Below are 72,089 nucleotides of genomic sequence, written 5' to 3'. Positions count from 1 at the left end.
AGGATTTAAACCTGGTTGGGTCAGTGCTGATGAGTCTAATGGTGTGTTGTTGCCTATTGAGCAGGACGTGGTCAAAGGTAATAAATCCTGCAGAGGATAAGGGAGCCAAGGTGATCCTGAATCTGGCACCATTAACAGCTCATAAGTTAGTCTGACTAGAGCTATTTCTGTGCCGTGGGAAGAGTGGAAAGTAGCCACAAGGTTTTCAAACACATGGTTGTGCCTGAGATGGTCTTTGGGGTGGGCAGCGACTACTTTTTCCAGTCCATTGAGAGGAATGGAGGGCTTTTGGAGAAGAGGTCTTAGCAAGACAGCTTTTAATGAGAGGAACATGATCAATGTAAAGTGACTGGTTTATCCCTGTGGTAATCAGGAGGCAGATAGAGAGGATGTACCCTTTTACCAGAGCTGTGGGAGAGAGGAATTGGTGGTATCATCCGAACAAGGGAGGACAATCATTCCCGATGTGACACCTCTAAGAATGAGCACAACAGCCTGGCGAGGCCAAACAGTGGGTCAGCAGTCAAATGAGGCATTGTGAAAGAATTGGAACCAAAAATTAGTTTTTGTTTTGAAAAAGTCCAGGAAGTGAAATTATTTCAGGGTTCTTCCATAACTGTGAGCGGCAGAAGTTGTGGTTTTGTTGTAAGAATAAAAATCACACGAATCCTGAATGAAACCTTAGCTTGTTTTCTTGTAAAGTCGGGTTTGTTTGGGGAGGTCAGGAGGTGCAACTGATCTTCGATGTGCGTCAAAGACCTTTTGCGGAAAGCATTTAAGTGTAGATTTAATTTACACTTTTGTGATATATTTCTATATCAAAACATCTGAGAAACCACCTGATAGCATAAAAATTTTTTCACAATATTTTTTTTTTTTTTTTAAATGTACGTGCTTCCATTAGTGTATTTTTATTGTGATATTTAGATTTTGCACAGTTGTAACACAGGGGTGGCCGGGGCGTGTTAAAAAAAAAAAAAAAAAGAAAATAAAAACAGGTAAAAAAGGGTCCTCCCGGCCACCTTGGTTCTTTTAAAGATCAGGGGGAGCAGAGTCACTCACACTAAAATCTCAATAAAAATGGTTTAATAAGATAATAAAAAGGTTAAGAAGTTAAAATGATAAAACCCCAGTCCTCTCAGATGTCCTTAAAATGTCCTTTAAAATGACCACTGTGCGGCTTGGGGTGGCCCTCCTCTCTGCAGTGACGGATCCTGTCTTCAGCCTTCGATTTGGCGACATCACATCCAGGACCTGCAGAAAGGAGCATACACGGCAGTCTACACGCTTAAGAGGGCGACCCTCCTGCCTGGCCCTGCAGCCAGCCTCTCCCTCTGGACCCTAAACTAAGCCAGTCATACTCACGCTTGGTCCTGGGCCAGGAATATCTGTAGGTCCAGGACTGAGAAGCTGCGCCTTAGGGAGGCGCCTTGCAGAATCAGAAATTATCTCTGATTCTGCCAACTAAATAGTGCTCTGACCTCTGCCTTCTGCAGGTCACTGATTACTCATAAGCATGTGTACTCTTCAACGTATGTTTGTCTGCAACAGCATTGTATACTTGTATAAGGCACTGTACCATGCTACACGCCATTACATACATGGAAGCTCTGTGGTGCTTGTTGTATGCATTCTTCTTCTCACCCTGTGGCAAGAACTCAGCTACTATGTCTCTGTCCTTTGTAGCTTCCTGAATGACAGCCCTTTTTAGTCTTTATACGAACGTGCATATTCAATTCTCATCTCTTTTCTTGCTGACTTCTTCCAGCTTTGTGAGAAGCTTGGCGCCCTGTGAACTGGCCTGAGGTCAGTCCTGATCACAGGGGTGTTGATGGGGCTTCACCAGAACACGAGAGGCTGCAAGCAGCTGCAAGGCTGCAAGCAGCAGCGATTTTTCTGCCAGAGCGTGTTCCTTTGTTTTTAAGCTGTTGAGGATGAGCAAGTGCTGCTTCAACTGTTTGATATTTTCTGCTGCAAGGTCAGTGGAACCCCTCCCCATTTCCCTTCCTGCTGTAGGAGATGCTGTGAGTGACAAGAGGTTGTTATCTGTTGACCAGGCACCACTGCAAGGGGTAAAGATACGATGTAACATCCACACACTGCCCTAGATTGACGTCTATGTGCACACCCATACAATGCCAACACAAATTCAAATGCATTTCACACACCAAGCCGCAAGTGCTCAAAAACTGACTATTGATCATCACTTGAGATTCCATGAATGGATCCTCTCCCGTTCGACCAACCACATCATTACCCAGCTATGCGAGGATAGACGGAGTCTATATTTAGAACGACAAACCACCAGCAAACTTAAGCGCAATGCAGACGAGTCATGTGTCAGGGTAAAAATAAATAAATAAGTAAGTAGTGAGATGGATGGATGAATGATTCTCAAGATGCAAGACACAGGAGTAATTCCTAATTGTGATTAACAGTCGAAGAAAGTCATTGTGAAGATTTGAAGCGGATGTTGCTGCTAGGTGGTTTCAAGCACACTCAGGCTCTTCATGTAGCTGAAGGTCAAATTCCCTCCTTGAGCAGAAACAAGTCTGTTGCTTATGTGGATGAATGCCCATTAATGCTCTCCTTTACGTCCAATGAATTTAACCAGTCTTTAAACTGTGACTTTAACAATCCCGCCCCTCCACACTGCCCCCCCCCCCCCCCCCCCCCCCCCCCCCCTCCCCGCTCCTCTTTCCACTCACATCACAGCCATGGTCCAGAATACAAATTATGTTTTCCTTTCTTTATTTGGGTTGCCTATAATGCTGTAGGCCAGAGGAGAGTGAGAGATGGGAGTGAATGCGTCCCGCTAAAGAAGCTAAGTAAAGCTGCTCAGACAACAACAAAAAGGATGAGAGAAGAATGAGAGGAAGGAACAGAGACACACTGGGTGGGGGGGGAAGGAAATTGGAAATAAATTAAAAATGCATGAAAAGGGAATGGAAAAATGCAAAGACAAAAGGAAAAATAAAGACAACAGGGAAATGTTTCCAAAAAAGATGGACAGCTGGATCGACTTCAAAGGTGTTCATTGTTTTCTCCAACGAACATTTAATAATGAAGCTTTTGCTTTCTTCTTCTTAAAACTGTTTATTGTGTCATCTACTATCATTACTGCTAAAAGAAAAAAGGAGATTTGCAGAAGAAGAAAAAGCCAGCAGAAGTGGACTTCCACAACCTGAAACATGATTCCAAATTCTTTCACTTTACTCTTCTTCAACATGACCTGACCACCGCCTGACTTTGAGAAAAACAGTAAATCCCCCAAACTGTATAACGGTGCATCTGTTCCCAACCCTCATGCTTCGTGATCCAAAGTTTATGTGGAGGAATGAAGGAACTGACTCTTTCCTCTGTCTCAGATAAGATTGGGAAACTGAAAAAGGACTAAATTATTGCTTCCAATTTAAATTACACTGTGTAAATGTAGTGTTAAAACAGAATTACAACAATTCAATTCAATTCAATTAAACTTTATTTATATAGCGTCAAATCATGGCAATGCCATCTCAAGACGCTTTACAGACAGAGGGAAAAACATAATGAAGGCCAATTCATAACAGCCTATATAAGGAAACCAACAGATTGAGTTGAGTCCAACTCAATCTCCCATCCTGAGCAAGCACACTGGCAACAGTGGGAAGGAAAAAACTCCCTTTTAACAGGAAGGAAATCTCCGGCAGAACCCGGCTCAGGACAGGCAGCCATCTGCCTCTGCTGTGTGGGGGGAAGAGGACAGAAAGACAACAGACAACAGGAACTGCTACTCCCGGCCAGGGAGACCTGCTGAGACAGGAGACATACATGTTAATGATGCAACACTGTTATGGGGGGGGGGGTAAAAGAAAGAGATAAAGAGAAAAAGAAAGAAGCTCAGTGTATCAGGAAGTGTCCCTCAGCAGTCTAAACCTATAGCAGCATAACTAAGGGATGCTAACCATCCCTAGCTATAGGACTTATCAAAAAGATAAGTCTTCAGCCTAGTCTTAAAGGTGGGGAGGGTGTCTGTTTCCCTAACACTAACTGGGAGCTTATTCCATAAGAGAGGGGCCTGATAACCAAAGGCTCTGCCTCCTGCTCGGCTCTTTGAGACTCTAGGAACCACAAGTAAGCCTGCAGTCTGCGAACGAAGTACTCTGCTTGGTATATAAGGAACAATGAGGTCTTTGATATATAGTGGTGCCTGGTTGTGGAGGGCTTTATATGTAAGGAGAAGGATTTTAAATTCTATTCTAGATTCAACAGGCAGCCAATGAAGAGAGGCTAAAACTGGAGAAATATGATCTCTCATGCTGGTTCTGGTCAGGACTCTGGCTGCAGAATTCTGGATCAGCTGAAGGCTTTTCAGGGCATATTTAGGACAGCCCAGTAATAGAGAGTTACAGTAATCTAGTCTCGAAGTAACAAAAGCGTGAACCAGTTTTTCTGCATCACTCTGAGACAGAATGTCCCTAATTTTGGCTATATTACGTAAATGAAAGAAGGCTGTTTTAGTAACCTGCTTAATATGTGGGCCAAAGGACAGGTCAGAGTCAAATATTACTCCAAGGTTTCTCACTGTAGTACTGGAAGCTAAAGTAATGCCATCCAGGTTCATTACAAAACCGGAAAATTTAGCTCTGAGTTTTTCAGATCCAACGAGAATTACTTCAGTCTTATCTGAGTTTAAGAGGAGAAAATTTCTAGACATCCAAGTCTTTATGTCTATGAGACAATTTTGTAGCCTATTGGGCTGATTTGTTTCATCTGGTTTAAAGGATAAGTATATTTGAGTATCATCTGCATAACAATGAAAGTTTATTCCATGCTGTCTAATAGTTTTGCCTAAAGGGAGCATATATAGCGTGAAGAGTATTGGTCCAAGTACAGAACCTTGAGGAACTCCATGACTTACTGTAGTTTGGGAGGAGGACTTGTCATTTACATGAACGAACTGAAGTCTATCAGATAAATATGATTTAAACCAGCTTAACGCTGTACCTGTAATTCCAATCACCTGTTCTAGTCTTTGTAACAGAATGTTATGATCGACTGTATCAAATGCAGCACTAAGATCAAGCAAGATAAGTACGGACACAAGTCCTTTGTCTGAGGCCATAAGAAGGTCATTAGTAACTTTCACCAATGCCGTCTCAGTGCTATGATGAGCTCTAAATCCTGACTGAAACTCCTCGCATAAATTATTTCTGCTCAGGTGGGCATGTAGCTGAGCTGAAACTATTTTCTCCAGAATTTTGGACACATCCCTACATCAGCATGCTGATGCCTGTTTTTCACATTGTGTTTCTGAGAAGAAGAAGCACAAATTTGCTGCAAATTATTGAAGCGTTTTTGTTAAAAAATAGGCCTCTAGTACAGCTAATATTACTTTCACACTTAAAAGAGTTAAGCATGCTTCTTAGCATTGCCTCTACAGAAGGGAACCACTTCCACTGTGAGCATAACTGCTTTGGTAAATGTTCATAAGCGCCACTTCTTGCATGCAGATTTCACTTTGAAGATGCGCCACCAGACCTCCAACAACACACAACCAGGAGCATTGTAAATGGTATTTAAGGCCTCCCAGGGACAACGGCTATCCAGTCACATTTGTGATTAACAACAGAAAAAAATCTGTGTTATTATTTCAAGTGGATCATGCAGCAGGTTGGTAGTTTCAGGCACAATTGATGAATTTTCAGCTGAAGGTCAAATTGAGCCGGAACAAGTCTATTGCCCATGTTGCTCGTATTCCTGGTTTAAGTTTTGTTAAGTAACCTTAAAAAAGGTCAGTTAACTTTTTTTTTTTACTTCTCAGTTCATAACTCTCAACACTGAAAAGATTGCATCCATACACAGTGTAGCTGCAAAGGTTTAAATACTGGACTTTGGTTAACTGGTTATTTAGTTAGTAACTGTGAAAATCTACCAATAATAATGCCTGAATTTACATTATAAGAATAATAAAAATGGACAAGCTGCTGTAAGTAAAGCTTACCTTGGTGTAGTTCACACAAAATGACAAACGATCTATTTGTCCTTATTAGAAGTCAAAAGCCAAAAATGTTCTTGTGCAAAGATGTTAAGATCCATTCTGTTGCTAAAATATATATTTTTATAGAAAAACGTTTTCCAGTTAAAAATGTATCATTTTTTAATTAATGATAAATGTTGATGTTTTTAAAGTTGCACTGCACACCATATTGAAAATCTGTTTTTACCAAATGTGTATTATTGAGAGCTAAAATATTTTTCAGCCTTTGTGAAGGTTCTGCCACTACCCAGGATGCACTAGTGCAGAAATAGAATACATTCCTTGATAATATTTCTGAGATGGCATTACATGGTTTTTTTTTGTTTTTTTTTTAAAATTTATTTATTATTTTTTTTATACAACTTGAGTTATACCATTTGTTGCAATATGTAACATTGTTATCTGAAAAATCTGAAGAAATCTCTGTTGGCAAGTGGTGAGACTACAAGCCTAGACTTGATGGCTGAGTATATCTGGCCTGTAAAACATGCTGCATAAAGAAGAGATTTAATATTTAATAGAAATCACTGCAACGGCTAACAGACCCTCTGAAACATTGTAGATATAAACAGTTTCTTGCTAACAGCAGCTAAACTTGCCTACCATAAGATTATTATTATTTGAGGGTTGCAACGCTCTTCTGGTCTGAGTTTGCTTTCACACTGTACTTTGTCAAATAAACCAAAGCTTTTGAATAATTTATTCCCATTCTAGCCAGATGTGGTGCTGTATCATTGAATTATTTGAAAAAGATGACAAGATAAACAACTAACAAGAAATCACAATTCATTGACTGGCAACTAAATATTCCATCACACGTTTGTCATACTTTTGTCACAACTTTTACCGTGTTATTTCATGTTTGACCCTGAGCCATTTCCCCAACACATTGATACATGTGTATGTTTTGCTTGTGTTTACCCACACTGCCCCCTATTGTACCCAAAATGCAAAATTCCAAAGTTTGGTTCACTTAAACTGAATTTAGTCCTATGTTTTTAGTTGGTCCAGAGTTCACTAGTCTGCACCACGTTTCAGTGTCATGTTCACATCTTTCTGATTTTCTAAGCGAACAAACAGGGATTCAAATGAGAAAAGCTGGTTTGATGAACCCAATGTGAAACAGTTATGTACCCACCATGGAGCTCATTAAGTAAGTCACACCTCAAAGCAAAGCAAAGCAAAACAGGCAGAATGCAGTGAGTCAGATCTCAGAATCCATCAACCCTCATTAAAATCATCAAAAAGGGGTTTACTGCAACTAACCCTCAAGGATCTCTGACTTAGTCCAGTAGAGGGAAGGGTGGACGGTTTAAATGCTCCTCTTTGCCTTTAATCTTTCAGCATTAGAGGAAAAAAGTGGAACATAGAGAACAAACACCAAAAGGTTATGTTTTCATTTGTGCACTATGTATTTATTTTATATACTACTGTGTAGATCCAAGGCCTTGAGGGGTGTGTGTCTGTATGTGCATGAGAAAAAAATCTGACCCCATTTACTCAGGGCTCAAATCACATTTGTGCCACATTGCCCCAAGTACCACATCCACTGATACACATGGAAACAGCATCTACCATTGTTTAAATAAAGCTAAGCTTAACTGGACTCCATCGTTTTAAAGCAGGCATAAAAAAAAAAAAAAATCAAATAAATCTTTAGGTCGCACGGCTGTGAACCAGTCATGCAGGGCAAAGACTGCAGCATTTTTTCAGCTGGGGAGACTAAACTCACCCTACAACCCACATCCACACAAAGAAGACAGAACAGTAAACTAATCAAAGCTTCAAGTGGCATTTTGGTCCGGGAGAAATTGTTTAAATATTTCCCGAGGGGAGGTGAATAAAGGTTAAAGTTACACTTTATGATCTGCAATCAGATAATGGTATCACAGAAGCACACACACACACCACTCTCATAGTCTTGTCTAAGACTTGTATCACTTGCAATTCATTCATTTATTAGTTATGCGCTAACTTCATTCATTGCATGCATGTGTGCACTACCTGCTCTCTGACAGGACCGACTTGCCTGATAGTGTATCTGGATGGATTTTCAACTTTAGTGAGTGTGTTGGCTGCCTGCAGGCCATCCTGTCTCACAATGCTGCGGAATAAAACAAGTGAAAGAGATGGTTAAAAGGATGAGGCATCACACTAAAGTGACAGAGGAGAGGGGGGGATCGCTCTGACAGACAGGTTGCGTGCAGGGTGGTGACACCCATCACAGAGAACACTTAAAAACAGAGATGTTACTGCCAAGGCCGAGGTTATCTCACTTACAGGAGGCGCATTGGTGAAGCAAATATGAACCAGTGCTTTAAAGCTTTTGAAGATGATTTGCCTTTAGATTGATTTTCAAAGCATACCCACATGGCAGGAATTCATTATGAGTCAGCCACACCGTGAAGCGTAACGCGCTGTCTGTTTGGCTCTAAACGGGATCATAATTCACTAAATCAATATATTGTCGTATAAAAAAACCTTTAAATGTATAATCATAAGCATAATTCACTCATAGACTTGAAAAGTTGTTTACTGGGGTGATTCTTGATTAAATATGGCATCAATTTTTTCAAATTCATTATTTCACATATTATAATTTAATTTAAAGGTGGAGTATGTAAGATTTTCAATATTTTCAAAATAAATTAACTAAATAAAATACCTACAATCATAATTTTTTTTTTTTTTTAAACATGTAGGTTCCAGTCTGTCCATATTTGATGTGTTATTAAATTACACGTTTAATTAATGACAAAGACCCTTCTTAAATGTTTGCCTACCAGTAAAAAAAAAAGTGCTTTTTATCATTTGTCATTAATTAAACTTGTAATTTAATAACGCATCAAATATGGACAGACTGGAACCTTCATGTTAAAAAAACTATCTAATTATGATTGTAGTTATTTTATTAGTTAATTTATTTAGAAAATATTGAAAATCCTACATACTCCACCTTTAAAGGGAAGATAAACATATGTAAAAGGATTTTGAGCTCTGAACGTTTATATTTGCTAAAATGTTTAATTTTACTTTTCTTAAGTTATCATACGTCACTGGCAAGTTGCTTTTTCTATAGATTTATATATTAAAACGATTTGTGATATGAGAAAACGACCCTTCTGGCCGACAGACAGAATGTAAGTTAATGCTTTACTGTGGGACAATTACATGTGAAACTTGTAAAAGAAAAATTAATAGTCAATCACAAAATAATTTAATATTATTCTTTAAAAAAACTGTGTTTCTATCCGTATCTAATTCATTCATTCATTTTCCGAACCGCTTATTCCAATTCAGGGTCGCGGGGAAGCTGGAGCCTATCCCAGCTGGCTTTGGGCGACAGGCAGGGTACACCCTGGACAGCTCGCCAGTCCATTGCAGGGCCACAAAGAGAGACGAACAACCACACTCACGCCTAGGGGCAATTTAGAGTGACCAATTAACCTATCATGCATGTCTTTGGATGGTGGGAGGAAGCTGGAGTACCCGGAGAGAACCCACGCATACATGGGGAGAACATGCAAACTCCACACAGAAAGGCCTCTGACCAAACCAGCCAAGGATTGAACCAGCAACCTTCTTGCTGTGAGGCCACAGTGCTAACCACTGCGCCACCGTGCAGCCCCCGTATCTAATTGCTTTACTAAAATAAGTGCATTATGTTGGTTATTTCAGTATGAGCCATCTATATCTACTTGCTGGGAGTCAACATACAAGGCTGCTGCCATTTTGTTCTGTCTCTGAATGAACAACAATTAACCTTTTATTTGCATTTTGCCCAGCATCCCAACTTTTGGGGGGAATTGAGATTCTATTTTTATATCTCACCGAGCCAAGAGTAAAACCTGTAATGGCGCGGTATCGATGTAATTGTCTCTTTAATTAGCTGGATGAATTCATCCATTTGGAATGAGCAGAAAAGAGGGACGAGGTGAGGAGAGTACTGGCCTGGCAGAGGACCCGGCGGATGGAGCGATGGCATGGAATACACATTTACCACACAAATCCTCCAAAGGATTCGACCAAATGTATTTGTTCACATGACATAATCCAATGAGGGAATATTATATGTGTTTCTTTTGGCTGCGTACGTATGGATGGATTTTTTTTTTTCCTTTGTTGCCACTTTGACGCTTTTGTCTGAATCTGGTTTTATAGCAGAGGCTGACAGGCTAAACATGAAAATCTGTTAGCCTGGAAAAAGAAAAGAGGAAAAAAAAAAAAAAAGGTTAGGCATGGAAATGTGAGCATAATGATGGGGCCATTGGCTGCTCATTGAGTGTGTGTGTGTGTGTGTGTGTGCATATTTGTGTGTTTGTGTTGGTCCTCCTGCGGTCATCATTCAATGCAGCGCACCTGGAGTTTAAGAGCCCGTCTGCTGTGGCCAAATGATCTCTCTGGGGAGGTGGGGGGGGGGAATCGGGCTACTGGGAGGTAGAAATAGAAAAGAGAGACAAATCAAGGATTTAGGAGCGAGAGAAGACAGAAGGACAATATGAGCACATAGATGCTGTTGCTGAGAGAAAATGAAAGCATAAAATTAATGGGGGGCGATGCAAAGCAGAGAGAGAGAGAGATGGTGAAGGAGACTCTGGGAAGGACGGTTAAATGAGAGGGAGGAGACAGATGGAGGTGCAGAAAGACAGATGAGACTGTTCCATGGGGTTGGACGGACATGTTGTTTCTTCTGCTTCTAGACAACAGAGTGGAGCTGCAGAGACAAATTAGGGAGATGATTTTCTTTTTTAAAGTAGAAACAAAAGATGAAATTAAAAGTATTGTGGGGACAATTTTACAAAACTATAACTGAAATTTCATGGAGAAGGAAGATCAAGAGCAATCCTCACTGGATTACAATTTAGCGTTTAATGTTTCCAGTATGCAAGCCCTCATGAATCCAGTCCTAGTGGATTATAACACAGTGATACTTAAAGGTGCTCAAACATCACTCTGGTATTACAAGGATAAATCACAAATCCAAAGAGATGCTTCTCTTTCACAATCTTGCACCTAAAAAGCATCTTCCAAACGGCCTTGCTGCAGACAAAGACTGATAATGTGTAATAACAGACGACACAAAGGACTTGCAAAACATTTTATTCCTGGTTCTTTCACGTTGCTGTGAAATGAAAAACAAAGAAGTAGTTGATTATAAATGATGGTAAGGTTGCAGTCAGTTAAAAGGACGAGGGGCTTCACAAAACAATAATTCAGTACACTATAGGGCTGCAAACAACTGCGGTTGAAAAGAACTATTAGAAAACAAAACCGTCCCAGACAGTTTAGAGCACTTTGCTGATGAGCAGTGGGTAAGAAAACCTGCCAACAGGTCTGATTGAGAGCACATTCACATCAGGCTTTTTGAGTCGAATCTGAGTCCAATTGCTCGGAAAGTACGCTTCGTTTGGGGAGCTGTGAATGCACCAAACAAATTCTGATTCGTACCAAAGAAGCGGACTCTGTCCACAAATGCAGTTCTCAACCAGTTTCAACCAGACCAAATACAGGAAGTGGACTACAAAAAAAAATCACTTTCTGGATATGACCTAGTATTGCATTGTGGGTAAATACATAGCGATGACGTTAAGAGTCCTCTGCCTCGTCTATTGTTCATATAGTTGCGGTCATTGTTGCAGTTATTTCTGCAGGATACTTCCATAAGACAAAATAAAAACCCAAAACAGCGATAGTTTCATCTTTAATCTTGGTCTGATCTTTAATCTTTCATGTTTAACTGGCAACAAGTTTTCTTCTTCATGTGGGCCTTGTCCTGTCATTTGCTAGATACTAGTGCAGCGCCACCTTTGGTGGGAATGAGAATATATTATTGTAAAGGTTTGGCGTGTTTGACCACTGTGCAGTATTAATGCAATCTTGGTCCGCATGGACACACGCCCCACAACTGAGCCGAGTCCCCAATTAGACCGAGTCCAGCGGACTATCCCAATGTGAATGTACCCTGAGCTACAGAAAACACCTGATTGCAGTGAACGCCTCAAAGGATTGTTAAAAAATATGAATTATCGGGTCCAACATTCTTTAAAGTGTTTCTGTTGAACCACAATTTAAAAGCAAAGTCAGGATTTTCCTTATATATATATATTTATAAATACATACTAAAGTATGCAATTTGCTTCTTTTGAATATATGCAATTAAATGTGATTTGTTGCAGAAAATCATTTGTTTAATCTTCATTACAAGTTTCAACCATTGTCCAGCACATTCCTCTCATGTTCTGGATTTTGGAATAAGGGAAATTCTCTGCAAACCACCAAGAGAAAGGAGAAAGAGAGGTCTTTGTCACAAGTTCCTCTCCTCTGAGCCCTCATCGGGGGGGATGGGGGTGGAGCGTTATGTATTGGGTTATATGATTTTTATTTTTTTTGCCTGATCCAGCATTTAAGCAGGCAGAATGATCATATGAGGTTATATGGTCGCCACATGTTAGTTCTTCTCAGGGGTGGGGGATTTGTCTCCTCCTTATTTTCTTCCTGTATCATAATCTGGGAAATTTTTGGGAAAATAACAATGCAGGAAAGGTGCAAGAAAACTTTAAATATAAAACACTGATTAAATTATTTCCCATTCCTCCCAGTAACCCAGTAATCCCAGTAACCAGTATGCAGTCTAATTCAGAGACTGCTTCTACCTCCCGGGGACAAGCTTGTAAACTACAACAAGAGGAAACAGCATTATACTGTATTCTACTGTCGCACCACAGTATCTGATCAGTAACTTTCTGACTGAATCGGGTTAGTTTATTACTCCTGACAGGACAGCGAACGTTCGCCCCACATGGAGGAACTGAGTGACATCCATCTGTTTTATTATGTATAATTTATTGGTCTCGTCTCTTTTCTTTTGTCCCTGAATTGACGTTGTCAGTTTCAGAGCCTCCATGTAAAAACACAACAGTTGATAAATATCAATAACTCTGCAGAGAAGCGACTTCTGTCCGGGTTTGCAGCGCAGTGTGCTGGAAGTGGCGCTGATGAATAGCTGTGACTGCTGCAGAGTAATTGACTTGTTGCAAATGATAAACTTTCCGTATGCAGCCCAACACAGTCACGCTGAAAAAAAAGGTCACATACCTTTCTTTAAAAGTTCATGTTCAGTTCAGTGAAAAGGTTGCTCTTCCAACCCAATGATTCATCTTTTCCTCATCTAAACATGCAGATCTGGTGCTAAGATCTAGTTTCTCTATTTTTCTGTGCTTAAATGGACCAAATCAGACAGGAAGGCTCAAATGTGAAGGTAAAACTATGTGAATAGGCAGGAGCTTCACATAAAAGTTCAACCTGGATCTCCTTGAAACAAGCCATTCAGCTTACTTCACCATCACCCTTCATATTTATGCAGTTTCTGCCACTTGTGCATAAGTAGGAATATGCAAATGCATTGGGGCACCAGGATCAAAGAAGACCTTGAGCATATGTCAGAAATGCTCCTGGCTTTGACAAAATGTGATGCTGTGTTAATGAAGACCACTTGGATACTGTGTATTAGTCAGGTACACACCATCTGCTGTTCACTCAGTGTGACAACTTGTCTTAACTCCATTCCATTGGCCTCTTATGTTCGGCAGCGCTTCATGTTTTGACTTTAACTATTTAGTGTCACCTGCCTAATTTGAAGATCCGAGGAGCTACTTGACATGCAAAGAGACACACATCCATCGAGGGAGAGCGTCTGATTTCATTTAGTCTCGCCTGAATAGAGAAAGCAATAACGGTGAAATGAAAGAAATGAGCAAGTCATCATAGACGTTGATGAGACTGATAGCTGCCATCACCCATCTGAAAGAAGGAGAGAGATCTGTCAAAGAAATAAATCAACGAAAGTAGAAGGACGTAGCTTTGTTTTCACCGGTACCAGATGTTACCTTAACAAAGGAGGGAAAGAAGAGATGACAACCGAGGTGATGAAGATTGTAAGGTAGGAACATGACAATAGGTGCGTTTCCATTCCACCTAGAATTGCGCAAAAACTAAATATTGCAATAAAAGAATAAAAAAAACAAAACGCTAATAGAAGCACCTACATTTAAAGAAGTCTCACATATTGGTAAAAGTTTTTAAGCTCTCACAAAGTGTTTTTTCTGATGTTTTTATATAGAAATATATTTCAAAAGTGTAATGGAAAGACTTTTTTCGCATTTATATGTCCCTGGATGTGACATGGCGGGGTCGTGACCAGTTTATATCTGGTAAAAAAGGCACTGTGTGGAACAAACAACAACAACTAATTTCAGAGTTTTACAAAAGAATACGACAGAGAAAAGCTTAAAAAAAAACTGTTGCAAATTCTTCACAGCAAGTAGAAAACCCCAAGATGACGAGATTTGACGAGAACTGAGGCTTATGCGCTAAACAGTCCTCAATGGAAGCACCGGCAAATTGCATTTGTTGTATGTCGAAACCAAGCGGCAACCTCTGGCGGTTCAAAGTGAAGCCTGTGCAGAAGTGCATAAGACTGCAGTTCCCCCTTCATCCACTAGGGGCTGCAAAACAGAACAAATCCCCATAGACTCCCATGTTAAAAAGACCAACTTCACGGCAGAAATAAACATGTTTACAGCCTGGTTCAAAAATCCATTTTCGGTTTATAGGTCAGGTTTACCTTCATGACAACTGTGGGGGGGGGGTGAATTTTTTTCTAACTTGCCCGTTTTAAAGTGATTTAATCTTGAAGTTCGGCATATTTAGGGGCGTGTCCTTTTGATTGACAGATACCAGTCTTCGGCCTCAAGTAAGAAGAACGTAGAATAACCGCAGTTTTTAGCCAGTTAACAACGTGACTTAGCTTTAGCCTGCTTACCTCAGTTAGCTGGTTAGCTCCTGTTATCTTGGAGTTAGCTCGGTAAGCTCTTAGCTACAGAAAGCTCGGAGTTCGCTTGATGTCAATCATCCACCATGACGCTCACGGTCCCCCTCTCAGCTCCTCCTCTTTACCCATATTTGTATTTTCTGGGTGAGACGACGCGCATGATGCTACCAACATGGCTATAGTAGGAACCACCCACCGAGCTTCAAATCAGCTCTTCAGAAACCTATGGGTGACGTCACGGAGACTCCGTCCATCTCTTTATACAGTCTATGGTCGAAACATGGAAATATTGCTTCTTTTTTTTTTTTTGCGAAACATGGCTACTGAGTCAAGACTGTAAAGAGAAAAGACTGAAAAATCAAGAAAAAGAAGCACATCTGCACAAATGCAGTTACTCATCATCCAGTGGTGAACATTAGTGCCAAGCGGCCGATGTCTCGGCGTAGAGCTAGACAGGATCCTCGGTTAGCAGACTGTAACTGCCTGAGTGGCAGGAAGGGTGACTTACAGTGCCATCAGTAAAACCATGCAAATAGCTGAGCTCGACAGACAAATGCTAAGAGATCATCCAAGAGGGCTCGTACTGGTTTCATTAAGCTGTCAGCCCAGCAGCTGAATGCGTTCATCAGTGTCCTGCCACATACGCGGAGGTGTTGCTAATGTTTTCTCCCTCATCTGAACCGTTCTACCCGCTGCTCTCAGCTTTATTCACACACCTTCTTCCTGCACCCTTCCTGCTTCCCCACCATCACACGCCTCTTCTAATTACTAGCCTTTTCTCTCCCCTTGTCTCTCCTCACCTGCCTCATCTGTCGCCTCTGATTCCAAGTCGGGATCTCTTGCTGGCAGGGCGAGCTTGGGAAGCACTACGGCTGCAATCCTCGGTGTTTGTGTGTCTCAGTAGGAGCTGCCACGTGATTTAAGAGATGGACAAGGAGAAGCAGAAGTGCGTGTGACCTGATGTGTGGGCCCTGCCAGCTTTTATCGACGCTGCCAAGGTGGACAAATCGCCGGTGAATGAATGATAAAGCAGACTCTAAGGGGGGGATCGGAGAAGATCGCCCTAACTCTTGACGCTCCTTTGACTGAAACTCAATCACTTCCCTTTCTTCTCTGTTTCGTTTTCACTTATCATCTTATCTGCTTTGTATTCACATCATCCGCGTTTGTTCTGCTACATGACAAAGTGAAGAGTTAAGAATCTGCCCACACACACACACATACACACACACACACACACAGGAGTAATGTGTGAAAGGCAGCATGAAGTAGTGAAGTGTGTAAGTTTTAAAGCGAGTGCCGAGCACCGATTCCCTCGGCTGCAGCAGTTACCCTTCAGGGAGTAACAACAAAAGGTCAAAGTATTGATCATTAGTCATCTGTGGAACTCTGGGGAGTCATAAAACGCTTTCCTTTTGTCTCAAACAATCACAAAGGAACCATGTTTTCATATATGGTCAAATAACTTTCAGGCGAACTTTTAAAATGTTCTTGAAAAGAAAAGAAAATGATCAGAGGATGTTGAAGATGTGCAAGCTCAACATCTGGCTGATTGAGCCAAGATGCAACTTGTGATAGCTTCATTTGTCACGTTAATATGAGAGTTTTAATTCCTCTTATATTCCAAATAAACATTAAATTGAGTTTAAAAAGATTATAAACGACCATGTGAACACCTAATTCTAAATTAAAATGACAATTCTGAAATAAACTCTAAAGTAAATTCCAATGTAATGAACAGATTAATTCCTCCATCATGTAAACATTCGCTCTACTCTGAGTTGCAGTCGTTCAGCGCATGCTGGTTAGCTTGTCCCGTCCCGATCTTCTGCCTCCCGTCTTCGGTACTTTATCTTCCTTCTTCTCCTCAGCTGCTGAAAAAAGCGAAGCAGTATGTTCGTGTTGAGCTGGTGCTTTAAAATTATAATCAAAATCAAAGCAAAAATGGTTCTTATTGGGTGGTTCTCCATGTTATGAGCAAAAAGACAAGAGTTTGTTTATTTCTGGTGAATGTAAGTCAAGTTCAGAACCCTTCCCAATCCACTGATCTAAAGCAGAATTAAGTTGAATAAATAAATGTGTTTTCCATGTAAAACTTTATTCAGAATTACTATTTCCATGAAAACCCGAAGGAGAAGCATGAGTTATTTAATTTCAAATTAAATTTATCCAAATTAAGAAACTTCATTTAATTGTAGCCAGTCTCTCAAACAAATGTCCTGGAAGCACTGGGCAGATCCTGGTGCTTATCCTGAGAACATTGCAACAGGTCTTTAAGAAGTCACAGATCGAGAGGAAAGAAGGCTGGTCTGTTGTCCAATCCAACAAGCGGTCTCTCCTGTTTGCCGGGATGCTTTTAACAGCACAACAAGAAGTTCAAACAGCAATCACCAAATGTACTTGTCTCAATAGTGTTGGAATATAGCAATTAATATTTTCCTATGAATTTCAGGTGTTTTGCAGGCAAAAAAAAACACTTTCTGCAACTTTTGCATGAACTTTTTAAACAGCTGTAAAAAAAAAAAAAAAAAGGGTATTTTAGCAACAATCACAAAAAAAAGAGAAATCCTGGAAGGCCTGAACAAGAGCAGGCACACTTCTGACAACATTAAGGGTCTATAAAAGAAAATATTTCACAAGTAGCTATATATGGGATTCTGTTCATCACAAAAACATAACACAATCTAGCAACCAAATGCAATACAAGCGAAGGTCTGAGTAATATCTCTAGGACCCTTTAGGTGCTGACATTCACAGAGACATTAGTTTGACATGTACCACCTGTACAATGCACACTTTCCAAGTATTTCTTGGCCTGACAGGCTTCTTTCAGCAGGATTTTACACTGCAAATACAGTTCAGAAATGGTACAAGCGTCTATAAGCTGAGCTGGAAAAATAAACCTGATCTATGAAAGCTCCACTTTGTGAGGGATCAGTCACACAGGGAACCTTCAGATGCCTCAACAGGTCAGAGCTGCTTTAGTAGCTCTACGTGAGCAGACACAATATCACACAGGTATTTGAATAAAGTGGCTATAAAAGCTGTAGGAATGACATTACACCCTACAGGTCTGGAGGTAAATGCATGAAACGGGTACAGTATATGAAGTGTGACATTTGAACTGACTGCAATAAAATAAAACAATGAATGGAGGCAATTACAGAATATATTTGCGTGTGTGAAAGGATGGACTAGTGAAAATGGCTAAGCCAGCAGCTAAGGTACAATTAGGAGGAGGCTGAGCCCAAAACAAGCAACGCATGGATAAAACTGAATCCTGAGGCATTTTCACAAAAACGCTTCCTTAAACTTTCCGCCGGCTGCTTATCCTCAGTTACATCAGCTGTTCGTTATGCCTACACACACTGCAAAGCCATAACATACAACAAAGACTTAACTTCAGGCACAACATTTACATGTTAAGTAGATAATGTTCTGAAAATGTCTTCTGGAAGAGCGCGCAGCTCTATGACACCTGGACCAAAATGCTCAGTTCTAATAGCATGAAATGCATTGCAGTGACTTATGACTGAGCTTGTATCAAACCAAAAGTTAAAATGAAATCAACTCATATCTATGGAGATGATTTTAATTTCTGACTTTACTCCCACAACAGGATGTGAAGCTGTTGTCTCTCCTTTTGCCGTTTCCGTCAACCTGCAGTTGCATTCGGGGACATTTCAGCGACAAAGCTCGTGCACAGGTTGGATAAATCCTCTCGTATCCGTTCACATCGTTCTATGGTTGAAGGTTTGCCCTTAATAAGTCTAACAACTCATGCCGCCATGGGACATTAGCAGGGAACGAATCGATGCACATGAGATGTCAGTGCATTACCTCGACTTAATTACAGTATCTCTCTGGTGTCAACCTCCCCCCTCCCCCTCCTCCCTGCAACACGGATACACACACACACACACACACAATACGCTTGCCTATCTATTAGCTTGAACGAGGTAAAACTACTGCAGTGTTACGTAAAAGACATTTTACAGGGTTGTTGCAAGTGATGGATATAATAGAAGAATTTGGAGTGCTATCAGCATTTGTTGAACTATAATCATACATGTATTAAGTGCACAGAAATATGCAGAGTGTATTAGAGGAACAGCGAATGAGGAATGTGTATTTTAATTTACATTGTCCATGAAGCTCAAATGAAGATGTGCAGGATTAGAATCCAAAGCACAATGATCTCTACGGTCACTGACCTTGTTACACGTTCCAGTATTTTGGTGTTTCGTCACATTTAACAGGACTGTGGGTCAAAGTTTTTAATAATATAACAATGTGCAACTGATGTAAATGGAGCTTCAGAGGAGTCAAGGTTGCAAATTTTAGAGAATGTCTCTACTGATCTGCTCACATCTTGTACATACATTAGCCAGTTTCTCTTGTCCTGTGCTAACTGCTTTCCAAGGTCAAACACCGCTCTGTACACCTCTCTATTTCTGATACAGGTGTGTGAAGCTCAGCTATAAAGCTGCATATTTCTATACACACATGCAGAACTGTGCAGACAGTTGCAGCACTGATGGGGTTTCAGAGAGCCAGGAGAAGAGACTGAACTTGTGTGAATGAATAGATCTGTTTGTAAAATATTTTGGTGTTTTTTTTGTCAGAAATGTTTCTTTTCTGCTTTTCTGCTGCCAAAACTGGAGAAAATTCCAGCAGCATTAAAACTGAAGCATCAGTTTTAGATAAATGGCTTGTTTCCATACAGCTGTGCCAGTAGTATACAGATTATGTCCCTTATTGTTTAATGGTGTGGAAACGTTACAGTACAGCATAGATAACAGTGCAAATGAGAAATGAGGAAACAACGCATTGCATTAAACAAGTGTGGTGAAAATGTTGGAGTGGTTCATGTAGTTAGTTAAGCAAATATTATTAAAAGCCATATAAAATGCAAACACTATATTACAAAGCTCAACACTAATGCATTTAGACAGTAATCTTAGCTAAATAAGACTTCCAGTGTTTCATTTAAAAAGAAGTTTTTTTTTCATATACTGGACATCATGTGGATTTAGATCGATCAAGAAATTAATAATCTCTTGATCTTTTCAAGCTGAGATCAGAAGTTTATAATGCTGACCGTATATAATAAATCAAATTCTCGCTGTATAACACTGACTTTCATTATTTGGCTCAACTTAGACAGAAGGGACAGAAGAGTAATGAATTTTTACTGCAAAATTCAAAAAATTAATTAAAATTTCAAGCATAAAATTTATTTGTCCGTCATCCTGTAAAACTTGTACTTTTCCTTATTTCCTTGCAATGCTTGCTTTTTACCTGCTTCCTCTTCAGCAACCTTGCATCTGTTTCATCACAGAAATTCACTCGTCATTATTTATTAGTGTACCGGTACTGACATTTCAATTTGAGCTGTATTTACAGTTATGGGGAGGCTCTGTGAGGCTTGAGCTGAAGCTGCAGGGACAAGAAAAAGTCCTGTAGAGTCACTCATGAAATTTCACAGGACAACTTTAGTCAAAGTTTCTGGAGTCCTTCAAAAACTCTTCCAACTTCTACCATCTAATCTTTTCTTATCTTCCTGGAACATTCCCTCTTGTTATGAGAAGAAAAGATCTAATTTAAATAACCCTGTCAAACATAAATTAACTGCTGAAGATAAAATTAGCGAACTGTGATTTTGCCCAGAGATTGGATTACTTAGCGCTACATTCAAATTATGTTGTGCAGAAACTCTACACCTCCTCTTAGGATGCCAGAGACCACAATCATGCTCTCTGGGCCTCTAATTACAGGTAGACCTCCCTCCAATACCCATGGGTGATCTTTCGGTTTTGCCCTACTTAACATTTTGTCTCTTTTATACCTGCCATTCAGTACAGAGACACAGCCTTCTGTTCACCTCGCCACTTCTTATCAATAAAAGACCATAGCTAGGCTCTGACAGTCTTCATTTTAACTTGTAAAACTTAGAGGACTTGGAAACTGCCCCCCCCCCACCTCCTGGAATATTCACAGTCATTTCTGGGTGCTGGAACTTACATTGCCTCTGAAGTGACTCTCAGCTATTCCCAGACACCTGTTGCCTGAATTCACACCATTCTCCAGCCAAGGCTGGCAACAGATACTGTGTGAATCACACAATCGCCCCTGCATCTCTCATCTTGAACTTGTTCTACACACGCTGTACTCTCATCAGCAGCCCAGGAGTGTGCACTGGCAAAAATGTTTATGCCACGTTTCATTTAAAGACATCGTAACTTGTTCTGGTTTTCAGGCTGTGATCACATCATCATCATCATCATCATCATCATCTCTGTTTCCATTGACCATATTTTTCATTAATTACAGCTTTATTGTTGAATATCAGAGAAAAAAAAAAAAAAAAAAAAAAAAAAATACGTGTAAATTGCTCAGGATACTCTGAAAAAAACCAAAAGAATAGTTGACCATAATATTTTGGATTACAATCTGTGGGGATATGTAGGGAAGATTGAAACTTATAAATTAAAATAATTGTACTTAAAATTGTACAAATTTTAAATGAGACATGAGTGATACCATAACCCGTTGGTTCCACATTGTCCGATTATAATTATCTTACCAAATAGTCGTGATTAGTTTAAGATTTTGACTTATTATAGTTTATTTTGATACATCTAGGAAATAATTAGATTGGCTGCCATGAAATTCCTGTAAGATACCAGTAAGGAAACGCTCAACACATTCCCATCAGCTTTAACTTTTGTTCAGTGCTAACAGGTACAGATTAGCAAGCTAACAAACTAACTATATTGACCACTGTGACCTGTATTTTGTATTTTTGCAATGTTAAAATAGTCATTTATAGCATGTTAGCCCACTGAATATATTTCAAAGCTTTTCTTTGCTTTTAAATAAAAGATCAAAAAGCTACTAGCATGGCTAATATGACAGATGACTAGCGTGACAGCATCGCTAGCATAAATATGTTGGGCAGCTCAATGCAGCATGATCTATTCATTGATCTGATGACAGTTCAGATCAACAGACAGCAGGAAGGATGGTTCTCTGATGACCTCTCACATCAAACTCATGCATCTTCCCTAAATCATCTCTGTTATATCAGAGCATCATCCCTCAGTGCGTGTGCAGACATGTCCATCATTATCTCTGTCTACAGAGTCTCCTGATGTCTCCACACTTCTGATGGATAGTGTGTTCTGTCCAATATTCACAGAACCTGAAGCAGGAAATGTTTCTTTGCATCAAAACATGTCAGATGTGTGAAGCTATATATTGTTCCCGGATGTAACCGAATGATCTGGAATGGATAGAGATTTGTCCCAAGACCTTGAAATTTGGCTGAAAGAGCAATGTTTTAAGAAGGTGTATAATGTTTTCAGGCCGAAAGTGATCACACACACAGACACACACACACACACACACACACACACACACACACACTCAAGTTCACACAAAAACAAACAGGAGATGAGATTAGGTTGGATTTCCCATTAACAAGCAACTCTTTCCTCTCCTCAGGTGTCTTGTTGTAATTTCTACTGTCGGATTTGATACACCTCCCCTCTATCCATCCATCTGTTCATCCATTCGTCTTTCTATCCCTCTATCCAGCCATTTGTATACTGACTCTGTTCTGCATAATTCATCTTTCTTTTGTTCTCAGTTGTTTTTCAACCTTTTTTTTTTTTTTATAATTCTCTACCCTTTATGTTCTTTGTTTACTCACCATTTCACTTAGTATGTCTTAGTGTGAGAGACGGGAGCGAAAAACTGCTGAGTCAGGGTATTGTGATTGTGACACTGTCTTATATCTTTTTTTTTTTCCTCTCCTGCTCTTTCACAAACATTGTAAGACCATGTGTCATGATACTTTTTCAACAAACTACAACCAACCTGTTTCACATATGTATGTATTCCTTTTTATATCTTTATGTTAAAAGACTTTCTGACGTAATTATTGTCTAAATTAATTCATTAGTTATATTTTCCATCCATTCACATTATATCTAAATGGTATTTGTAAGCAATTTCTAAACATCTAGTGGCAAATATTTCTGACTGAAACCAAATACCTGTCCCTGTACACCACTGAACATGTAGGATTTATGTATAAAATGTAATAAAAAGCAAAACAATCCATTTGAAAAATGTATTTTTTAAATTTTTTCTAACCAAATGTTATTACGGTGGCTGGCCAAAGGAAAAAAGTTGCCACCTGGATTAAACTAAGCAAATAGGTATGAGCCTCCTGTCGGATAATTACTGCCCGGGTGATTATCTTTCAGCTGGAAACAAGTTATTTAACTCCAACTGATGCGGTGAGTGGCTTGTCATCGCTTAAACATCCATGTGGAAATATACATCCTGTGTAAGAAGAGTCAAAGCATTGCATCATGCAACAAGCAGAGAAAAGGTTTAAGGAGATTTTATTCAAACTTGGTTAAAACCTGTCCAAGGCATTATTAAAAACTGGAAGAAGAGTGGCCCACTATTAATGGGGAACCATAGTCTTATGGTTCCATAGGAAGAAATGTGGTCAGGATAAAATCTTGAATGATGGTGATAGGCGATAAATGTTTGGTTAAATCAAATTAAAACAAAGAACAACAGCAGATCTCATGGCTAAGTTTAATAGTAAGAGAACATTTTAAGATGCAACATACAAAGGGAACTTAAGGAGCTGGAGCTAAACAGCTGCGTAGCCTTAGACAACCACTAATTAGTGAAGATAAGAAATGGAAGACCGTCATGTGGTCTGGTGAAGATGAAGCGATGCGCCTATCACACCTAGTGCCGACTGTAGAAGACTGTGGGCACAGTCCTCGTCTTGGTGGTCAGATCAAAGTCAGGTGTAAGTCAGGTCTGGTGAAGTAGCCTGGACCTATGAAAGGCCTCATCTAAAGTCCAGCATCCTGAAGGTTTTACCATAAAAGGGAAAGAAGGAGGACAAGTGCTGGTGAGGACTATGATCCAGGATGACACAATAAGACCCAGATCTGTAAGATGTTCCCAGTGGTGAACTGCTGAGTGAATGCCTAAGGTGGCTAAAACTCTGCATGGAAGAAGAAGGGAATGAGGAGCCTTCATGGAAGGATAAACTCTTGCAGTTTCGTCCTGTCACTGGCTGTCAGCACATCAATACTGATCTTGCCGACACAGGAAGAGCTGAAAGTAAAGCATGGGTGAAATGTGATGAATTGGTTGCTAAGGCTACGCCAGACAGGACCCAAACAGATGCAAGCTATGTCTGCAAATGAAAAAACAGATTTGTCAGCATGAGAGACAGCTCTGAAGACATGAATGGTTTTCATTTATCATCAATTATTTTAAAATGTGGATCTTAAAGTTTTGAATTTGATTGTTAAAGTTTTGTTTGTGTCAGAGCTGAATCTGAAATCTCATCAGCCTTGATCCGAGTGACACCTCAGTAACTTTCAGGGAAGAACAAAGCGATAAGTTGAATAAATGTCAACCGGAATAACATATAATCATGTTACTTCATTCCTGTCACATTATTTAATTCCTGATTTTATTGAAAAGTGCTGATGAGGCAGAAACAGTCAACTTTTATTTCATTTCAGAAATTTTATTAGTTCAAGAAAGCAACAGTTATTAAACGTAGCCTACGTCATGAAATTTTAACGACTTAATAATGTCATATATCATTCAGCAAAGTCCATCCCAAAGACGAAGCTTCACTCTTTTTTGGATTTACTTTTGAACTAATCAAAAAGTGTAAACCCAGCATTTCCAAGGTCAGCAAATGCATCGAAGACCGAGTACGAGCTGATGGAAGTCAGAAAAGATAAACAAGCTAATCTTTGCAGAAAATCTAAGTGGTATGTAGTCATCTTTTCCAGACTTCAATGAATAAAATTAACACAGGCAGGAAACCAAATGGATAGTCCCATACTTGCTGTCGTTATCTTTGTCTTCCTTTGTGCTCCAAGAGTGTCACAATGTGCCTGCCTTATGCTAGCTTACCTGGATACAGGTTCAAAGGAATCTCACTCATCCATCTCCCGCCTTTTCTTATCAGCTTCACTCTCCAGCTTCTACCACAGAACTCTACCTTGTGCTCTTTATCTTTCTGGTCGAGTCAATGAATAATTTTCCTTTCTTCTGAGTTACGTGCAATGCAATCTCAAGTTTTACTCAGATCTTTTGCTAGAGAAAGTTGGAAGTGAAAAGTTTGTCTGATATCTGAAAAAAAAGGGAGACTAATTTGAAATTAGTGCTTTAGAGATGATTAAAAAACTATTCAAAGTCCAAATTTAGAAAATAATTAGTCTGCATTAAAATTTGATACAATAGTGCTAATTATTGATCATGATTTGAATAACAAATGAAGTCTGACACCCTCGGGGACAAGTAGAGCTGATCTACATGATGAACCAAGGATGGGATGATAGTTTGCATGACTGCAGAGGAAGTCCCAAAGGCAAATAATCTGAATAAACAAGGTTTGAAGGTTGTGCTTTTTTGCATTCATAGTCGCTTCGTGCACAACTTTATTCATATCTCCATTTGTAACAATCTCAAACAAATCTTAAGTGACTAAAAAGTAATCAATAGCAAACCATTCCTGTTTAAAAACTTCAGATGCTCTTTAGCAGAAATGATGACAATGTTCAAATATTTTGGGAGATTTTGCTTCAAACGCAGTAGAGATTCAATTAAAAAATAAAAAGTTGTTAGCTCATATTGTTACTGTTTTGCCTTATTATGCTTTTGTTTCAAGTCCCACCCTTAAGGCCTTTACACACCAGGACAGTTAAAAAAAAAAGAACAACATGAAATTGTGAATAATTTTGTTAATGATTCCATCCTCACATTTAGCATTTTCATCATATGGTGTCTAACAAATCCATCACAGGTGCCTTATAAAAAATCTAAAATTGGCCTCATTTTTCAAATTAGTTTCTGTTGTTTCCTGCAATCAGCTGTGATTGTATTAATGTTTTAGGTAAAGCACTTTGTACATGTTAGAATATTTCTTGTACATGAAATATGTTAAACAGACAAACACGCCTTGTCGAGAGAAGCTGATTTTGAGCATGTAGAAAAACATTTTTATCCAGCTTATTTATGATGATTGTGACAGTTTTGAGTCGTGCATGCTGAAAGTGGTGACAGGATGACACTTTTTTATTTTATATCACACACATTTGATATCAACAACATTCTGGTCCACACTCCTGACCAGATTGTGTTGCGTGTGCTGCCGGTCGCTGCCTGCTTGTGAAGCAGAGTCACATGACAGTATGATTGAAAGGAACTTCAGACAGACAGGTCACTTGTTTCATGAAATACAACAGCAGATCCTGCATAGAGGAGGAGAACTGAAAGTAAAGTATCGACGTTATTGCACTAGTATTGATCGATATGAAACATTTTGATAATTGATATTTGGATCGATGTGGCCACCACTACTTAGTTCATTCTTACATTTTTGATTATTTATTTTTCTCTGTCAGTTCCTCATCCATACCTCGCAGCTTCACCTCTTCATCTCTCTTGCTGCACATGGTTTCCCTCCCATTTGACTGCTCATTCCCATGATGGGAACCATTATGATTCTCACTTTTTTTTTTTTTTTAACTGGACTGCTGTAGTAATAGTCTGGGAATAATCAGCAATGGCAGAAAGAGATCATTTCTTACAGCGAGCTGATATATTCTGAAGTGAGTTCTGACAACCGAACAAAATAGGTCATTTATATTTGCTTAATCTGTCACTCAAGTAATCACAATCATTGATTGATATCCAAGTTTCATAGTTTATTGGTAGCATGATTTTTAGGATTGTGTTTATTAGAAGAGTACAAATTGTCGTACTCAAGTAACGCGCACGTCCACACCAAACCACAGTATTTATGACCCAGTGATATATATTTCAGGCCTTTACACAACCCTGTACTGCTGACAGAAAATTGGACATCGAGCATGTTCTTTATCTTTTGCAATATAAAAGTAAAAGATTTAAAAACAAATGGAGGTGAAGAGCTAAAGGGGACTATACTATAGTATACTACTATACTATATTTATTTTATGATATACTATAATTATCCAAGAGGAACAAATTATCAAGTGTCATAAATGTTTATTTAAATCAGTTATAAAAGCAATTTTATAATCGAATAATTACAAGAACTTCTACAAAGTAAATCAGTGATTGGGTGATAGAGATAATAAATCTTTCCTTGTTAAAAATTAGTCCAACATAAAGTCATAGCTGTCTCATAACTATTCTTGTTTTTACCTTGATGGATTATATCACCTGTCATACCACAACAGAAAAACATCTCTGTTTCCTCGTACCTCACAGACTTGCAGCATTTCATGCTCTTCACATGCACGCTGCATCCTTGAGACATAAATACATCCGACCTATCTCTTGTAATAAAACCTGTTTATGACTTAGTATTTAGTTAATAGCCACCGTGTCTTGAATCGGCAGTGTTTCCCAAAGGATACGGCAAGTGATTCTTCAGTAACACCAGCGGTGGAAACAGCTGATGTCTTCTGTGGTCTAAGATCACGTCATATCCATTAGCAAGCCTAGGATTCCTGGGTGGGGTGTGCTGTACCGTCCCAGTGAGATGCATAACCTGCCAGCTCCTTGATGCTTTATTGTTGGGGCAGTGGTTTCCACTGCAGCTTCTTTCCCTGCAAAGTCCTTGTTGCACCTTTGCTGAATTAAGTGAATTGAGGACAAGACCTTTGTCAAACTGAAGATCTTCAAATTCACAAGATGTTTTTTTAACCTATATATTTATTTTTGACCGACTAAACAATAAATTATTTTTGCATCAACAAATTAACACGAATTAACTAGTTAATTAGTTCAAAATTCAGTTTTGTAAGATAAAAGCAACAAAAATGATTGTTATAGAGATTCTAAAGATGCGCAAAAAGATGGATAAAAACCTGATGTGTACATTTCAATGTAGTTTCTTGCAGTGGCAGAGCTTATTATTCTTTACTCATTTAGTTATTTATTACTATTTTTGAGGTTTTCTTAAACTATTTTGAAGGTTTTTAAATAGCTGAAGTGGCAATCAGCTCATCTTTTTACTTGTTATATCTCATGAAAATAATCCTTCTTAATCATGACTTCAGGCCGAGTCTATAGTCGTGCATTTCTTAACCCTTCGATGGTTTCCTTTTACTTTGTCTGTTTTTTCTGATCTGAGCTGCAGCCTTTAAGCAGATGGTGTGTGTACACACAAGTTTAAAGACAAAACAACACAATATACAGTTTTCTGATTTGTTGCTTTGTTCCGTGACATGCTGCAGTCTGTCTTTCACTTCATTAAACTGATCTGTCTATTCTTTTACTTTACAACAAAAGGGAGGAAGGAGCAAGTTTGAAATGCTGCATTTATATACAGGAACCACTTACAATGCCTCTAACTCAACTAAACAACCCAGAGAGTTAAGATGAAGCGTTCACTAATTCTATGCCTCAAACAACATTTGTTTAGTGATGGAAAAAGCCTCCAACTGGTTTTTCTGTCAAGCTTGACTTCCCCCAAGCAACAGTGGTGTGTATGGAGCTATAAGAACAATAAGCAAGATTTATGGATGGTGAAGGGTCAGCACTGTTTACTTCATGGCCAAAGATGCCAAACAATGTGTTTTGTGGTTTCTGTATAAGGATAGCTAATTGTTTTTAGGTGTGTTGGGACCATAGACTGTATATAAAGAGATGGAAAAATAAAAGAAAAAAAATATAAAGAGCCTCTGTGACGTCACCCATAGGTTTCAGAAGAGCTGAATTGAAGCTTGGTGGGCGGTTCCCACCATCGCCATCTTGGCAGCATCATGCGCATCGTCTCTCCAGGAAAATACAAATATGGGCAAAGAGGTGGAGCTGAGAGGGGAGCCGTGAGCGTCATGGTGGATGATTGACATTGAGTGAACTCCGAGCCTTCTGTAGCTAAGAGGTAACCGAGCTAACCCCGAGATAACGGGAGCTAACCAGCTAATAGAGGTGAGCGGGCTAAAGCTAAGTCACATTGCTAACCGTCTTAAAACCCAGTTGTTCTACATTCTTTTGACTTGAAGCGGGAGATCAGGTACATGTCAATCAAAAGGACACGCCCCTAAATATGCCGAACTTCGAGATTAAATTACTTTAAAACGGGCGAGTTAGAAAAAAATTCACTCCTCCCACAGTTGTCATGAAGGTAAACCTGACCTATAAACCAAAAATGGATTTTAGAACCAGGCTGTAAACATGTTTATTTCTACCGTGAAGTTGGTCTTTTTAACATGGGAGTCTTTGGGGATTTGCTCTGTTTTGGAGCCCCTAGTGGATGAAGGGGGAACTGCAGTTTTATGCACTTCCGCATAGGCTTCACTTTTAACTGCCGGACGTTGCCGCTTGGTTGGGACATCTTCTGGGTGTACCGTACACATTTTGAGTGTATCCCAATGCACACCCCGAAGACACCCTGATGCACAGACCCAACCAAATTAACCCTCCTCATATATAGTACCAGAATTCAATACTTTATGTGCCTTGAAAGATGAGCAAAAATGCTCCAAAACGCTGGCTGTATGGGGCTCTCTGCTATAACAATAGCTGGCAGCCAATGAGTAAAGGAACCATTAATCTTTCAACAACCATCAGTCGGCAGCTAATTACATTTCATTGTTAGGTTTAATTTTGTCCATAAACATCTTCCGTGTGAAAGAGACAAATGCAAGAAATAATGTAATCCTATGTAGTTTATAATTAATTTAAACTGATGGATTATATAAAAAAAGACTAAATATTGACAAAATTCTAAACTAAACAATGTTATTTATTTTAATTTATTCAATAACCATATGTAATATTAAAGCTGTATGTTAAACTCTCAGTTTACGTTTACTTATGACACCATAGCTGTCAATTCAAATGTATAAATGTGCAGCTACTGACCAGAAACAAGAAGCTTAATTTTACTCTTTTCAAGGTAAGCAGGAATTTATTTTTTTAAGAAATACAAAAGATTTTAAATGTGAAATGTGTTTCAGTCATTTCTTACAGGGTGCTTTCATGGAAAGATCAATAAAAAAAAAAAAAAAGGCAGTTAATTGTAATATTGGATTAAATTTGGGCCACAGAAAAAGGTAATAGTTAGTAACAGCTTGCAGTTTGCCAGTGATGATGCAGAAAGCCCTATAGGATAAAATAGTGGATGAGAATTAAAGGTGAAAAATAAGTTTTAAGAGAAGAGAGTCTAAAGTGAGTCAAAGCGAAGATGGAGAAAGGGGATTAGAGGACAGCTCGAGGTCCTGTGGGTGTACTGAAAAAATTAGGTGAAGAACTCTGCCAGGGAGGAGTATTAGACGAAGGGAGGGGCAAGAACAGGTGAGCATGAGAAAAGAAATGTGGTTGGAATGAAGGGGTGGAGATTGATGATTATTAATAGTAAATTCTGATTAGCATAAGCCTGCTTCGAAAGTGATATGGCCCAGCCAACAGCCTAGCATCACTGACATCAAGCTCAACTGGGATCCCATTTTTCATCCTAAAATAGTTGGAGAGGACATGTATAAAAACAGAAAGAGCATAGCCTCTGATCTTTTATCGGACATCCCTGGCCCCTCTCCCACCTAAACGTCCATCAGACAGTAATAAGGTAAGAAAAGAGAAGTGAACAGCTAAGAGAGACTGAGAAGCTTTATAAGAGTAAAGTGATGCCTAAATGGAAAAAAGCAAAGTCTTTATTATTCTACCTGCTGCCTCTGACATATCTAACAGTGAAGGAATTTAGCATTGCCAGGTTAACAAGCCCAGTGTTTAAATTAATGTGTATAAAGTGCATTATATCCTCTCTAGCAGATCCCTCTACAGAGTCTGATTAGATTAAGATACAGAAACAGTGCATCAACGGAGTAATTACTTTCCGATAACAACAGTTTTGTGCCAAAATTACAGTGTAATTTTACTGCACTTACTTGTGATATTTTTCAAGGACAAACCTTAATCACAGCTAATTAGACTGAATGCAGTCTCGCCTTTTAGCTACCTAACTTTGTCAAACTGCTGATACATTGAAAAGTAATGAAGCTCCTTTTAAGAATAAATGAATGCTCCAGTGGCTGATCACAAAGTTTAGTTTTTTTTTAAGTTGCCTGCACTCATGCAGTAGACTAAACCTTAAATATTCATGGAGAGATCCATAGTTTCATGGATGAGGTCTCATTTAATGAATAAGGTCGCACAATGTTTTGATTTGAGTGTTACAATGAAATATGAGTGCCTATAAATATTCTTATTGCTGATGCTTTTAACAGCAGATTAAACAGAATTTGCATCTTTAATTTGTTTGGTAATATTTTATGCAAATATGAAGTGAGTCTACATGCTTTTTTCATTAGAGTTTGTTATGAGTCTGAGTTGTGCCAATTCAGTGTTAAGTGGGAACGTGTACCCATGGAGACATGCAAATATGCCACAAAAGCTGTAGAGGTTGATTATAATATCACATCTATTGGAAGCATCGCTGTAAATTGGTATCAAAGAAACATGGTGTTCCTTGGAGGATTTATCTCTGTTGTGTGGTTTTCCACATTTCTTAAGTAATTTAAATACAAAGCATCTTGAATACAACTAAATTATAGACAGCAAGCAAATTTTATGTTGAAATGATATTTTTGTTTCCCATGAAGTTGGAGTGGTGACTCACCATCATGTGGTCATAATGTCAGTATGTGCAACTACCTGCAGGGCTAAAAATATTCCAGTTTACAAGTATAATATTTAGACCTCATTAGGAACATTAAAACTAAAGTAGCTGATCTCAAGAAAATTTGAAATGGGATCTTGATGCACAACTTAGTGGTGTAGGCTAAAACAACAGCAACAAGATGCTCTTTCATTGACGTAGATACCAGCATGATGAGTCTCACCTTAGGTGGTGCTGACAGCCATTCTGCCCGTTCAAGGTGGATGCCTCGCAGTTGTTTGGAAGATAGGCTATGCTTGTTGGCTAAATTAAGTTGATTTGATCATGGAGTAGTTGATTGGGCTAGGATTTAAATTTAAAAAAAAAAGCTTACATGCCCTACATATCTAAGCCAACGGCTACAGATGAAATGATCGGAGAGAGGACCCAAAAGCAGCACAAGAGATCTGGGCAGATTAACAGTTTTTATTTCAGCCACTTGGTGAGGTTCAGTGCTGGAGTTGAACTCTGGTTCCCAATGAGTAGAGCAGAGCAGGGCAGAGTAACTTTCCTCTGGGCCGACAGAGTGGACACCTTACACAACAAGGTGAGTGAAGATCCACAACTCACGGTTGGGGGTCCTCCAGGACAGAAACCCAGTAACCACTGGGGAGCAGACTCCAAGGGCAAGGCAGGAAGTGGAAGTCGGGGACAGATCAGCTCGGTAACGGGCAGGCAATTGCGGTCGGAGTGCTGGAAGGTCAGGCATGAGAGCAATGACAATCTGGCAGTGAGTGAATGGTGGAGGCTGCATATATGCGCAGGCTGAACTGATGGGGATTGTGAACAGGTGGCAGAGGCAGGTGAGAGCAGTGAACTGATTAGGGGTGTGGCAAGCAGCAATGCTGGAGGAAGCAAGGCTGATTGTGACAACAGAGGCAACAAAATATTTGCTTTGTGTTAATGTATGTGTGGTGGCTGCCCCATGTATTCAGGTACAAAATATTTGTAAAGAGTATTGCAATAGTATTACAATTTTGACATTGAATATGTCATGTACATATGTTATGTACATCAGGGATAAATAAATGGGTCATAAACCACTAAATGTTATTGTAAAAATTGGTTTCCATAAGGAGTCAAAGCAACACTTCTGCAACTATGTAAGTGTAAAATTAAAGAATGCGTTACATAGAGGCAATGCCACAAACATCCCTGATTCCGGGACCTTATATATCATCTACATGACTAACATTGCCGCTTCTTTTGCCTTGATCATAACAACAGAATAGTAACCTCCCTCTCTGTCTGAATGGCAACCCTTTATTGTCGGCATCGAGAATGAGTCCTGTGGACAATAAGGAGAATTGCTTCTGTTTGCTTGTTTTAACAAATGGCTGAGACAAAAGTTAATAATACAGTAACAAAAGTGAAATGCTTAAACTCTAAAAGTGTGGCACAGATCACTCAAGCACGTTTAAATCCACAAGTTTTTAATCCAGTTTATTGTGTTCAATGAAAATATGTTTTGTAGCAGGCTGTTAAAGGGTTAAATATTTACATCCTGGAAATCCTGGGGTTGTCTACAGTTAAGATTTCTTATTACAGAAATGTGTATGAACAGTTACAACAATATACACGAATGTCTACCTGAAAGTGAAATTAAAGTATATTGATGACTGTAAAGACCTGCTACCAGGCACTCTCAACTGATCTCACATTACATAAGATCCAGACTTCCAGAGTCGGTTCTCTGAAACACTGTATTCCTCTGAGTGCAAGCTTTTTTCCTCCACATTTAATATGTTAAATAGATGTCCACAAAGAACAAGTAAAATGACATACTTGAAAGAGATTAGATTAAGCCAGCTAATGTCTTTATGTGGTGAATGAGCATATTTGTACACTTCACTGGACATACAAATGACTGCATGCAAGTCCATGAAATCATAGACCTGCGTTCTCCACACAAGTCAACACGAGTATTTCAATAAGAGTATGTCAACAAATACCGCATTTAATTTGAGTTGGACAAAGTCAGTTCTAGGTGTGATGAACACCTCCTACATTAAATATAGGCTTTTGCCAAAATGTTAAAGCATCAGCTGTGTCAAGTCTTTCCTCTAAGTTATCAACAATTACAAACACACACTTTGTTTTTTGTTAGTATTGACTGCAGGGACTCTCCATAGACAGTTAATGTGACTGATAATCATGATGTTGTGTGGAAAAAAAGGCTGTCCCACCATTCACAGCAAGACCCTATAAGTTGGTGGTGGGGACACGTTTTTGTCCCCATTATGTAGGAAAACAAGTACACCACACACACATTGGAAAAAGCAGGACTTCTGTTGCTGGCAAACCAGCAGAAGATTAAACAGTGGACAGTGGTGATAACAGCCAGATGATCCCCAGGCCTATGCACTCCCCCCATCAAATCCACTCTCACCTTGTTATGTAGCTATGATCGCACATGTGGGCATGCTTTGTTTATTTAGGCAAACACGATTACCTATTTTTTCTTTTGTTTTGTTTTTTCCTCACTACCTGTTGGCAGCTTCTCTAAATCAACAGACAATGGAGCACAGTGGAAAGATAACTGGTTTCATGAAACCATTGACTTTATTTTGAGGATCACCTGCGCGAATCTGGGGTCGTTTAGATAAAAAGCTCTCACAAATGCAGAAAAAAAAATCATTGGGGTCTTCCTTTGATTCTGACCCACTGAGGAAGAAAGCGTTCTCCACATTGGTAATTCCGCTACTGGGACTGGGCTCTTGATGTTGACAAGCACATAAATAGACTGTTAATGTCCAGGTAGGATTTATTTAGCCAAATTTCAATTCCTCTCTCTATTTACAGGGATCGGGAGGGGGGGTTCCTTTTGAGTTTAAGCAGTACTGGATGTCCAGTCCCTTGTCCATCGCTCTGGGGACATTTTAGATCACTAAATGTATGGTTACCCTTTATCTCTAAAAGAAGAAAGCAACCCTGAACCTGCATAAGGCTCAGCTGAATAAGGATGTTGGGCCAATTGAAGAACCAGGTCTGGGTGGTTAGCTATAATGCTTTTCTCTAAAATGAAAAAAAAAAAAGTGTTTTATGGAAACAGCCCAATTGAAATATAATAATTCAGTTCAATTCACTTTTTATCTAAATAGTGCAAGTTTACAACAAGAACATGAGTAATTTATAACAAATACTCCGCAATATTTGCTGAAGTTTCAAACAACATAAAGCCCAAGTGGTAGATGGCTTATAGAAATAGCTCCATGAAACAGCTTTCATTGTTTAATAGTGGAATAAAACTGTCATACTCATTTCTGTTGAGGGTTACTGCCAGTTCACACAGCTTTTAAACTGAAGAGGCACATCCCTCCATGGTATTGGATGTCATCGTTTACCCTTAACCTTGCCTTGCTCTGTGTATCTATAACACATAGGTACATTCACTCCTCTTTTTCCAGAGTCCTTCACAATCATACACTCAGATGAGCACAAGGGGCTCAAGTTTCTTGAAATGCAAGAAAATATTCATCTCTAAGCCTCCCATCTCTTTGCTCTAGTCTATATAAATACTCACATGCACACACATTCACACACTCATGCAGCTGTTACAGTAAACCAGGGAGCTGGCACTTGTGCAGCATGGTTAGATTTCCCACACCTACCCAGAGCATTGGGGTCATGGAACCACCCGTGATAGGAACACAAGGTTTTTTCTTTCCCCCCCCCCACTTCAAAGGGCTCACAAGGCAGCCTTGTGCACTGTAAGGGAATCAGTAAGACAATATTTCCTTCACAAATGTTTATGTCACATATTGGCAGCTTCTTTTTTTTATATTTTACCACTCATGTTGTTTCAGTAAATACATTGTAGAAGTTTCTTGGTTGTGTCTGGGTACAATAGCTTCACATTTTCCTAACGCAATAATAATAAACTCACCTGAAGGAGCAGCCTGTGTTAAATGTACCACCAAATTTAGATCTGTTCTCGTGTTATGAATGAACACGGTTGCTCTCACCCAACTCAAAATGTGTGCATGTCATGCGTTTTCACTGCCTTCCTATACTGCTGGAACATTTTGCTTCAGGATGGGAATGTTGATTCTTTGTGTGATAAACAGGAAGTACAGTAGATAACACACCTCAGGGACAAGCTTTCAAGACTGGAGAGTTGGTGGTGCTAAAATAAAAGAAGAGCATGCAGCATAGCTCAGGTTGAAACACCGCATCTAGCAAAGATAACACATTAGTGCCGTCTTAACAAGATGCTGCGCTGATTTTGAAGTTTAAAATTTGGCTGGTCTTTACGTTACCTTACCAGCTTTAATGAGACAGAAATCCTGAAAGGAGAAGATCAATGGAAATGTTTGGGGACATTGTGTAATCTCAGTTTATGAGTGTCTAAACTGAAATTACAAGTCAGTTTTTTTGTCCAAAAATGGAAAGAAATGTCACAAACAACATTTTCAGATGTATTCCACTTATTCCACTCGATTGTCATGTCTTCCTTAAAATTTTTGTTCAAGATCCGCTGGCACACTGATTAGGGCCTGAAGGCCAAAACATTCACTAAACTGGTAGATTTCTGTGTAATATTATCATAAAGGTGCATGGACAGACAACAAACTGAAGGCAGCACTTTAGTTGGTTTGGCAGAGCCAAGCTCATTAACAAAGATATCGGGGCAGTTCATTTTACCAAATGCCTAATGTAAAGATGTAAGGCAACTACTCAAAAATATCAAGGCGATCACTGTCGCTTTGCCAGTAGCAGGAGAAGATTTTGGATTCAGTGCTGTCATTTTTGTTTAATGTGGCAAATTCAAAAGTATATCTTGTCATGAACATTATATTATGTTAAGCCTCCCTCTGGTAATGTTTGTTAGCAGGAATCCCTTATGTAAAGTGGAAGACATCTGCAGCTGAAGTCCACAACACTTTCTTCTTTTATTGTTTAATTTTATTGCCTCAGAGATCAGCATCTTGCAGCAAAAGAATAAGGATAGAAACATTTTTATGAAATGACCATACCACTTTACCAAAAAGTAAAAGATTTTGCATCAAAGAGCAAAACTCTTATCTCATGTCCGGAAACTTTCTCTCAATGCAGTTTGGAAATAAACTGTACACTCCAAAACAAAAAACATCAGTGTTTCATTAGAAGCAAATCAGCAGGTCAGAAACTCATCAGCAGGCCTGGACTACGGCTGGAAAACTCTCACTTAGAAACATCATTATTCCTGATAATCAGAGATCAACTGAAAAGATACAAAAATCATTAATATACAAGGTACGGATACATAATAATTTTGTTTGTCGAGTAGGCTGCTGTATTATCCCAACAGGGGTTGACATGAATGACAGAAGGGGATAGAATGGGACCCCCAGAGTCTAGCTGCTGGTGGTAGATGAGACTTCTGATGAGGCTTCTTAGATATCAGGAAGAGTTGGATTTGAGGGAGGAGGCGGGATGTGAAAAAGGCAGCCTGGAGGGAGAATGACAGAAGAGAAAAGTGTTTGAAAGAACAAGGAATCAAACTGACTGGCTCGTAAAGCTTTAGGCGAGAAGAGCATCTGGACCCGAGGAGTGATGACAGAATTAGGAATGAGGGGAATTTAGCAGCGTGGGAAAATGGAAGTGACAAATCATGACAGAATGAAAGACCCAGGTTGCGGCAAAAGAGGGCAGATGGGAGGGAAGAATGTGCTCTTAGTGGATTTATGCAAATACTTCATCACACATTTAGCAATTCATCGTAGTGATGTAATGAGATATTTATGACGTTAGTAAGAGAATGGGTTTTTTTTTTTCAGATTGTCCTACAAGGACAAAAAATGGTGCACATCTGGTACAAATGTACCTGGCCATTCGTCTTCTTTTAACTGTTATGGGGCTTGTAGGGCATGGGTGAGGGTGGGTGAAAGGGGACTATGGGTGTATGTGTGTGTGTGTGTTTTATCTATTTTGATGTAAATTGTTTTATTATGTAAAGCACTTTGTATTGTTTTTAAGCACGAAAAGTGCTATAGAAATAAAGTTTGATTTGATTTGATTGGAAATGATCTTCCCCATATCTGTTTTAATAGCAAGCTATATTTTAAATAAAAAGTCCTGGCTGCACCATCATAATCACAACCCAAATGACAGGTGGTATCAGATTCTGATCTATCTCTAAATAAGAGCACTTCATATAATGGCCGCTTAGTCCTTTACTGGGATTACATGAGTCAAATCAAACTGCATGTCATGTACGTGCAAAGCCTCGGTATGTCTTCTTCTAGCTGACGATTAATCACAGAGACCAGCCATCAGCACAACCACAACCGTTGTGCTTTCCTTTAAATTGAATCAATGTGTCTTACCTTATACAGTTCCAATGGTTGCACTGGGACTGAGATATCTCAGCAAATCAACCTCATCCTCCTCATTTCACGATGAATTGTTTGTTTTCCCCACGGACGCATTTAAGCTAAAGGTCAGCGAAGAAGGTCGGGCTTTTACAATGGTAAAGGATTGGATGTGTGGCCACACAAGTTAAGCACTGTTCAGTATTGATCTGTGTGTTACTGAGGTAGATAACACTGTAGCTCTCCAGAAGCTCGTACATCACCCGAGCCAAGAGTGACACCGATGGGAGAAATCTATGAACTACTACAAACAGTAGTTAATGCTTCACTAATCGATTAGTTTGTTCAGGTTGGAAATAGCTCAAGGTCTATCTTTATGTTGTCTGTTGTTATCAAAATGTAAACATACATATATGTGCATGTTTTTCTCTTTGTATCACTGATTTAATTGTATAAAGCCAAACGTATCACATTTAATGTATTCAATTTCTGAGACATTTTGCATCACTTTATGGTAGAAACTGATAAAATTATTGTGAGCTATTACATGGTAATAAATGGTGAAAACAACATAAAATGAATTTTTACCTTTTCTTTTTTTCAGATTTTGTTAAAAGGGCAAATAAAGACTTCAGATTAAAAAATTTGGACTTTCCTGCCTAGTGGTTATTAAGGTTGGGCTTTAAAGGGTTAAGTATGGGAGCCAAACTGTGGATGTTATTTCTAAATGCTTTCAGATAAATGCTCACTGTGAAGGTAAAGACACTGCAACATTTATCCAGAGGTGTGATGAAGAAAATGCTGCTGCTGAAGTGGTTTTTAACTGACTGAAAGAACAGCAGCTCAGACTGTGTTTCAGGGCAGGTGATACCGACCAGCTCAGCATTATGAGCCATGGAACATACTGATGAGGATGATGATGATGATGAAACAAAGATGATGCATTCGGTGTCATTCCTGTGACTTTTTTGGTGACATTCTCCTATGTTGTAGCATTCCAGGTTATTATATTTAAGACTTTGGTCAGATGATGGTCGATGAAAGGAAGCCAGAATAAGTGGAAGATGCAATTCCATGCAGTACTGAGCAGAATGAGAGAATGTCTGAAGAATATCCCAATAAATCTTGACAAATCATCTATTAGATTACCATCATTGATTAAATTAGAAATGAAAAATAAATAAGAACTCAGGTCTTATACGAGTGTGAAATGTTGATAATAGCTTCTATTGTCTGAAAAGAATCAACTGAATCACATTTTTCATGAAAGCTGAATTTCCTGAGTTATTTTAGAGAAGAAAGATTCTGTTGCAGTATGTCTTACAAGTAGCAGCCTAAATTATATCTCACACACAAGGAGTTAGTGTGACTGTGGTTACACACGCATCACTGTTAGGCTTTGCTCGACTACAAAGTAAATGATTAAACTAATTTACATCACTCGTTTCCTCTAAACATCACTGCTCTCCACACTTCTGACGTCCTCCAAGCTACTTGCTTGTTCGTGTGTTCAGCCTCCAGCGTATTCGCGCTGTATAGTGTGTTTGCAATGTGAACAGATGAAAAAGGCCAACAGTCAAAGTCAGGGGAAAGGTGACAACTTCATAAGCAGCGATCAGGTTCAGTCGCACACACACACACACACACACACACGCAGTAAAAAGCCAGAGCACGGTGAAGTGTCCGTCTCAGCTTTCATGGTGAGCTACACGTTTCTGTGTGTTGACTGAGGTATTTCAGACACAGCAGAAGACTCAGATGGCCTGTTAAACCCTTGACATCTTGGTCCTGTGTTTTGCTTTCATCCCTAAAAAGCACTGATATGGAAACCACACAACATCCATTTGTTCTTCAGATTGCTTATTTTTCATGTTCTAATCTTTTACTTGATTTAAAAAGAGCAAAGTTCAGCTCTTTGCTGTCAGCAGCATCTTGTTGCGATCCCTTTCTTTCTCTCTAGCTGTTGTTAATTCACTCTGTCAGTCATCAGCTCCCTCTCACATGTCCTGATTTCCTGCTCCATTTCTAGCGTGTCACCAGTGTAATACGAGAATGTCTCTGAGTTCTCTCTCTGCTCTCCTGCAACCTTGTTTTTAACCTTGTCCCCTCTGTTTCCTTCTCTCCCTCTTTTCTCTGTTTCACCCTTTTTGCTTCCTTTCCCGCCTTCTCCTCCAGCCAAGATGGCAATGAGCAGCATCCTCAACGCTGATGACATCAAGAGAGCTCTAGATGCATTTGCAGGTGAAACACTTTGCAGCAGAAAATAATATCACAGGTTCTCCTGGAGCATCAACACTCAGCTGTGGTTTTGCACTAGAAGACCAATATATATGATAATTAGCTCTTAGTGCGATCTCCTTAGTTTGTGAAAGTGCAGACTGTGAGACATTTAAGCTGGAGGTTAAGATTTACCATGCTTATATTCTTTGTAAAAATAACAACAAAAAGTGTCGGATTTAATTAACAAAATCTTAAAATCTCACACAAATGAGCTGCATTAACTGTATAAAGAATATTGTTTCAGTATCAGAGGGTTCCTAAGGGTTAAAAACAGACCAAAAAAAGGGGTTTGCTTTAAAAGCATAATCAGGTTTTATGCTTCAGAGTAATCAGAGATAATGGATCAGCTAATCTGGTCCTCTAGGTGTGCTGTCCTGCAGGTTTTAGATGTTTCCCTGCTCCCACACACTTGATTCAAATGAAAGGGATGAAATGACAAGTTCTGCACAAGCCTGTTGGTGAGCCACTAATATAAGTCCGGTACCGAAGCACCAAACAGAAGCTCTTTACTGATCCCTGAAACTTCCACTTACTTCTATAAGTTTAGAAACTAAGATAATTTTTTTATTTGTTACTGAACCCTCTCTGAAAGTTGACCTATTAAATGTTCTCTTGTTGGCTTCCAGGAGGGATGAGTTCTACATGTTTGCCTTGAGTAAAGTAGACTCAGAAGAAAGACTGTTAGGAAATGTAGAAAAAATAATATGTATCACCAGTCTAGACTACTGGGAGGCAAACCAAGGATTTCTTCATTTCCTGATTGTCTGTGAACACAAACACAAATACCGCACAATGTTTACTAGGATTTAATGTTCCTCGTGTTTGCTGTCTGTTAACAAAATCATAATGCTGGCAGAGGTCAAGAGTTTTTCCACAGTTCAGATTCACGGTCAAAACTTAACATGTGCATGTCTTTGTTCTTGTGTCTGTGTGTGTGTGTGTGTGTGTGTGTGTGTGTGTGTGTGTGCAAACAGTTGCTGACTCTTTCGACCATAAGAAGTTTTTTGAGATGGTGGGTCTGAAGTCCAAGTCCTGTGACGATGTGAAGAAGGTCTTCACGGTGCTGGATGCCGACAACAGCGGCTTCATAGAGGAGGAAGAGCTCAAGTGAGACTAACAGTCACACAGTAGCTGGGATTGCATTTTGCTTTTTCAGATGTTTTTAGAGGTTGTGAATGATAAAAGGTGATTAGAAGCTAGAAAAAGATTTAAAAAAATTAAAAAATAAAAAAAAACACCTATGTTGCCTGTTTTTAACCCTGACCTGCATTAGGTTCATGGAAACATCTGACATGCAATAGATTAAAATATCTGGACAGTTTCTGACTCCTTCCAGTCTGAAATGGCAAACAATGAACTCCCATGATTGGTGGTACTTTCAGATATAATATCATATCCAGGATAAAAGATAAAAGTCATTTCTGAAGTGTTTCCTTCTCCTCTTGTGGATGTTTTGTGCATTTGCTGCCATTTTGCTTGACCTTCAGGTTTGTTTTGTCACACCCACGTGACACGCCGTGACAATAATGAGGGCAGATCCACGCTGTCACCACAAAAATATACATATTAACAAAAAAATAACTGAAAATACGTGTATGCAGCGTGTAAACGTGGAAGTCAGCGGTGTCAAATGGTTGCAAGTCAAAGTCTGAACAAACCAAGCTGCAGGAGAGAAAGCAGAGGAGCAGAAAGCCCACAGACTTTACAGTGCAGGTGCTCTGATGAATGGGAACCACCCATAGCACACCTCCCTACCTACCTATACACAAAAAGAAGCATTAAAATGGTAAAACATTCCCCATCAAGATCAACATTTGGAAAATAGGAACATACGACCTTCACGCTGTCAGGACGTCAGCAGCTCCCTCCATCAGAACGCAGAAACTCTGGTACCTAAGAAGCACATTTAAGACTCCAGAAAGAGTGAGCAGCAAACATAAAACAGCCAAAAGATTAAACAGAAAACAACCAAACAGCTTCATTTGAGAGCAAAGGGGGACTGGACAAAGTATCAGACATCAGATTTTCTGCCCCTTTAGTATGTCCAACGTCCAAATCCCAGCCTCTGGGACCTGAGAAAAGTCAGAGGATTGTGGTCTGTTAAAACATCCAGAGGAGTTGTAGCACCCACACACACCTCAAAATGTTGGAGAGCCCAGACCAAAGCCAGAGCAAGATTTCAGTCAGGAACGACTCCACGGCATTTCACCTCCGACACTAACCCACCTTGTTTAGTCACATCAGGCCATTCACAGAAATATCTGATTCACATACCTTATCTTCCCTTTGTTTTGTTTTGTTTTTTCAGTTTCCGCACTGCAAAAGCTCAGCCTTAAAAAACGAGAAAAAAATATACAAAAATTAGGTAAATGTTGCTTAAAATAAGATAAATTATCTGCCAACAGAACAAGAAAATTTGGCTTGTCAAGACTTCCCAAAACAAGTAAAAAATACTCTTAAAACAAGAGGAATTCTCTGGCATGAAAACTAAGAATTATTTTACATTAAAAAAAAAAAAAAAAAGCATATGTGTACTCAATTTAAGATTTTTTCATCTTAGATTTCAGTTTTTGCTGTGCGACACGTCAATTTAGATCATGCTTCACTTGTAAACAGAAACCAGGCGATTAAAACTCATAAATTCACCATTGACTGTTGTCCTAAGGCAGTGTGCATTGTTTCCTCTGGCTAGGTTCGTCCTGAAGGGCTTTGCCAAAGATGGCCGGGACCTGACAGACAAAGAAACCAAAGCCTTTTTAAAAGCAGCCGACAAGGATGGAGACGGCAAGATTGGAGTCGACGGTAAACACAAACATCTTGTTACGTTGCTGGTAGCGTTTGATGGAGTCTCCCGAGACACAAATGTAGAGATGAAATGATGTCTTTCATTAAGCTCTAGTATCACGTAAGCTGAGGGGCATGCTGCCATCCTGTAGCTCCTCTTCATCACAACCGGTTGAGTTTGACATGTAAACGTCTGAACAGAAGAAAAAAATCTCCACAATGCTGACATTTTTTGTTTTTTTTCTCTTCTTTCAGAGTTTGCTGCCCTTGTGAAAGAATAAAGTCACCTGCCATGCTGAAAGACCACCTCCCACCCATATTTACATCTCATACCCCCTCCTCACCCTTTCCTCTGCCCTGCCAGCACCTACAGCTGAGCTCCCTTCCCACAAGACTAAAGCCGATACCTGCAACAGCCCCCCCTCCTCCTCCTCCTCCCCTTCCCTGTAACCATCCTGTATCATTTATCCTTTTTATACAAACCTTCTTGTTTGTGTTTACATATAGAGAAATCCCACGCCTGCAGGAACAAGCCTCGCATTTTAAAGCATAAAGCAGATATTTACAGAAAACGTTCCCTTCTGTTTCTGCAAGTTTTCCATTTTTCTGATGTCTTTGTTCGACTCCGCCGGTTCTTCTTTTCACATCCCGGCTGTTTCTCTTTGTTTTTCTGTTAGTCTTACTCATAATTTCACCTCCGCCTCAGTGACTCCTCCTGCACCCACCTCCCCCTCTATCTCTCACGCCATCATCCCCATCCATCTATCTCTCCACGATCCATCACTTTCGCCTCTGGTAACGAGCTGTTGTAAAGAAATAGCAAAAGAAGAAAGAAGTCAAGCTGTGAACAAATAAAATGAAATAAAATAAAATAAAATGGGTCAAAAAGTAGGCTGGATGTTTCTTTGGTTTTTTTTCTACCTTTCTGTGATGTTTTTCTCTTATCTAATGTAGATTGTTTCCTTTACTCTCTCCCAACCTTTTTTCTTTTTGTCGTTTCTCTTATCGAGCAGATCAGCTGAAGCATCTCTAGTTTAAAAAGCTTTCCTTGGCAATAGTGTATATAATACGTCCCCTCGCTGGTGTTTATTAGCATTAGCATTGGGCCTTTGGTGCAGTTTGGTGAGGCCAAGTTGCCTAAATGGGAACTTTTTGCAGATTACAGTAGGGCTGCTCGATTATGACAAAAATTATAATCACGCTTATTTTGACTAAAATTGAGATCTCGATTATTTTACAGAATTATCCAGTATTTTTAAACAACGCTGTGCGTCGTGGTGTTCTAGATGCCGTGTCGCGCATTATAACCGTCTAATGCACGGTTCCGAGTCGTTTAATCCGCTTTTACCGCTTATATAGGAACTGTTTCATGTTGGGCTCAATGTACGTTTTATACCAAACAACCGCTGTCAGGCTACAGCGCGTTTCTCTTATTCACCTGTTAAAAGACAGTTGATCTGAATGCGTTGCTATGGTAACACCCTGTAACGGAGGGATATTACAGTGTTTAGCTCAACGAACTATGTATACGAACAAAATGCAGCCAGTTGTCACTGACAACGGTATAAACTATGTTTAGGTGAACTTCCACAACCTACTGCAGTTATTCTACATCGACCTGCAGCCGGAGCCGACTGAGACTGGCCGCCTGGGAGTGCTTTAGGACGGGAGAGGCTCCCGCTGCTCCTTCCTTACAGTAACTGCAGAACAATATGTGCCTTCAAGTCAGTCGCCTAAACACCAGAAAAGTCTCTAATAACTCCAGTAAAAGTTGATAGATTTGTCGCTTTTAACAAAAAAAGTCGCCAGATTTAGCGAGAAAGTCTCCAAGTTGGCAACAGTGTCTGAATGAAAGCAAAGCGGCTGTGGGAGGAGTTTACAGCACAGCGCTGCAACGCAGAGACGCTCGATTAGCAGCTGAAGACAGCAGGAGAGGAAACTGCAAAGAAAGAAAAATAATCACACCCTTTTATTTTTATGATCGTTGAAAACCCAGATCGTATTTGAGATAAAAATCCGATTAATCGCCCGGCCTGAGATTACAGAAGAATTTCTGCAGCAGGTCAGATGATGAACGTACAGTCACTGGGATGAGAAACGAGGAAAAAAGGCCACATCATCTCTGCTGCCAAAGAGCCTCAGAAGTGCTGCTGTGGAGCCATTAGCAGAATTGGATTCACACCAAGGTTCAATTTAGGTTAAATATCCCCAGCGGAGGACCGAAACAGGCAACAGAGGAATCTTCATCTTCCTTAGTGGGACATTTTACTGCCTGAGCAAATAAACACACATGTGAAGCATACGGGCTATCGCTTTATTCAGCAAGTTAAAAAAGAACTCACTGCATGTTCATCATCATTAAAAAGAATGAGGGCATTTGGGAAGAGGAGATGAGCTCTTTCTAAACAGGTGATTCATGAACTAAACACAAACAAACAGGCTTTATTTATTTACAAAAACTAAAGATGAGCTGCAGATGTTTCCATTCCCCAAAGCAACAACATAATGCTCTGAAGATGGTGCAACATTATCCTTTATTACATTGCATTATTCATCACATTCCTTCCTGAAATATAATATCCTTATAAAATATCATCTGCCTGAGGTCCTATGATAATTTTCTACAAGCCACATTCAAAAGCACATTTGCAATGCAATTAATACTAAGAAACAGACATGAGACCACATGAATATAAATGATAGGCTACAATATAAAAACTTAAAAAAAAAAAAATTATTAAGGCAGTTACATTAAACGGAGCATCCATCCCTGAGTGTTACATGAGACCCCAGACTAGTGGAAAATAGATTTCGGTGCGTATCAAATCATTTATAGACACTGATTCCCAACAATAACTGTACATTATAGATCTAAATATGTTGAGAGAGCTTTGCAGAGCGAGAAAATCAAACACCACAGACGAAAAACAAGAACTTAACGTTTCATATGATCAATGCTCATTGTACTTTTCTGTCAGACAAAGATATCTTTGAACGGTTCTCACTGTTTTACAAAGAGTTGATCATACAACAAAGACTTAAAGCACGTTAAAAACGTCCCGTTTTGTAAGTGTTAACACAGAGAGGCAATATGGCAAACACACCCACAACAACCTCCGTTTAAGATAAACTTATCGAGCCAAGGTCAGGAGCTGGCAGTAAGATGAAAACATTTGTCGTCATCACCGTCGGAGGCGCGGGGCTGATCTGTCATTGGTGGTCGTGGGCTTCAGCTTAACTGTTGCAAATGGATTGGTGCCCCTGCAAAATACAATGGAGGAAGGTGAGAAGGAACAACAAAATGAATGTTGGCAGGAAAGAGGGAAAAGACAGACAACATGAGAAGATGACCTGACCTTAATAGCATTTTTGAGGCGAGCAGTGCTGGGCTATAACCTCAGACATGAGCCGTGCACTTCAAACTGTACCAAATATCATCCAGTCAACTGCTCACCTGAAGTGAGGCTGATAGTCACGCTTCCTAAACGCCCATAACTGAAAATGTTTCAACACGCACTTCAAACTCTAATGGAAAGGAAGTGATTTTTGTGCCATTTCGGTCACTGCCCTTCAGATTTAATGGCTTCATGATATACTTCAAAAAATATCATTAACTCCTCAAGAAGAGGCCGAGAAAGGCAGCAGCTACATTATTCTTACCTTGGGAAGAGCTCTGGTCGTGATCTGTGTGCTTGGGATCTCTGTTGAAAGAAGAGGAGAAACGTTGAAGTGAGGACCAATATGGAAGACAAAACGAGGGCACGCGCTCTAATGGCGGCATTGGCAGGGCCCAACGCACTCAGCCGTTTGCTTGCAGTCGGCTCTCCTGCAAGTTGCTCATTAATATGCTGAGCTGTCAAACATGCACACTTCACTTTGTGTCACATGGACACAGATGAGAAAGAAAAGACTTTCGGTGGAAATGGGAACCAAAGGAGGAAGGACTGAGAGCATGCAGACACATCTCAGAAAAAATGCACAAATGTCACAAATAAACCTTGATGAAAAACTTAAACAATGTCTACATCTTTTGCTCAAACATACTGCAGAGGACTTTATCATCGATGAACTAATATGTCTTCATATTCTGCTTCCAAACAGCCAGAACTCCTTGTTATCTTTTAAACTGGCTTTGAGCAATAGTTCTCCAGGCTTTCTTACTGTTTTTCTTTTCACTCTGGCTCTCTTTCACTCTTTTTCATTTATTTTCAGGCTAGTCCTTGCACCGGATCCTTGTCAGAGGAATGTGTTGCTTAACACCGACTAATGAATCATGCAAACACAAAAACCGCTAAAAAAAAATAACAAAAAACTGATGGACCAATGCTGTATCTTTACAAAGCAGACAATTTGAAATAGTTTCTTTAGGCGCTTTGTTATCAGCAGCCTGTTGCAGACAAACATAATTTGCTCTCATTTCTTTTAATTTGCATGAGTGAAAACTGACAAATAAAACACATTTTGACTGTCTTAAATGTCTACTTTTTCACCAATACTGTGGTTCTAACAATGCAATGAAACAAAGACTTCCTCAGCATGGTGAGCAGCATGTGGTTTATGATATCTGAGGAAAGATGGAGGAAAACAGAAGTGATGTCCTCACTTGAATCACCCAATCAATCAATCAATCAATCAATCAATCAATCAATCAATCAAACCTTTATTTATAGACCAGTTCCATACACCATATGGTAACCAAAGTGCTATACAGGTAAATAGACAATTTCAGACAAAAAAACAAGCCTAGCTTCTCTCTGGAGAAAAGATGAGTTTTTAAAAGAGACTTAAAATCATTTAAAGTCCTGACAGACCTCACAGAAAAAGGGAGACCACTCCATGATGTGGGGGCTACTATGGAAAAGGCTCCACGAGTCACAAGTCAAGACACATCTGGTCTTCAGATCTCAGAGCTCTAACAGGACGGTGACGGTGCCGAAGCTCAGAAAGGTATAAAGGAGCCAGATTGTTTAAATGTGTAAAAGCCAAAAGTAAAACTTTAAACCTTAAATACCTATCATGTTGTTCAAAAACCTAAAACTTTCATTTTAAAAGAGACAGTGAAGAGAATGCAGTACAGGGGTCATGTGCTCACACCGTCTTTTCCACACATTAACAGACGGGCAGCTGAGTTCTGGACCAGCTGTAGGCGGCGGAGGAGAGACTGGTCCATCCCAGTATGAAGCTAATTGCAGTAGTCCAGTCTAGATAAAAGATAAAAGCATGAATGACCCTTTCCAGGACATCATGCAGGACATAAGGCTTCATTTTACTTACAAGTTGATAAAAGCTAGACTGGACCACTGCACTAGCCTGCCTATCAAATTTAAAATTAAAATCAAAGAAGACCCCATGATTTTAAATAAAATGGGTTGAAAGAGTCCAGAGAGCCAACAGCACTGCCGCATCCTTCCCGTAGGTCAGATTTCCCAAAAGTAATGACCTCAGTTTTATCCTCATTTATGCAGAGGACGTTTAGCTCCATCCATGTTCTCATGTCGTTTAAGCACTTTTCCACATGTCTGCACCACGCGTTCCAACAGACTTTAAAGCAAAATAAATCGGAATGTCATCAGCATAGCAATGAAATGACACGTATTTTAAAACTGGACCTCAGAGGAAGTAAATATAGTGTAAATAATATAGGACCTAAGATGGACCCTTGTGGTATCCATGTTTAAGTGTTGCCTTGGATGAAGCGAACTGGCCAAGATGAACTAAAAAACTCCGGTTACATAAAGAGGACTCGAACCATTTGAGTGCATCTTGTCTTATAGCAGCTGGGATAAATTCTGGCTGCCTTCAACCCTGAAATGAAATAAGTCGCCATAAGAAATGGACAAATCCTCTGCACAACCCAAATCTCAACACTGATAAGGCAATGTGGGATCATTTGGACAAAGAACAGAACAAAGTGCAGAAAACATCCCGACAAAAGCTTTAGAAAGTCTTTCAAGAAGCCTGGAGAACTATTCCTGAAGACAGCCTACAGACCTTTAGGTCTTCGTGCTGATGATTAAATGCGCTCATACTGACTCTGAGGCTCATTCCTGTTTTTGCCTTATACACTGTATTACTATGTTTACACTTTTTGTTGTTTCCTGTGTTTGTGGACATGAAAAGAGAAAGGAGATGTAGCTGAACAGTTTCTTACATATCCAGGTTCAGGATCACTATAGATATTTATAACGTCATAACGAATGTGCATGTTCCTTATGGAAGCAATGATGTCGCATCACAACATTTCTGGATGCGGCTGAATAGCAGCAATGGGGGGGGAAAAAAGACACATTTCCTGCATTATCACTCAACAGCACACTTAAAGCGAGACTTTCAGTCAGAAGAACTTTGAAAAAGAGTTGAATTGTAGAAAATAAACAAACAAATAAATCACACCCACAAAAACCTGCACACAACTTCCAGGCTCACATCAGCAGCTGGAGCTTCCTCCCTGCATCCACCAGAAAGAAGGGTGTGGTGTCATAGAGAACAGGACCCTGCCGCAGTGTCCCTGCTGGATAAATGTGTAAAAGTCTGTGTAGAATATCTCATCAGAAGTGTGTTACAACTTTACCATCTTCATCTCCTCTGAAACCCCCGTCACTGCTTCATTCCATAAGTTATAGCCAAATACAAACCTACATCAAACCAAATCTAAGAAAGAGTTTATATCACTGGTCTCAGTCTAGATTTAGTGTTATTTATTGCAGGAGAATTTATCTGGTAGATCCCAGTTTGTGCAGTCAAAGTTGGTTAAAGTTCTCCTCATTTTTCTGGACTGGGAACAATTTTAATCTCTTGATACAAGTTTCATGTCTGAGGATTATCATCAGGAAACATGGAATACAGTTATCAAGCTGAGAAAACTTGTCAGTTATTGAAGTCAAATGATTCTCTGGGAAACATAAAGGTCTAAATAAAAAGTCGCTGTTTTTAGCTTTGAAGACCTGAACGATTCGCTGTCCATCCCTAACCCTAACCCATAAAGTAACACCTCCTGCTCTGTAAAACAACCTTAGAACCATCTTTGAGGAGGATTTGTCTTTTCAACCTAATATTGAACAGCTTCTATGATACTTCTTGGTTCTACTAATCCATACATTCAACTAATCTGTAGACAATACCATGCAATGCTGTTTAAACTGGGAGTGGAAGCTTTGGAAACCTTTAAGTCGATCTAAAATGCTGCTGCTGTCATCGATATATCGATACATCGATACATTGATACATCGATGACATTATCAATGTGGCAATGACAAGGATTCAAAATGCAAACACTATTTAAAAATCAACGCAATAACCATTTATCAAAACACACTTTTTATTTTGAAAACGGCTCTATTTTAAGTTCATCATTGAGGGTTTTTTACTCGTCTGTCTTTGTTATAAGAACAGACTTAAGTTTGTTTGTTTTGTTTTTAATTGCTTAAATACTTGAGTGCAGGAGTAAAAATGCTAAATGATATTCTGATGGCTTTCTGTGATTTTGATATGAATGGAAACGACTGCTGTGATATTGTTTCGTATCAGCTGGTGGATTCGGAATTGAAACAAATTGAAATTGAATCGTGACTGAATTGGAGACATTGGCAAACACAGACTCTCCATCCATTCAATCATATATAATATTATTGTGATTAAACTAGCAATTTACACCCCCTACAATGCATCTGTTTTCCTACAACATCAGTGTTATGATTGATGTTAAAACAATAAGAGTGTGACAGCAAACAGCCCAGATCTGATGTTAACATTTCTTGTCCGTTTTCAGGGCGGCAGCGTCTCCTCGTGTTGCAGGAAACAGCTGAGTAGCTTACCGTGTTCTCAGAGTATGACTCAGTCCTTTTCTCAGCAGTCTTTGCAACTGGCCAACTCTCTGAAGGTTTACTCGAGGTTAAAGACTGAGGCGGTGGTGGAGGTGGAGGGGGCGGGGCTCCCGCTTGGCTGCTGCTTCCTGGTTGGTCGAGCAGGCTGCCCATGCTGCTGCTGCTTCGGAGTGTTGAATGACTATAAGGGGTGCAAAGAAATGCAGTTAAGTTGTTTTATCCAATGAAGACATTAATTCTTTTCTTTCTGTGTTCAGGATTAAAGGATATTGAAGTTGATATATTTTATCCACACAAATTAAGCATGTTGTAGTTAAAATAGAGCTTGTTTTTGTTCTTCATCACGATTCACACTTTTAATACAGGTGGGTAAGAAATGAAAGTTTTGTTAAATTTAACAGAATGCAACATCCTCCCAACAGACGTTGTCTGATTTGACATCTTATCTTTTACTAAAAACAACTAGTTTATTTATTTGAGCAGCACATTTCATGGACCTGTAATGGTTTCAGGGAAGCAGTCCACTGAAAACACCTCCCACCGCAGCAGAAAGCCTCCAGATCCCACTGTTACCATTAAGCTTCTGGCCTGCCCTGAACTTTAATATTTAATTTTTATAGGCCACATTTTCAGACAAAACAGATTTATTTTAGTATAACAGACATTTTTTGGGGCCTGTATTGACATTTGCTGTAAGAAAGTTTTAGTTTAGCAGGCCACAGTGGTTTCCCTCGTAGCTATGGGCCACCTAAATACCTTAAGTAGTTCATTTTATCATTTCCGGTCCGAGTTTCATGCTGACCCTCTTTTAAATCTATTAGCCCCCCAAAATGGGGACAGCCTTTGGGCAACAGCAGAAAATACTCAGAATTATTTAAGACAAACATTAAGTTCAGCCATTAATTTTCTCCCAAAGTATTGATGGTTTCAATCACTTTCAGAAAAACAAAGACCTGTATTTGATTCTGGGATAATTAAATCAAGAGTTAATGTGACAGGATATTGATTAGCAGTTATGCCTGTTGAATCCAACTGACTGGATTTTTACCGAGTGCTGGGGGAGCTTGGAGGATCATCCACTGCTTCCACAAAGGAGGCTGGAAACCATCCAGGTCTGAAAACAAAGGCCACACACAAAGGAAGATGAGCACAGTGGGGAGATGTTAATCTTTATGAAAGGCTTTGAAAACTGGGTGAAAGTTAGAAAAAGATTAAAAATCCCTTCATTGATTTGTCCTTTTTTGAAAAAATATTGATGTTTATTTCTGTAAACAACTTTGTTTCCCACCAACAAGTTGTTGGTTTTACAAATGCTAATCAGATCTACTTTACTGATCTGAGTATTCTTAACAAAAAAAACAAAAAAAAAAGGAAAAAAGAAAAAGGAAAAGCAAGAATTTAAAATCTTTGTAATTCATACAAATACAGTATGTTGAACTTGATAGAGACCCAGGATTAAAGCCACACACAGAAGTTTTCAGTAGTAAAACTATTCGCTTCTGACTGATTTTGATGGCACACTGACATTCATTAAGCACATTCCCGTAGCTGTTATCGTCCTGCAGCTTCCCACGGCTGAGAAACCGCAATTTACTACTTTTTGTTCAAGCCCAAGCATCACCTGACAGCTGTGTTTTAGAGCACAGTGTCACATGCCAGCAAGTTGATATCAACACATTGTCCATTTTGAATCTGCATGATGGCTGACCCATGTGGGAGGATGTTATTGTAGTAATCATCAGACTCATGCTGGTTGGAGAACGACAGGATGCACATCAACAGTGCAACTTTAAAAATGTTATATAGGGAGACATGTGAATATAAAGTAGCTCTTATAACAATAAAATCGATTAATTACAGAAGATAATTACATGAGAAACAATATGGAAAATAAACTAAGAAGGAATCAAGGTAGTTAGTAGTACTGTAAACACAATGCCAAGGAGGAAAGACATCAGCAATGATTCTAGAGTCATTTGCTTTTAATCTGATGCAGCAATTTATTAATTCAAATCTGGTAATGAGAAGATTTTTTTCCTTTATTATTTACTCTGATACATAAAACAATAGAATTGAAGAGGAGTATCTATGAATTTATTTTAATAATGACTGCATTCATCAGAGCTGGGAGTTGTCTATGGATGGCTACAGCCATATAAATGTGCATGTGCACACACAGACACACACCGTCACAGCTGAACATCTCTCACCGTGAACTGCTGTCGGCACGTCCGTACAGCCAGCCGTTCCTGGGCCTTGGGTCCAGTACAGTGATTATCTGTCCCCTGTTGAAGGGCAGTAAGGTGGGGTTGGAGTCAGCAGGGTGATGCGCCAGTTTGGCCCTCATTGATTTTCCTCTACTGCCACCTCCCACCGAGTCCATTGAGAAGCGAGAAATGCTTCCCTGCGGAGACGGAGCTGAAAAAAAAGAAGCAAGAGTTCGCTGCTAAATGATTTATTTAAAACAGAAATGACTGAGATTGATTTTTTTTAATGATTTTATATTTAGCTTGATTAAATTGTAACTCGTTATTATTCACTACGACTCAGTCAATAATGACTCAGAGCAGACTGCTAAATATCTGACTTCTTTCTCTGTTTCAGCACCAGGGGATGAAGCTCATTTGATTATTCTGAATGAGATGCTATTGTTTTCTCTCCAGTGAATACTAGTGTGGCGTCTGCAGAACAAGACTGCTGTTTGCAGCGTTTCAGAGGGAAAAAGTTGACCGTAATGGGGAAGGGCTATTTAATACTGCCGTGATTGCTTATAGTCTGCTGTCGACACGTCATTACTGAGTCTATTTTTACTCCTGATAAGCAGGACAAGTGATTAGACGGACTGTCGGCAGAGGAAGTAGAAAGAGGATGTAATAAACACATGATTCGCAAAATTATCGCAATGGAGAGAAAAATAAATAAAAGGCGGAAAAGATTCAGATTAAGACTAAATGAGCTTGAGCAGGCCTCTGACAGGCCGGAAATAATTTACTTGTAGAAATAACTAAGAAAGAGTCACTTTATTCTAAAACAATCAAGTAATAAGACAAAAATATACAGCTTGAAAGCTTTACCATTGATTCTGTTGTTTAAACACGCTGTGATGACGTGACCAGTCTGCACAAACTACTCACCTCTTGATGGTATGTTTCCAAGAGGCGCCTCCTCTCGGTTTCTTCTGAACTCCCCTTCCTTCATTCCCATCTATAAAAGCATAGCTGTCAGTGAAACGTTGATGGAAACACCGGGAGGCACGACTGCTGGTGTAGTAATTAACTCATAACAGGAACAACAAGCCGGATGAAGGTTTGTTCAGCCACAGAAAGCAACTGGAGTTGTTTTGACTAAACTACACTTTCCCTCAAGAGCTGGATGAGAACATTTGCAAAGTGCAGCAGTGATTCGAGAAGGAGCTGCTGCGAGGAATAGTTTGTCATTTTGATTTGATTCTGTGCTACATCCGTCTGCCTGTTAGCTCAGCTCTGCACAGAGATAAGACCAAACAGAGAGCAGCAAGCCGGGCTTCGTGCGTCGGTGTGTGAAATAAGGTAAATACATGTCAGATAGTCATCGCATGTAATATTTCACCCTGACTGTTTGTTAAAAGGAAATTCACTCCCAAAGTGAGCCTTTTGCTCAGAGAAAAGCCCAGGAGCCACATCTCAAGGTTTGCAGACCTCAGCTAGCATGGTAAATATAAAGAAGAAAAAAAAGTAGAGCATTAAAGGTGGAGTATGTAAGATTTTCAATATTTTAAAAAATAATTAACTAATAAAATAACTAAAATCATTATTTGAAAGTTTTTTGAACGTAGGTTCCAATCTGTCCAGATTTGATGCGTTATTAAATTACAAGTTTAATTAATGACAAATGACAAAAAGCACTTTTTTTTTTACTGGTAGGCAAACATTTAAGAAAGGTCTTTGTCATTAATTAAACATGTAATTTAATAACACATCAAATATAGACAGACTGGAACCTACATGTTTAAAAAAAAACTATCAATTACGATTGTAGTTATTATTTTAGTTAAATCTTTTTGAAAATATTGAAAATCTTACATACTCCACCTTTAAAGACAAAAAGAGCATTCAAGATTTATAGAGTTGCATCAACAAACTCCAAAATGTTTCAGAACAATGTGCTTTGGATGAATGAAAAAAGATGTTTGGGTATTCTCAGCAACACATTTGATGATAAACAAACAAAGCCGTTCACCACAGCCGGCTCATTCTAACTATCAAGCATGCTGGTGGAGGGACGAGGATTTGGGCCAGTTGTGTAGCCACACCAGGAACTGGACACCTTGCGTGAGTTGACCACGATCTCTTCTGCATTTCAAAGTATTATAGAGTCCGATTTGAGGCGGTTTGTCTAAAAGCCAAAGTTTAGCTAGGACTGGTTCATAAAAAAGGACAATGACCCAAACACAGCAGTAAACGTAAAGCAGAATGGTCCAGTCAAAGTCCAGATCTCAGCTTGGCTGAAAGGCTGTGATTGGACCATAAGAGGCAAAAGCAAATAAAAGCAAACCACAATAAACTGGAACAACCTTATAAAGAAAAGTGGCCAAAAATCGCCCAAAAATGGTGTGAGGAGCTGAAAACCTCATACAGAAAATAGTTCCACTGTGTTATTATCGCTACGAAATGTGTTTCTACAAACAACTGACTCCTTATTTTAGGTTAACTTTTATCAGGACAATGATTAAGTCTCGTGTTGTTCATTTAAAATTGCATTTACTGAATTTTAAGTTGTGTTGTGATATATGAAACCTTAAAACAGAATGACGATACACTTTCTGTTTTACAGTTGTATGTTCACAGAGAGCAGCTGAGGCATGTGCATGAAGTGGCTCACGGGCTTCGTTCTGTTATAGATGAGGATAAATCCCATTTCAGAGCAAAACAAACACTGAATCCATGTTAATCCTCTGATTGTTATTACAAAGGGCTGTGGGATCTGTGGAGTTCATTGGCATGTCACCTTCCAGACGGGGAACAGATGGGTGGGGTTTATCTCTGGGCATCTGGTGTTTACTTAAAAGGAAATTGGGATTGTCACGCTCAGTATCATATGGTTCAATTTGTGAATTATCTTCTGAAAAAGGCAGTTTTGTGAAGCGCATGTTTGTTGTGCTGCAGAAAGCTTCGAACAGTTATATATTTGTTTTAGTTTCTTCTACAGCTACGGCTTAAATCTGCTCCTGAAAGCTCCCAAACCGTGTTGTATCTCACGCTTGAAGTGCAATTCTTTGTGACAGGTTCAAATTAAATCAGACAACAACCACTAGAGGGCAAACTTGTAACTTAATTATCATCGTAGTCATTTCCGGCCTTCCTCTTGTTTGTGAATTCAGACATCACCATGTTATATCATGGCTTCTTTCGCTCATATTTGCTTCATACATTATGTTTTATTCAGCAGCTTTTAAACTAAGTTTCCAAAGTTCGGACTGGTTCTGAGTCTCACGGTGGATTCGCTCTGCTGTCTCCCTGAAGACAGGATTACACCCCACACCAGCTGCATCTCTGTGACATTTTTTGAAGACTTATAAGTAATTTGTCTGAAGCATTGCATGAATAATTTATGTAGTAAATGTGTTGTTTTGTGAGTCAGCAGCAACGCTGGTGCAAACTCACAGTGTTTTCCAGAGAAGCAGGTTGCCTGATCTGAGATCGTCTGGTGGCATTGATCTCCTCCGTCCAGACATCGGCTTTCTGCTGGAGAGTTCCTCCCATCTGCAACATAACACCTGTCTGTTACATATAATGTGATATTTTCCCCTTTGTGCAGTCGTAAACAGTGAGAAAGCAGCGAACATGTTTGTTCTGGTCCAGTTGGCTGCAGCAGTAAAACTGAGGCTATAAAAGGGCAACTGTTACTTGCAACAAAGCTTATTTTTTTAGCTTCACAGATTCGTTGCTGATCTGATCTCTTTGACTTTGGCGTTAACAGCTTTGACTTGCATGATCTTAACATTTCACAAGTATTTAGACATGGATTTATTTTACAGAAGTTGTACATTTCAGAAGCAGACAAAGCAGAGGAACCTCGTAGGTCCAGTTGTCAGCACATGAGGGCAGCATTCGACAGGAGGAGGTTTTAGTTACTGGAATTGCTCTACTTTTACACAAGCTCGGGTTTTTCTACTTTGCCATCTTGTGCCTCCTGTCATTTTATTGCCTCCACTATGTGTGAAGAGGATTAAATGAATAAAACTGCTCAGTTGCTACAGCTTTGAGCTACTGGTTTGAGTTCAAAGTGCTTTTTGACAGCCCAGTTGAATATGAAAGCGAGCAGAATTCCATGTAAAAAGATGAGCATCCTCACCGTGTTTGAATTGCAGCTTAGGTTTAACAGCTTGATTGGATTTTCAGCACAAAACTTATCAGTCATTGTAAAACATTTAATTGCATTAGCAGAGCAGATTCATAAAACCTGAGTCCAGAGTACGACCAGGCAAACGGTTAATGGTGAATCCATCCTGCCATAGAAACCGAAAAGCTGCTGCTCCTGGGTTCAACCTTGGTTGTAAAACAGGGAATGTTCCCACAAGAAGCAATAAAATCTCCCTATTGCCTTAACATTTATTCATGATAACGGCTTGTGTGACAATCCTGAACCACGTGGGATTGCAGTCCATAAAACAAAGGGAGATATAAAATATTGAATTCAAAAATACTATTTGAAGTAGGACGCATACCTTATTCATGAGCCGGGCGATTGATTGTATCAGGCCACAGTGTTTCTCAGCCAGGAAGCGGTATCGCCTCTCCTCTTCCTTTAAAGTCTCGCCATAGCTCTCCCTGAGGAATTGCACATACTCACTGGAATCCTGTGGATGCATATAATTGACAGAACATGCATACACGACAATCTGTACATATATGCTTATATTCCTGATCATACCGATGAATTTCCCTCCATGGAGAAGAACAAGGTGGTAAAGAAATACCAACCTGACTGGGTCCTCTCCTCAAGCTCCTGTCCATTGATGAGGCCTGTTTTTGGACCTCCACTTCATACTGGACTCTACTGCTCTGTGTGAGAATTAACAGTAGAAACAACATGTATGAAACCATCCTCGTACTGGTAATGCATGAGATTAAAATGTGTCCAACAACGTTGAACCTGAAGAAAACTTCTTATTTTCTTAGTTTATTTTTCTTCTTATTTAAAAGCACTTCTTCTGTTTGACTGTCATTTGTAAAATATGTCTGCCGTGCCAAATGATAAAGTAGATAATTCACTCCAGGGAGAAACAACTAAATGAAAGAACCTTTGAAGACACACAACAGAACTTTTGCCATTTTCCCAGTCCTGCATGACCGCTCCAGCCAGTAAAAGACGACATTATGACTCTTGTTTTGTCTCTTTCTCTCCTTTTAATCATTCTCCTTTTAATCATTTTGCATTTCTTTTCAGAATTAGCGGGGTTGTGTGTTAAAAAACAACCAGCGTGTTTATTTCCATTTTCTAACATGTGAATCGAAACTGCTGCAACGTCATGTTGCATCCCAGTTGTAAAAGTTGCATAGTCCAGTTTCTCAGCGTCCGGACATTGCTAGGCAACAGCGGCTAGTGCACATGCTAGGTGTCACTGTGTCATCAAACAGATTGCAGAGTTTTAAGTCAGAAATGTAATGATTGTGTTCTGTAGTTGTTATTTCATTTGAACTTTTCCCACAAAACACTTGGTGTTTTAGTGAGCATCCTGTTCCGTTCCTGACTGAGTCGGACTCACTGATATGTAGTCTGTGTCCAGTCTAACGTTGTTTTCCATCTGCTTCAGAACCTCCTGACTGAACTGGCGGAACTGGAAGAAAAGTACGTTTTACTGTCAGCACATGAGAACATAAAGTACATGAAGGTTTTTTATCAAAGTCAAACCATAGGATAGATCAGTGTTGATGTAACTCACCACTGTCTCCAGCTCCAAGGTGAGTCTTCGTTGCCCCTCAGAAATGTGAACCAGGACGTCTCCTTTAACAGAAGTTCACAGGTTCATATCAGAGTACTGTGGAAACGTCTTGCGCTAACTTTGATTTGCTGATATTTTGCTTCTTGTCATTTCTTAAAGTAATAGTCAAAGCTTTTCTTTGACATTAACTGTTTTTAAATTTCTTTTTTTACTAGCAGCCACTTATAAAGAAATGTTTGTTCCCATTTCTTTAGTCACATCTAGGAAAAAGTGTCAGGTATAGCACACCTTTCCGACACTAACAACACACCCTTTGATAACACTATGTTTATCTATTTACTTTAACAGTTTCTTCTCTATAAATGATGCTTATTGATAAGACAGCTGCTGAACTTCTTTTTCTTTTTTATAATAATGGCAACAGAATTTCAGTAGTACTACTACTACTACTACTACTACTACTTGACAGGAATAAAACTGCATATTTCTATCAGCAAAGTCATTCCAAAGAGCTTTTAGCTATAAACTATGTTATTCAGTGAATCCTGGAAATGTGGAGGAAACAGGACAATGAGGACAAAATAAAAAGTGCTGGTTCTGAACACATAAGACACAAAGTCTGCCATGAGACCTGAAGGATGCGCCTGGCGCGTCAGATTATCCATACGTTCACTGAAACCTCATTAGCAATGGTCTCCATGGAAGGGTGGCTATCGGGAAGCAGTTGTTAAGGAGGGGAGAAGGAGAGAAAAAGGTTTTGCTGAGGTTTGCCAAACGACAGAAGAACGGAGCTGAAAATCACTGATAACAGGTCTGACAGAGTGATGCATCCTGAGAGCAAAACAAAAGGCAGAAAACATCCATAGAAGAGCTTCGGAAAGTCCTTCACGGAACCTGAAGTAGCGATTCTGACGTCCTCTGAAGACATTGCAAGAAAAGGTGTCTCAGAGGTTCCAGACTGAGCTGAATCATTATCCTCATATAAATGACTGATCATCAGATGACATGCCTGTGATGACAGTTTTTTGCTTGTTGCATCGGCACAGATATGAACTGTAGATGAAAGCTGGACTATCATGTAACCAACAGCTGGTTATTATGTGGCTCGTAATAATACATTAAACCTTTTCCTACACCTGGATCAGACGGTTTTCTCATCATCTAATTTCATACATGCTCTTAAAATAGGATGAGAAGTCCAACAACCCAAGATCCTGTGTACACATCTACACTCCTACTTCAAAAATACAACAATAAAACAATTAATATTTACCTAGAAAATATAAATCACCAAAATAAACTTAATAAATAAAAAGAAATGAAAGGACTCCAGTGTGTATAGGTGTCTGGATGTGTGTATATATAGGTGGGTGTATTTTGTATATGTATGTAGGTTGTTCTCCTTTCTCATCCTTTCTTTTTCTCTTTCTCTCTCTCTTTTTCTCTCTACAAGGTGTTTTTCTCTTTTCTCTTCTTCTCGATTCTCTTTCTGTCTCTTCTATCCTCTCCGGTCATGTCAAGCAACACAAACTTTTTAAAACAAAAAAATGATGCAAAATAAATAGAAAAATAAAAAAGAATCCAGAATATCAAGGGGAGCATTATATCTATAATCTATATCTAGATTATCTAGAATATTATATCTATAATGCTCCAAAGTAAATTTGCCCAGCAGAACACAGCATCCAGAACATCATGCTGCTTGCTTAAATGCCAGACAAGACAAAAACAAATGAAATAAATGCATTGCATACACATAACATACAGAAACTTCCACACCTAAAGGCCCATGTTGGAAAATGTTCTGACATTGCTGCAGGATTACATTTTAAATGAACTTTTTACCACTTTTACTTCATGCGAGGTGAGGCAGCTTGGATCAGTGAGTCCGACCACTGTGCAAAGCCTTCTCCAGCACATCCTACAGAGTCTCAGCAGGGTTCAGATGTGGACTCTGTGGGGGACAATCAGGCTCCCTGGACCACTCTTTCACAGTTTGAGCCCAATGAATCTTGGCAGTAACATCTTGGAATAAGCCCTCGCTATTAAGTAAAAAGTAAAAATCCATTGATGGAATAACCTGGTCATTTAGTATATTCAGGTAATCAGCTGACCACCTGCAGCCCCCCCAGATCACCGCTCCCGCAGGAGGTGCCATGCATGATGTGTTAGACTCAGTGATTAGTGAGTTATTTTTACAGCTACACATCTGTTCATTTTGGATCCACTGAGTTGTCCTCACATTGTGTCTGTGTGTGTGTGTGTGTGTGTGTGTGTGTAAATACTTTCACTGTTAAACATGGCTCTGGGTTCTACTGTTGCTTGAGTCACCAAACGTTTAAGTGATCCCAAATCACCACCATTCAGGATATTTTCCACATTTCTTCCTTGGAGGTAATGGTTCCCCGCCTTCCTTCCAGTCTGGTCAGTTTTTAACCTTATTTTAGTTTCTGCAATTTCAGGTGTTTATTCTGCTTGATGCATGCCAATGATTTCACTCCTTTTAAACAGACTCATGCCTTTCCACCACCATGCAGGATGTGTTTTTCCACATGTTTGCCTAAAAAATAGGAAGCTACTCGTTGCTTCAGTTGGGGTTAAAAAAAAAAAAAACTTGTTGCCAGCTGAGAAATGATCACCCAGGCAGTAATTATGCAATAAGAGGCTCGTACCTAACATCCACGTGGCGAATATTTTTGTGATCAGGCAGATTAGTTTGTGAGTCACTGCTTATTTAAAATCGTCCTAATTTTTCCATAAATTTTCACAATACAGTTGATAACTTGTTCTGACACATTAAATGTGAAAAAAAGACATCAAACTTTGCAAAGATTATGTTGAAACATGTAAAAATGAGTTTGCTACCAGTGGTGATATTTATTCAGCTCACAATGTGTTATTTATGCAAATGAACATATTAGCAACGTTTTCAAGTAAAACTCCTGCACTCAAAGTAGAAATTACTTTACAAAAGATGTAAAATGAGAACTTTTATGCACTGATAATAAGAGTATTTTTCCTTTCTACTTTAAAGTAAAAGCAAGTACATATCTGTGTGACATTGTTTTTATTTCATGACATTTTCTTGTTGTTTTCCACATTTTTAGATCAGGACGGCCTTAAAGTTGAGCAACTTTGTTCATTAAGTTGAGATAACTTCTTCCTCTCTCTGCTTCTCCTCTTTATAAAACCCTGTATTTACGTGGTCATTTGGTGTTCCAAATTTCTATTTCACCTAAAAGAAAGCTGAAAGAAAAGCTGCCCTATCATAGTTAAAGCTGAATACTTCTACCAGACCACATTGTCTTCGCTCCAGTTTTCTCAGGCTTGTTGGGTATATTTACCCCCAGAAAGCTTGTGCGATGCACCAGACTGTAGACAGACTCAGGTATTAACTGTGTGACCCACTCCCACTCTGCCTTCCTGCACACAGCGAAAACACCCACAGAATAAAACTGAAATATCAACAAAAACAAAGACTAAAATGAATCAGATTTAGTTTTGCCTGCAAAAGACTGACAATTTGGAATAAACTTGATGAATTTCTCTTTAAATTTCCATCCTGATAAAAATAAATAAATAAAGTTGCCCCCTGATGTGCATTTCAGGGTTTGTAAGTTGCTTTGGATAAAAGCGTCTGCTAAATGACTGTAGAATAGAATAAAATAAAATAAAATAAAAACATTCTAGTGATTTCTCTCCACTATTCTGGCATAAATTTACTGTTATAGCTTATCCATCTCTATTCACCTAATGTAAACATGTTTGTATATTGCGGTATATAAAAGAATTATTAATCCAAATCATGTCTAATGGTACTAAACCTATCATAAGCTTTTAACAGTTTCTTTCTTTGGAGTGAAAATTTAAAACTCCTGTTATTATAAAAATGTCTACTGAATATTTTCTGTTTCATGTTATCTGTGTGTAATGAAACTAGACCAGCAATAGTTTCTTACCAAGGTCGATCCACCAACTAAATGTTTTAGCTGGATTTTTGAAATATTTTGTCTTTTTTCAAATCTTTCTGTATTTTCAAAACTCTTTTTAATACAGTAAATGTGAGTGCTGCACACTTTTATATGTGTCTTTATAAAGTGTGTTTCCTTCATGAGATTTTGTGTTCTCATGTCATTGTGACTCACTGCTGATCTTTCTTTGATGCGCTTTGTTTCCTCCTAACATGTGGGACAATCATTGTGATTTGAAAGCTGATCTGGACTTTTATGATTCTGTTACCTTTTTATTGCACTTAGTCATCTTTGTAAGTCTTTTGTTCCAGCTGCTGATTGCATATTGCCAGTGGTTGTGAGCACTTTCCAGTATGTGGATGGTGTGATAACTGATTCTAATGAATTCCTCAGAGGCTTTTATCATTAACCATCTATCGGGTACTCGATGAAATACCTTGAAATTAGAAATTTTAACTTAAAATTGTCCTTGTGGTATGTACCAAAACCTCCGAGCTGTTACATGAACAAAAAATATATATATATTTTTATGCTGAATATGAGAGAAAACAAAGTGATCAAAAATAGTCACTTGCCCCATAAAGGGTTAATCCTCTTTGGAGGTATAAGCATATGTCTGCTCATTTACAAACCTCCTTTAAGGGGAAATAAGATGAACCATTGCGGCTAAAGAGGCAAAACTTTCTTGATTTTTACATTTCTTTAAATGCTGGAATCTGACTGGGAATGTTATTCTTGTTTAGCCAGTCTGTCATGGTTCCAACAGAGGAAAAAAAGCCTTGCTGTGATTCCTCCCCTCAGTTAGCAGGCAGCTGTACTCTGCAGTGTACCTGGCATACTTCCATCATGAAGAAGCTAAGTCAAGTGAGCAGTGAGCCCTACTGCCTGTAATCATCTATCATTTATGTCCACGTTTGGCCCACATAAAGCCAAACTCCAACATGTGTTCCACAGCAGCCGAGCTTCAACCCGTAGATTCTCACTGTGAGATACTATGGAACACATTTAACTTCACGCGGTGTCATTAAAGATTTCGCTGATCCAGCCATTGCACATGCACCACAATGGTGAAAAGAGCAATGAAACCCGGCTCCAGGATTAAACTTTGCTCTTCAAGAAGATTGTGTTTAATAAATGACCATGAAGGCAAACAGCTCCAGGGCTCAGGGTGGGATGCAAACATACACTCTTTCCATTTCTTAATGATGAGTTTCACTGGCCAGCTGTGCACACATACCCAGAGATTGTGAGGACATGGTGTAGCAAGCTTTTTCTCCTATCTTGGAAAGTGCACTGAAGTAATCCTCGCTTGTGACGATGAGAGCTGAAAAAGACAAATTTTCATACTTAGTCCACACACAAATTAGGAGTATAAAAGTTGAATCATTAAGTCGCAGTGGGATATTTTAGCTTCTTTACTAAAACAAGCCATGAAATCCAATGATGCATCCTTATTAGCATGTTTATGAATGATTACAGCGTTAGTTCTGCTTATGTGTCAAAGTGCTTTGTAAATGTTCGCCTTGGTGTTTCATCAGCGTCCTGAGCGAAGCTGTGGCTCCTGAAGCTGAGCTCATTCATTCATTCATTCATTTTCCAAACCGCTTATTCCAATTCAGGGTCGTGGGGAAGCTGGAGCCTATCCCAGCTGGCTTTGGGCAACAGGCAGGGTACACCCTGGACAGCTCGCCAGTCCATCACAGGGCCACACAGAGAGACGAACAACCACACTCACGCTCACACTCACTCCTAGGGACAATTTAGAGTGACCAATTAACCTATCATGCATGTCTTTGGATGGTGGGAGGAAGCCGGAGTACCTGGAGAGAACCCACGCATACACAGGGAGAACATGCAAACTCCACACAGAAAGGCCACTGACCAAACCAGCCAAGGATTGAACCAGCGACCTTCTTGCTGTGAGGCCACAGTGCTAACCACTGCGCCACCGTGCAGCCCCTGAAGCTGAGCTATTCTCGTCTATTTGATGTAAATGCACTTTAATGACAAATCCGTGTTATCTTTTAACAGATGAGGCTCCACCTGAAGCAGAATAATCACACACACACATTACACTTTTTCTTTTATAATTTATGTTGAGGAACTCCATCAGTAAACACGCAGCAGCATGCATTACTTCCCTGTCCTGACAATGACACCTTACAAAAAACTAGAAAGGGAAAACTGAAGCCCCTCTGCAGGTGGCAAATAGACCCGGGTTAATCTATATTTTATGTCTGCAGGGCTGCAGGTGGAGATGTTACCAATTACTTGTTGATGCAGCATTTTTACATTTTCATACATTAAACCAAAACGTGCTGTGAAACCTTTTTCTGCAGCTTGGATCCATTTATATTTATAGCTCAATGTAGAAAGAAAACAAAAACTTCTAGAAACAGTGGAACTTCATGGAGGATATTAAATCTCTTCCCGGAGTTCAAATACAGGTGTGTTGTGAGGTCTTGTTTGTCTGCTGACAACGTGACCATAACAACCTCTCCTTTACAATCCCATTATCAACATCATTACAACACCATGATATTCCCAAAGAACATAAAATTAATAATTAGTTCAAGAGAAATAAATACCACATTATTCACCATACAGTCATTGTTAAGGTCCAAATTTTACCAAACAACAACAGCAGACTTTATTTATTTATTTTATTCTCTCCATTTCTTACCATTGAATGCTTGGACGAAGCTGTTTCCCAGGAAAACCAGTCTTTTTAAACTTGGGTTGAACTCATCAGACAAGTTCTGTTAGGAAAGCAAAAACATACATTCAGCAAAGACTCAACTAAACAAAGCTTCTTCTTAAAGGGGAATCATTTGGCGATCGATCTGTTTTTATGGGCATCAACTCTCCACAAAGCTAAACTTAGCAAAACCAGGAACCACCTCTAATACATGAAAGACATTTGTGGATTCACATCATGTTTGCCAGCAGAAAATACATTTAAGTGTTTATTTCAGCTTCCAGTAACTAAGAAGCATCTCCAGAAGGTGTCCCAGTTTCCTGACATTCTTTCTGTAAGGAAATCAGGTTTGTTCCAGTTGACTCCCATAAAGAACCACAGATTCTGTCTTTTACTTACCGAGTAAATCCCCAAGGTGGAGCGGTACAGCTGATCACTATTAACACCTGACATGTTTACGTCCTGAGTATTGCAGCAGACGGTGAAACCTTGAGAGCTTGTGTAGGTCTTAAACCATCCAGTCAGTGTAGCAAAGCCACAGAGGGAAGTGAATGTGAATGGTATGCGGGACTGGTTATGGAGTGGAGCAGAGGAGGCAGCCCAGTGTGGCGGTAATCGACACCAGTATTGCCTGAAAAAGACAGAAGTAAATAATTAAACACAACTCAACCATAAAACACACTGACACACGCTGGGTGTGTATATTAGTGTGTTCCCCACACTTTATGTTTTATTCAAGGCTTTAATGGAGATCCGTTTTCATGCAGTCATAAAAAATCAACAATAACATCATCAGATAGATGTAGATTGCATTTACAGCAACAGAATGTAAATTCATAGTTTTGGAAAAACAATGAACTGCTATCATGTTTTAACTACACAGACAATGTTCTGTAGTGGAAATAATGTATCTTCTGTGTAAAAGTACCATCTAAAATGGTGGGATGGTCTGACTACCAGGTGGCCTGCTGGCTGAGCCTTGGCTCCTGGGCTCAGTCAGGATCAGCCTAACGATGTCACCCCCATAAGGGCTCTTACCTGCAGGGAGGACCAGTTCAGTGAGGACTGGGAGGCAGGCAGTGGTGGGGGACTTGGCATGCCAGTTCCACGTAAGTTAGCAAGGTGGGTGCTGGCCTTGAGTCATGGGCGGCCGATGCGGCAGATCTCCTGAGACGGTGTTTCCTGACCAGGATTCTCTGTTTTAAGTCACAAGTTTGTTTTGTTTTTTAAATTTTAATGGGTTTTGTATGCGTGTGTGTGTGTGTGTGGTGGGGTGGGGTGGGAAAGTGGGGGGCGAAGAAAGGCTTTGGTTGGGCTGTTTTTAAATGTGTACAACACTTTGTGTTGTGTTTTAACATATGAAAAGTGCTTTATAAATAAAGTCCGAATTAAACTGAAGAAAAGAAGTTGTCTCCTGGGACACGGAGACTCCAGGAGAGGGATTGTGTTCGCCTTCTGGTCTGGGTTTATTAAATCCCAGTTTCCACTTTCCTGCTTTTGTATTTCTTTTAAGTGAATAGATGGATGGATGGATAAATGGATGGATGGATGGCTGCATGGATGGATGGATAAATGGATGGATGGATGGAAAAATGGATGGATGGATGGCTGCATGGATGGATGGATAAATGGATGGATGGATGGCTGGCTGGCTGGATGGATGGATGGATGGATGGATGGATGGATGGATGGATGGGTGGATGGCTGGCTGGATGGCTGGCTGGATGGATGGATGGATGGATGGATGGATGACTGGCTGGATGGATGGCTGGATGGATGGATGGGTGGATGGATGGCTGGCTGGCTGGCTGGATGGATGGATGGATGGATGGATGGATGGATGGGTGGGTGGATGGATGGCTGGATGGCTGGATGGATGGATGGATGGATGGATGGGTGGGTGGATGGATGGATGGATGGATGGATGGATGGATGGATGGATGGATGGATGGATGGATGGATGGATGGCTGGCTGGATGGCTGGCTGGCTGGATGGATGGATGGATGGATGGCTGGATGGATGGATGGATGGATGGATGGGTGGATGGATGGCTGGCTGGATGGATGGATGGATGGATAAATGGATGGATGGATGGCTGGCTGGATGGCTGGCTGGATGGATGGATGGATGGATGGATGGATGGGTGGATGGATGGCTGGCTGGATGAATGGATGGGTGGATGGATGGATGGATGGATGAGTCTAGTCTGCCATTTTGTGTTGTTGGAGAACATAATTTCATTTGAATTAGGTGCACTGATATTTAGGGAAACATTTAAAACCTGCAGGACCCCCAAGAGCAGGATTAGGAGGTCCCTGTGTCGGGCTTTTGGAACCATATTTAAAGAGATGCTATGAATCACCTGCACCAGTCCTGACTGTTGGCACTTATCAAAGGGGAAAGTTTCAAGCCTAATCTTAAAGTTGGAGAAGGTGTCTGCTTCCAGGAGATGACCTGAAAGCTGTTTAACAGGACAACAGGCTGATGACTGAAGGCTCTGCCTCTCAGTCTTCTCTTAGAAACTCTGAGACTGGGAGTCTGAGACTGAAGAGCAGTGTTGGGAAAATGTGGAGCTACAAGATCTTTAAATGATTCATTTCATGAATCATTAAGCCTGTGCTTTATGTGCGAACAAATCTATTCAAATTCAAATAGTTTGGAACGTTTAATCATAACTTTGGGTAAGAAGCAGGAGCAGCAGCGTTAGTCCCAGTGTTTGGCCTTCCTGCTGCAGAATGGAGCTGATCTGATGCTGCAGCTCTGACTGGCTCAGTATCACCAGAAAGAAGTTTGGTTTTTTGTTTGTTTTGAATTATAATGATGTCATTGAGCTGCTGAATGGACGGTGAGGTTTTCTTGTTTCTAATGAATGCGTTGTTGCAGATTGTTTGCTGTTTCATTTGGAGACTTCAGGCAGATGTGATTGGGCCAAAGATTAGTTTTATTTTGATTTGTTACAGTGCATGCTCATTTTAGATTGTATTGTTGTGTATTTTAAATTGTGTGCTGCCACCAATCCCTACTGAGGCCCATCCATCCCTCAGCTAATTGATGAGCAGGAACAGCTGTGTGCACCTGGACATTATTTAAGTGAAGCCACAGCTGAGGCAGAGAGGAACGGCAGAGAAGGATGGCAGAGGAACAGAGCCGGACGCGCAGCTCACTCGCCAGGAGCGGAGGCAGGATCGGGAAACCGCAGCAGTTCTGAGGTTGTTGGCCTGACTACTCAGCCCTGGGCCGCCGGAAACCTTACGTGGCCCGGGAAAAGCGTGAGTAAGACTGATTTGGACCTAGAACTGGAGGCTGGCTGCGGGGCCAGGTGGGGGGAGTGAGGAAGCTCTTCGAACGGTGGACTGCCGCATCTGTTCTTCTCCGCAGGCGTGCTGAGAGTGCGGCTGCGCAGCGAGGGAGAGAGACGACGAAGCACCTAAAATGCCGTGTTGCACACCAGAGGACTCCACGGGGACACATATTTGAAGTGTCTGGAGTTTAATAAACTTATTAACTACTTGACTTTTTAGTGTGGCATCAACTCTGCTCACCCTGCCTTTTTAGGAGGACCATTGTGGCTACGAGGGCAGACCCTTAAGCTTGCAATCGTATTTGAGTCCCCTCAGCCACTGACAAATTTCTGGCGTTGTCGGCAGGATCAGGGTTGAGCAGAGTGGCTACAAATTGGTTTTTTTTTTTTTTTTTTTTTTTTTTTTTTTTTTTTTAATATATACATATATTCTTAATTTTTTTTTATTCTGGGTGTTTTAGTTTAGAAGGATGATGATGCCTGTGTTTCCTGGTGCCCCATGGGTGCCTAAGTTTAGTGGGCCAGAATCAGAGCTTAAATATACAGAATGGCGGGAACAGTTGCAGGGGCTTGTACAATATGGGGGTTTTACAGAACCTCATAAAGTTGGCATTTTATTGGGAGCACTGACAGGTGACGCAAAAAGACAAATTTGCGTCATGAATGAAGAGGAGCGCAATACTGCTGCCAAAATATTCCTAGCCCTTGATAAAATTTATAAAGAACAGGTTTCAGCATCAACAGTCAGGGCACAGTTTTATGGCTGTGTACAAAAGCCTGATGAACCTCTGCAGTCTTATGTCCTCAGGCTAAAAGAACTGTTCTGTAGGCTGCAGCAACATGACCCAGACGGAGCCCCCACCGATGCACACCTCAAGGACCAGTTCTTGCTTGGTCTGGAAGGGGGGCCCATATACCAAGCATTGAGAAGCTATGCCAGCCGGAACCCAAATGAAACATTTGCCGCTCTGCAAAACGAGGCTCTTGTCTTGGAAGAGGAACAGCGTGGATCATGGCGACCCGAGGTAACGTGCGCAGCAGTGGGACGGGCAAGTAATTTGTGCGCTCGTTCACAGTGGTCAGACTGGAAAGCTGAACTCAAACAGGAGGTTATGACAGAGTTGAAGGATCAACTGAAAGACCTGAAGGATGAACTTCTGAAAGAGCTGAAAACGGACACACCTACTCATGTAGGTTACACTGCACAGCGTGCACACGCCTACAGGCAAGCGGCCTCCAACATGTGGGCAGCTGACGGTAAGGCCATCTGTAGGCACTGTAAACAGGCTGGACACATGGCTCGACACTGTAGGGAACGTAGAGTGGCAGCCCAGCAGTTAAAGTAGATCCTCCTGCTACTGGGGCCCAGGTGGCAGGGATAAGGCAGCACAATCTTACTGGGCCACCATCATCCTTAATTGGTAACTGCCCCCATGTTGAAGTGTTGTTGAATGGTGTGTTGATGCATGGACTATTGGACACGGGCTCGCAGACTACCTTGATGCAGCATTGTATGTTTCAAAAGCATTTTCCTGACTACACAGTGGAACAACTCCCATCAATGATTAAACTAAAGGCTGCTAATGGCCTAAGCATACCTTGCCTTGGCTATGCTACTATGGACTTTCAGATTGAAGGTCACCAGGTTGACCAACGTGGTGTCTTCATTGTTAGGGATGAGTTCTCATCTAACCCACTGATTATAGGAATGAATGTCATCGAGGCTTGCTGGAATACTGTTTTCAAAAGTCCAAGGGGAGCAGTGCCATTTTCCTGTCAGAACCCCAAGTCTCAGGGGGTATGGAGGGAAGCTTTTCGCAGTGTCAGCGGACTGCAGTTGTTGCGGAAGATGGGTTCCTGGGACATGTCTGGCCAGCAAGCCGTAAAGGTATAACCATTCCAGCCAGAAGTGAAGTGGTGGTGTGGGGATGCACAAAAGCCAGGGGAGGATGTGAATATTATGGATTAATTGAGGCACTCCCAGAACCTAGTGCCATTATGGCGGCACGTACAATCGCTGTGGTAAGACAAGGCAGGGTTCCTGTCCGCATCCGTAATCTAAATGAGTTTCCTGTCCCCATAGGACGATACCAAAAGCTTGGGCAGCTTTTCCAGGTGGATGACAGAGATATCTATGCTGGCCAAGATATTGATCTGCAACCTGGAGCCAACGGTGTTGTGGAGGTGGGTCTAGTGGACATGACAAGGAGTATGGAGCAAGAGCTGGGATTTGACATATTGGAGCTGGCTGATAGACAAGATCTTAGCCAGGAGGAAGGGGACAACTAACGGCTTTATTGCAGAAATGGAGGAAGGTGTTTTCTAGCCATGAGGAAGACTTTGGGAGGACTGATGTGGTGAAGCACCATATTCCTACAGGTGAGGCAGCCCCTATAAGGGAGCGGTTTAGACCACTACCACCTTTACTATACAAAGACATGAGGTCCCTGCTGGCCAATATGCTGCAAAGTGGAATAATCTCGGAGAGTTGTAGCCCTTGGGCAGCCCCTATTGTCATGGTTAAAAAGAAAGATGGAAGCTGGCGTTTTTGTGTTGATTACCGGAAGCTCAATTCTGTAACCCACAAGGATGCCTTTCCTCTTCCACGGATAGAGGAGACTCTCACCTCCATGACGCAAGCCAAATGGTTTTCCACCTTGGATCTGGCCAGTGGGTACTGGCAAGTGGAAGTGGCTCCACAAGACAGGGAGAAAACTGCCTTTACCACACCCTTGGGGCTCTTCGAGTTTCAGCGGATGCCGTTTGGACTGTGCAATGCCCCAGCAACATTCCAACGCCTGATGCAGCAGTGTCTAAGTGGGCAAATCTCAGAGTCTGTCCTAGTTTACCTTGATGACATCATTGTGTACTCTCCAGACTTTACAACCCACATGAACAACCTTGAGGAGGTTCTTGAACGGTTGTGGCGGCATGGCCTCAAACTACGACCAGAAAAATGTAATCTCCTCTGTAAGCAGGTGAACTTTTTGGGCCATGTCGTTGATCAGAGGGGAGTGCGACCGGACCCTGGGAAGATATCAGCAGTTGACTGGCCTGTTCCCATGACAGCCAAGGAACTGAATGCATTTCTAGGCCTGGCTGGGTACTACCGAAGGTTTGTTCCGGAGTTTGCTAAAGTTGCCCGACCACTGAACTCTCTATTAGTTGGTATACCCAATGATAAACATCTGAGTGCACGTCCTCTAGATTGGTCCGCTGAGGCAAATGTTGCATTTGACACACAAACGAAAGCTCACTGAAGCCCCAGTTCTTGCCTATGCTGACTTTTCCAAACCTTTTGTCCTCTATACAGATGCCAGTCATCAGGGACTGGGAGCTGTGTTGGCTCAGCTACAGGAAGGTAAGGAACGAGTGATTGCGTATGCTAGCTGCAGCTTGCAACCGACTGAAAGGAATGATGCCAATTACAGCTCCTTTTAAGTTGGAGTTGCT

At 40.1% G+C, this 72,089-nt stretch overlaps 2 protein-coding genes across 5 annotated transcripts; one reads left to right on the top strand and one right to left on the bottom strand.

Annotated features, from left to right (window-relative positions):
- Positions 1-18,472: 18,472 nt before the first annotated feature.
- Positions 18,473-43,796, top strand: pvalb6 (parvalbumin 6). Of its 4 annotated transcripts, none has more exons than XM_079252322.1 (5): positions 18,473-18,555; positions 40,030-40,095; positions 41,109-41,241; positions 42,827-42,936; positions 43,174-43,796. In XM_079252322.1, exons 2-5 carry the CDS (start codon positions 40,035-40,037, stop codon positions 43,197-43,199), a joined length of 330 nt encoding a protein of 109 aa, XP_079108448.1. In that variant the 5' UTR covers positions 18,473-18,555; positions 40,030-40,034; the 3' UTR covers positions 43,200-43,796. The 4 variants fall into 4 exon arrangements, with proteins under 4 accessions (XP_079108448.1, XP_079108447.1, XP_079108449.1 ...); XM_079252321.1 differs by lacking the exon at positions 18,473-18,555 and adding an exon at positions 30,422-30,472; XM_079252323.1 differs by lacking the exon at positions 18,473-18,555 and adding an exon at positions 32,087-32,108.
- A 2,304-nt stretch (positions 43,797-46,100) lies between these two features.
- Positions 46,101-65,787, bottom strand: baiap2l2a (BAR/IMD domain containing adaptor protein 2 like 2a; the record flags this gene model as incomplete). The annotated part of the gene is made up of 13 exons (XM_079253014.1): positions 46,101-46,179; positions 46,579-46,619; positions 50,733-50,922; positions 51,790-51,855; positions 52,952-53,159; positions 53,876-53,945; positions 56,384-56,482; positions 57,448-57,579; positions 58,489-58,560; positions 58,666-58,727; positions 63,874-63,960; positions 65,320-65,395; positions 65,734-65,787. 13 exons carry the CDS (start codon positions 65,785-65,787, stop codon positions 46,101-46,103), a joined length of 1,236 nt encoding a protein of 411 aa, XP_079109140.1.
- Between the last annotated feature and the right edge of the window lie 6,302 nt (positions 65,788-72,089).

This window comes from Telmatherina bonti, assembly GCF_933228915.1.
Source record: "Telmatherina bonti genome assembly, chromosome: 14".
In the NCBI taxonomy this organism is placed as follows: domain Eukaryota; kingdom Metazoa; phylum Chordata; class Actinopteri; order Atheriniformes; family Telmatherinidae; genus Telmatherina; species Telmatherina bonti.
Note: the sequence above shows the minus strand (reverse complement) of the source record. Positions and strands in the feature narration are given on the sequence as shown.

Bases quoted from the DNA above. Each gene is read 5' to 3' on its own strand.
- pvalb6 (XM_079252322.1), top strand. From the start codon at position 40,035: ATGGCAATGAGCAGCATCCTCAACGCTGATGACATCAAGAGAGCTCTA. The intron at 40,096-41,108 runs GTGAAACACTTT...GTGTGCAAACAG, and splicing joins AGCTCTAGATGCATTTGCAG to TTGCTGACTCTTTCGACCAT. The intron at 41,242-42,826 runs GTGAGACTAACA...TCCTCTGGCTAG, and splicing joins ATAGAGGAGGAAGAGCTCAA to GTTCGTCCTGAAGGGCTTTG.